Here is a 70321-nt window from a genome sequence, read left to right on the forward strand (position 1 = left end):
CACGCTAACACATACACCTGCATGGGTGGTTTCATTGCCATGGCAACCGGTGATTGATCCTCTGAGTTATGCAGTGAGAGAGAGAATATTAATGGCAGAGAAGAAGCAGCGTCGGAGGATGGAAAGTGACGGCGTAGCGGGTAAGAAAACAGCTAATATCCACGCAGAGGCTCACACTAATATGCCGAGGGAAGGATCAAAGAAAACAGCATGTAGAATGATTTGTGTTTGGCCATGTCTGCACGGCGGCACTGTCACACTGCAGGCTTTTATGCTCCATTTCAAACTGCCACTCACTGCTGATTGCATGCTGTTTTTTTTTTTTTCTTTTTTGATGACTTCAAAAAAAACGTACAACTAAATAAATAAATAGATAAATAAATTACAATCAAGTTCAAGATGGAGTTGGAAAGACGGGGAGCCTGGCGGCGCTTTCATAGTCACTAGAAGCACAGTTATGCCCCTTCACTGGTTCGGGTACCTGTGCTGTAGTTCTGCTAGTAGCTACATGACAGGAGGCTCTTCAGTATGTTTGGAAGTGCTAATACTCAGACAGAGGGAGAATAAATCTATCGTTGGTTTACAATGTTGTCTGTTGATGGCGGTTGGGATGTCACAAACTAGGGCTCCACTATTCCTTCTTCACAGACGTCCTCAGTCTGGAGGTTCAGAGTAGGTAACAGACCTCAGATGCAGATGCTAATTTTGAGCAGAAACTTGTGTGCATTGGAAAAATCCCCCATGTTAACATGCTAAAGAAGAGATGCTATCAAGTTGCATTGTGGGAGTTGTAGGATTCAACATTTTTGGCCTTTGACCCACACTAATTAAAAGGAGGATGATCAGGATAATCATTCATCATATTTCTTAACTTTGTCTTAAAAGTCCCAAAACTTTATGGAAGTTCTGTAGTAAATCAAATAATAATAGTGCTTCTTTAAATATTTATAGAAATGCATCGTAGGTGTTCAACTGGAAACATTGTGCAGCCAGTTCACAATAGAATCCAAGTCCATTTCAAGAACAAGTTCATTTTTTAAAGAAAGTGATGTGTAGATGAAGAAACCCAAGGTGGCACAAAATCAACGGTGTGACCCTCTGGTCACAGACAGTCATTACAACAATGAAGGCGACTGCACTAACAGTGGCTGGTTGGGTGAAAATCATTACTATCTTATTAGGGTACAGTATATTGTAATATTGATTACCATGACTAAAACCACAGTTGGATGATTTGATGTGCACTTTAGATATTAACTCCATTTTTGCAACACAATTTGTTGTTTTAACAGTAATGAAATGTCCACATCCAACCTTTTTTTTTTTTTTTTCTCTGCACAGTCGTTAATTTCAGAGTGCCACCCATGTTTTATTCAATTAATCGATCGATTGAACGTGGAACTGATTTGACTGATTAGTGCTCTTGGTGTCCCCTACATCCACAGATGCTCTTGGCTGGTAAAAGAGAAGTCATTTTCAAAAGAAAGATTTTCCCGTAGATAGGCTGATCAATTGATCGTTTATTCCAGCAGCAGTCTCCACTGTCAAATCATCATGGCACTTTGTTCTCCATGCAAATACTTTTCTTGACCATGCAAATACTTTATTTCCATTAATGCACCACATTCTGTGTCCTCGTAGCCCTGCGACATCAGATGTGTGCCACCTGGGTAAAGAAAAAAAGTGTTGGTACATCGAACAAAATGGTGGCATAGAACATTAACAAATAGAGCCAACAATTAAGCTGCTTAAACATGAGCCGTGAAGACAAAGGTGTGAAGTGGATTGTCATTCCTACGAGGAGAATCATTTCAGACATGTGCCGGGGAATGACCTATTATCACTGAGGACAAATGCAAAATATTTTATGGAAAACTGTAGAGGAAAGACAAACAAACATCTGTCAATCATTGGCCTATGTAGAAACAGACGTTTCATTCTGATCAAATTCTTGTTATTCCTCTGTAGGAAGTCAGCCTCTCTCAACACCACATGTAAAAATAACACAGGTGCAGTTCTGTGGCAGCATGAAAGGATTCTCTGTCAGTCCCACACATGCTTTTCAAAAGGAATAAATAACATGCATAATACTGACAGAACACATCCAGCACACGTGACGTATGGAACCTATTAATTATTAATGTGTTTCTTCCTCTGTGAGCAGCTGTGGATGGATAAAATATAGAGAGCATATTCGTCTTTGAGGACAATGAGGCTCAGCGCGCTGAAACCTCGCTGCCCCCACAGCGGCAACCTGGGGACCCCGCTAGCCTGCAACTCGTTTATTTTTTTTTCTGCTGATGCGCTTTCCCGCGAAGAAGATTATTGTGCTTCCGATAAAGTGTTTAAGTTGCCGCAAGGTCAACGTAATTCCTGCTCCAGATAAAGCAACACATAGAGACCTGGCGCTCTGCTTGGGGGCTCTGAAGCCGGCTGATAAAACTGCACCAGGGGTAGGATTCTTAAAAAAGATAAGAGAGACGGAAACAGAAGAGGAAGAAGGAAAAGAAGAAGAAGGAGTAGGGAGAGTTTGGGGAAGATGGATCGCCAGCTTCCTCAGCCAACAGAACATCATCTGTGATTGCTGCAGGCCACCCACACAGGAACAGCAGCAGCGACAGGCCGTTTACTTATCTACCTTGGCCTACTGAGCCTCACGGCTTCAGGATTATTAGAGATAAATGCTATATTTTCCCCCTGAGTGTGCACCACACAACTGTGTTAGCAATTGTCCTGTTTATGCCCAAATCTGATTTTCAGTTTGTAAAATGCATGTGACAGGTAATATTAAACAAAGCGAGTTATTGGTGGCTGAGAGTGTAACAGAAGTTCAGCAGCGTCAAGAGTGTCAGCTGATTCTGCTGCAAAGTGTTTCACATCTCGGTTGATTAGATTCCTTTCTTGAATATTCAGAGTCAGGCTTCATTTCTGCGTCTGGGCCGTTGAGCGATACAACAAAGCAACTCTGCCCTCTTCAGTGCAAAAGCCAAATTACACAACACGCACCTTGTTGGGCTTTGACTCTGATTTGATTTGAACACTGGCAGAAAAAAAAGAAAGAAAAAAGGTCCTTCCACGTGAAATTAAACTCACATTTTTCAAAAGTGAATTAAAGTGTGTCAGATATTTCAAAAGAATTAATGTGTCAAACATTTGTTCAATGCATTTGCATTTTTATAATACCTTCATACCTTGTTCTGTACATTTGTTAAAATATCAAGTGAAGTAGAAAAGAAAAAAAATTACATGCTTTGATAGATTTTAATGGTTTGACTCACCTTAGTACTATTATGTATCTCAGGCTTTGAAATACTACGTTTGTCAGCACCGCCTCAGATTTAAATGTCGATCAAATCTAAATACAACAAAGTGGGAGGTTTTGCACAAGAAGTGCAGCACGTCAAGCCCCTTTGAACATTTCATCAACGTATTCGTGCATTACCATTTTAATGTGCGGCTGGTAGGAATAAAAGTATGTATTTAATCAATTCAGAGAAAATAACAACGTATAGCAAGCTGTTGTTGACCTTATTTGTGGGGGACAAGAGCACTTCACGTTGTGGAGCGATACAGATCAGTGGAAGCAGAGTTCAGTAAGTGTTTCAGCATCGTCCAGGGGCCCGTTTTATTTGCCATCTTGTATCAAGAGCACCAGGATTACTGTGCTCAAGGAGCTGTGAAATCTCTTCCGACACCTCGAAGCTACTGAAACAACTGGTGTCCGCCTCTCCTATCACAGAAACACACACTGGCCAGCATCCATCCTGAATAACAAGGAGACGACCCCCACATACTCACACACACACACTCTCTCTCTCTCTCACACACACACACGCACAGTCAAAAGAATTGGGACCTGTCCTTTTTAGACTTCTAAACACTAACCTGACATGCCACCAATCCAATTTGTGTCAACAGCGGTCCCTCCGCCCGTCCCCTCGACAAAAACAACAAAAACAGCAATTCGTGTTGACAGCAGTCAGGAGAATACTCACTTGACACATTGTTGTAACCTTCCCTAAAACAAATGTCACCGTCAGTAGCTCGGCTGACACGAGCCATGTCCAATCTCTCAACAGAGATATTTAAAAACTAAAGATGACACATGAGCAGGAGAGGAGCACGAGATTCGTTTAAACCCCACAAATAGAATTGTGGACGCCTGTTTCTGATTCTCTTCTCTGCGATCCTTCATCTAGATGACAGTTTGACGGACATCTGTAAAATAAGAAAACATTTTAGTTCTTCCTGAACTTTGTGCTGCTGTCTTTGGCAAAGTGTCCACGTTATTTTCTTAGCCCTGTGCTGACATTTCCATCTGTAATTATAGGAAGGAGCAGCAGCTTATGTTTTGGAGGGGTTAAGGCTTGCTGATAATGTATAACTAAAAAACAAAACAAAATAAACAGTCAGGTCCCAGCCCCACAAGATGTTTCTCATAAATAAAGAAACACATTCATTAGAGGTGCTGCCTGGAAACCCGTGTTTTCATTTCTTATTTGAGCAGCATAAAGGTCGCCGAGGGTCACTGAGAGTCCACTGCGTCCCTCCCAAAACACAGACACGCACCACCCCAACAATACACACACACATGGTCTTCATACAGGAGTGCTGGGGTGGTGCGGCTCTCCGGACTCCGCTCAACGCCGTTCCTAAGTAATAAGATAAATGTCTTCTTCCAGGTGAAAAACACCTTCATATCGTCTGATGGGTATTTAGTTTGACTACATTACCTTCAAATAACTTCACACCAAGCAAAACTGTCAGCAGGTTTTATGTTTTCAGTGTGAATAGGTTTAGTGAGTAAAACTCCTTGTGGAATACACAGTGGATAATCTCTAAAACCTCCACACGCTCTTCGTCCACCCACATGGGTGTTTTCACTTACAGTGACAGCTTGGACCTCCTCTCGGGTCATTTGGATGTGTACGGACTGGGCTTGGTTGACACCCCCCTCACTCTTGTTGTGACTTCTCTGATGCCGATGATGTGCAGTTGATGAAAGGAGACGTCCGCTGACAACGACTTAGTGAATAAAAATAGGTTTATTACAAAAAGGTCAGTTGTCTAACAGGCACCATGGAAGCCTGGGAAGACGTTCAGCCAATTCTAGGAACAGACAGTGTAACCCCCGGCCGAATCTGCTGTCTCTCTGTCCTCGTCTTCCTCGAGCCACCTCTCTGGTCACTTCTTTATACCCCCTTGACCATACATCCCAACATCTGGTTTTCATCCATATGACAGGTCTAGTCTTTGTTTTAGGGGTACAAGGATATATTAGAAGGACACCATCCCCCGGTATCTAGTAAGGGGGAGCAAAGGTCAGATCTCCCCTGGCCAGGTCAAGCAATTCCCAGCCTCTCCGTCTCCAGATAATTGATCACAGATCCGAAACAGAGAAACACTGACCACTACCATGTCTTATGCCCTAAAGGCACATACCAAACACTTATACACAGTTCTACTCACTACAAACACATATCAAACACTGCATATCATACACCACACTCTCCTGTCATCATCCTCATTGTGCAGCTCCATCCAGTGTCCAAACACTTGGTTATGATTGTGCTCCCACACGTAGACAAATAACTACAACCAACCACTAGACAGACTAATCCAAATCATCAGCTTCATCCTATCCAACTGCTGCTGACTGAAAATTGACTCATATGTTCAATCAGTTATCAATGGACTAATCATCTAATCATTTCCACTCTACTTCTTTCTTTGATACGACTCCATGTTGAATCCAGCATGCCTGGCTACTTACTAAAGAGGTCCTCATGAGCAGTGGCTGATATTACAGGTTACGCATAGTAGTTCGGTTCAGCTAAAGATTGTTGTTACTCACTGTGAATTAAAAAAAAACCTTGAAAAACATGCCCGTGTTGCGAATTGTGACTCAGAGATTCAAAAAGTGACTTTGGGAAGTTAAGAAAGGTTCAACTTTTTATGCAGATGTCCACTAAGGTCAATGGACTCCTTACAATAAGCGGCTCCTATCAAGCCGCCTCGGATCGGGAAAATGAAGCATGGAAACACTTTGCTTGGGAAATGCAGTCAGTCATGGTTTGCCAGTATAGTGGCAATGTGAAAAAAACAACTGCCTACTTCAATGCATGAGCACAAGCTTCAGGCAACCGCTTCAAATCCATAGTCATCAACAAAATCTTCATTATTTATACAGTTTGGAAACGACTGCCTATATCGAGCTTTTTCTCAATGTCCACTTGGAATAGTAAACATCCAGCTCATGTTTTGTGTCTGGAACATACATACACACACATTTGCATTTCAAAACATCCCTCTCAGTCATTTTGACAACATTTCCAAAGACAATGCCGCGCCAAAGAGAACCGGGAAACCGCAGAAAAGAAAACAAAGAAAACAAAGTGTATGTGTGATTGCACCCTGACAGCCAATCGGCAACCTGAGTCATAAGTGTAATCAGGAATGGCTTCTGGATCTGCCAGGTCCTGCTGGCGAGCTGGTGATTGTCCAGTGGAGGGAGGGGAGGGGAGGGGAGGCGGGGGGTGCTGGGGTGGGGTGGGGTGGTAACAGTACAGCCGACGAGATTCATGACAGCCTCTTGCAGAACCTTGTGGACTGATTACATGTCCAAGAAAATGCATGCAGCAAACGGATATTAAATCAACACAGCTTATTGCCATGCCAGCGTAGGGCCGAGCACAGGCACGGGCAAAATGCGTCAGCAGCTCACCCCTATAACACTCTAGGCAGAGGGAGAATTACATTTCTATGGGGGCTCCGGATGAGTTAGGCAATCTTCCTTTCCATGGCAATGATTAATAGTGATGGCCCCATAAATTGTTCTGTCTGAGAAATATATTGCTGCTATAGTATCTGTTGTTTTGCACTGGAAGGCCACTCTGCCTTTGAGGGCGGTGGTTGGATAAGCAGTCAACAATTGAGTGCAGATGCAGAGAAATGCTCTCGCCTTACAGCAGAGCCAGGCTTGATCCACCAAAACTGATTGTCACTGCATTTCACACATATTTCTAAGCCTTTTCATGTGAAATTAAGATCAGTCAGAGATGAATCTGGCATTATCTCATTTCATCTGGCAGACCATGGATGTTTTTACCTCTTCAGAGTCCCCTGTATATCTTTACTCAAGGGTTTAGTCAGATGTTTCAAATTAATGTGTCATGTACACCTTCACTGTACTTTCTATATTAAAGTCTTTTAATGGAGTTGGTTTTCACATTGTCAAATTAAAGGACAGTAATATGGTTGATATGGTTCTCTGGTTCCTGTGGATCCTGGTCCTGGTTCTGCTGATGTGGTTCTCTGGTTCCTGTGGATCCTGGTCCTGGTCCCGCTGATGTGGTTCTCTGGTTCCTGTGGGTCCTGGTCCTGGTCCCGCTGATGTGGTTCTCTGGTTCCTGTGGGTCCTGGTCCTGGTCCCGCTGATGTGGTTCTCTGGTTCCTGTGGGTCCTGGTCCTGGTCCCGCTGATGTGGTTCTCCACCAGCCAATGGATGTGCGTCTGTCCAAGGCTACAGCCTGTCCGTCCTTGGGAGCTGGATCTCTCCTTCACTGTGGTGCTCCCGGAGGTTTCTCTTTTCCCACTGGGTTTTTTGAGTTTTTCCTTCCCGAAGAAGGAGGGTCATAAAGGGCAGGTGATGCCTCGGACTGATCCACCGGACTGATCCATTGGCCTCATCGACTGCTGGACTCTTTATTAGATTGTTTGTTCGCTTACACTTCTTGTTTATTTCAGTGAACTTTGTAAAGCACTGTGAGACACTCTGTTGTGATATTGGGCTATAGAAAATAAATTGAACTGAATAATAATAATCAATTTACTGAAGTATGTTCTCAGGAGTATATTAAGGGGTAGTGTGTGGTATTTGAATGGATTCCTCTTTCTGATCATAAAGCATTTAAAGGATTATACCTGTAAAAAAAGCCACCACATCCTGTGCCGTTAAAAGTTGTTATCACACAGTAGCCTACTTCCACATCCCACAGGCATAAAGCAATGTTAGCATTCAGTGAGACCTGACGAATGTGACATAGACATTTGGCCCTCTGGCTGCTTTCTCTCTGTCTCTGTCACCTTCTCTTATGTTTACCAGAACATCTGTTAGAAATGGCTGTAAATGTTTGGCTGTAAAATCAAATGAATGAGCTAAAGGAGGTTAACAATGAGAGTTTCTATAAAAGCATAGATTAAGGCAGAGTGGAATAGAATCTTTACATTTGGGAAAAGTCCCCATTACAGTGCTGTTGCTGATTTTGGCCTTGGATAGGATCTGACTTTCCTCGGCCAGGGTGTTGGCTCAGTCTAGACCGCCTTCGACTGGGTCTTAAGCTGACTTGGAATCAGCCAGGCCGTCCTGACTGCAGACTGACAGTTTTCTCAACACATAAAAATGCTGCGGCTCAGCTCCACTGCTGACTGAAAGCCACATGGAGAGAAAAATCACAGCGACACATGCTTTACTTATCCGCATGATAACTGCTATAGATTTTAGTGTTAGCTTATTGATGAACTGACTAAAAATGAGTTATTACGCACTTTGCCAATTGCCTGTTAAGCAGAAACTCCTCAGTACTCAATCAAGCAATGGCTGAGAGCTACGCTTTGATCAATGGAGACTACAATTGGGATTTTTCTTTAGCGTTATGCTTCTTGGCCTAAAGCAAAGGCTAACTGAGGAGAAAATATCAACACGTGCGAAGAAACGGAGAAAGCAAACAACAGGAGACTCACCATGACCTGTCCTCAGAATCTGAGATGACAGAAACGATGCATGTATTAAAAACAGAACAACTGAGGACTATTTATTTTCACTATACTTCCCAAAGCACGCAAAAATAAATGAAAACATGACTTTCTTTCATTATCGCTTGCTCGATCATAAATCAAAATATCTTACGCCAAATTATAGGAAGTGCTTAGAAAAGGCCTGCTTGTTAGAACACAAAGCTGTGGACGGTGTTCTGAATGAATCAGAGCCATTGTGTCCTTACTATTTGGTCATGTTGAGTGGGATTTGTCACCGTTCTGAATTTACTCCACAGGAGTGAAGAGGAGGAGCAGACTGTGGCAGACAGTGTGTGTGTGTGTGTGTGACTCATCAGTCTCACTCTTCTCACACAGAAACACTCCCCCTTTTCTTTTTTCTTTCTCTCTGAAACCGACAATCCGACATTCACACCCACTTCACGCTGTGATTTGCCAGCTGTGAGGAGGTGAGAAAGGAGCCGGGAGGGTTTGAATTTCTCTCTCTGTTCTCATTCTTTACACAACTGTTTCTGTCACTGTTCATGTGCACAACACCATGAGGGCCTTGCAGGAGAGACTGAAACTATGTGCCATTATCCCCATTTTTCAAACGGCTTTGTGCCCATCTCTCTGCATCATGGTCAGCTTTTCAATCTGCTTTCCAGTGTGGCCAAGAACTAGAAACACTTTTGATTCCCGACACGTTGTACAAACAAGTTCTGATCTAAGATAAGTCGACCCTAACTCTCCGTGTGGAGTTAACATGGCCTCCCTGCGGAGAACATGCACCTGCTGTTTGTGTGCTTTCCTCCACCACATCAAAAATACATGTCAGGTGGATTTGTGGTGGTGAATTGCTGATACACACAGGTGTCTGTCCCTTTTTGTTATCGCTGTGATGGACAGGTGTCCGGGGCTGTCTGTCTTCTGCACAATGCTGGAAAAAGCTCCGACCCCACATGACCCCATCCAGGAAAAAAGATGCACAGAGAAATGAAGCCTCATAAATGTTAAACCAGACGAAGCAATGCCAACAAGTCGCCCCATGCTGCCTCTAATTTGTCGAGAGTAAAAGCATCAGCCTAATGCCAATGAGATGTGCGATATAGATCACACTAATGGCTGCTCATTCTTTTTCCGAAGATAAATTATCCACAGCACATCCATCTTCCGAATAATGTCAGACTTCTGGGTTTTTAAGTTCCTCTTAAAGCGATCTTCTAATTTACTAACTTTTACATGTACACTCACTCTTGGTTACCACTTATTGTTGATGTATGGTTTTCTATTATGACATGGTTCGTGTTGTAATAACATTTGCATACATGTAGGCATATTAAATGAGCTTAAGTCATTTGTATATGTGGGTGCAGACATCCATCTCAGGAGGCTGTATGGATGCTATAGTGGCATTTCCATTACATGTATCATAAATGAGATGGCTCTGTGGCACTCGGTGGTGCGAACACGTCCACCAACAATTTGTCACCAAGTATCGGTTCCACGTGTCAAAATTTCATTGCAGCTTGAAATGTTTTTCTATGCCTCATTACCAAGCTGTTTTACATGGGGGGGGGGGATGGTACATGAAATATGCTTTTTGAAATTCTTGTCACTTTTGAGAGTTTTAGCTTATTATCAAGAAGAAATATATAACTGGACAGTTATGTCTAAATCAGAGGGAGCAAATAGTGCCTCCACGATGCTTATTTTAGCCAGCGATAGAGGATTTGTCCCTTTTTCTATTTAGTAATGCAGAATCCAATGATACGACATGACTCCATTCAGAGGTTGTATGCCTGTCGGTGAGGGGTGATGTCCGTCGCCATGGCAACCTTTTTGGCCAGCCAGCAGGACTCCGTTGTTCCCTTATACCATGGCCAGCCTTTGGTGGAGGTACGATAACCCCAGAACAGGTTATGTTTGATCTACTTCACAGATATGATTTTAAGATTCTACGTGGGAAGATGTGCAAACACACACACTCACACTGGTATGAAGATGATGGATGCCTTAAGGAAGCCCTTACATTTTATGGGAAGGAAAAGGTGTCACACCTCCAGCGGGGGAGGACCAGAATGACCTGACCAAAATGACTGAGGCTGTAGAGATCAGATGGCCCAAACCTCGTCATTTATCACATGTACTGATGCTGTGAGCAGCTATTTGAAGCCTAACACTATTCTCCACTGTCCTTTAGAACATTTCTGGATTTGTATCGGGATATTACCCTCTCCAGGGCAAGACTGCAGATCTCTTTGATGGTTTGAATCCATTCTGAAATTATGCTTTTTTCACTTGGCTTTTGAAAAAAAAAAAAAAGGTATTTGAAGCTAAGCACTTCTGTGCTGCATCATCAGATATCTTTAGATCTGTGATTGATTCCCAAGCCTGTGAGCCTATTTTGAGCTAACATGGTAAATGGGAAACAGTTACTTCTGAAGTAATGCATTTCCTCCTGCATTTGAAGAGGGAGGAGAAACGAAAACCTTTGAGGATAAAGGAGGAAATAATCTGCATTTGTACCAGCTTTGATGCCTGTGCCGTGTGCCGTGCAGACAGAGTTTGATGACAAAGAATGTTAAGTTTCCTCTCGGCTGGATTTCCACTGGCCACTGTGACCTCAGCACAGGCGATGAAGCCACCCAGCACCTATCATTATATTATTATAACCTGTTACTCAGCCCTGTCACAACCTGCTACTAATCCTGCGTGAATACATACAAAACAGACAAGAGCATCTTCTCTTCCTGCTTCGTCCACTCAAAACACTGAAACACAGATGCCAGATGTCTCTACAGTCATTAGCAAGGGAAAAAAGGTCTCCAAGAGAGCAAACATAACCCCCCAGCCACCACCAAAAAAAAAAAAAATCAGGATATGACGAGTGAGTATGAGTAAGTATTGTTTCACTAAATGTCTTGCATAAATGGACCTGATATTTAGCCAATTAAATCAATCAAACTATAAAATTGGTGCTACTCAGTTAAGCAATAATAGCCCAATAATAATAATAATCATAATAATAATACTAAGAGTCTACTTTAATACTTAATTATAGAGTTTTTATCATTCATATCATAGCCTTTAATACACAGATGCATGTATGTGAGCGTGTGTGGGGCACGTCGTCTCTGTGTTGTTGACGTCCTGACGTCACGTTCAAACTGCGGCTTGCGTCAGAAACTACTTCCGGCGGTCACGTAAGGTAGGCTCCAGGCTCAAACAGTACAAATAAAGGGCGAAAGCGAGCGTAGGTTAACAGCCAGGGGTGGTGTGTAGCTTCAGGCCTGTTAGTTCACTAACCGCATGTTTCACTCAGGCCAACAGCTCGATTATTTTTTGGCCGTTTGCTATTTTTTCTCCATGTTCGCTCGAGCAGGATGTCTTTCCAGGGTGGCATGGACCGGCTGCCGAAGGTCAATCCCGCTAGCTTGATTTAAAATAAAATAGCCAGCAAGTGCATTGAATCAATCAGTGTAAAGAAATACCATACCAAACTCCATTTAGACATTAACGTTTGTACAACATCGCTGGACATTGTTATCGGCTCACAGACGTTGAAAAGTTAACCTAGTCAATTTAATGCCGCACGCGTAACATACTTCCAACGTTAACATGCCAAACAAACTTCATAAGTCATATAATTCAAAGTTTAGTGTATTTTAAAGTCCCTCGGTCGTCGATAAACACCCATTTCTTGTAACCTTAGCGATTCAGCAGTTTCCTGAGGCGAATTCGGCATGTATGTGATCAACTAACAATACCTTATTTCATGAAAAGGTTCACTTTTGTCATTGGCATGATAGTTTTGTCAAAGTAACATTAACGTTACGTCTACTTTCCTCCGCCACATGCCTTATGTTGGGCGGCAGTGACGCTGTAAGAAACATGTAGATTTTACTCTAATAAGTACCAGAAGATGTATTGAGTTTATGCCGAATTTACAACAAGATGGTCACATTTCATTAAACATTTAAAGTATTCTATAACGGAGTTTAATTAGTTTTCACATTAGCTTGCGATCTTAATATTGCAAGATTTTCAATGGAGTTTGGCATGTTGCGCACCCACATCAAACCTGAGCTCATTACCAATGCCAGTGCCATGTGTACTCCTAATCCTGGATTACCAAACGTTAGCACGTAAACCTTACTGCAGTTCTAGACTTGGCGTTATAAGGAGTTAAACAACGGTATTACAACGTAGTATGACTAAAATCAGCAACTTAGCTAAGACTAAAGCAATGGACGTTTGGACTTTCAGACCAGCAGTAATTCTGCAGTTAGATATTATTTTGATGCTAATTATTAGGCTTCAGATCGTCTCTTCCTGTGGTATCTTCACGTTTCTAAGGTTATTGCATGTATCTGGTGATGCTCTGTTGTGTGTGTTCTTTGGATTGCTGTAAATTTTAACATACAACAGAAGACTAAATGCTGTAAAGTACAGTTTGCTCTAATGTTGTGCTTTGTGTTTTTCAGAATGGGGAATTTTACTTCCTCCACCCCGGGGGCTCTGTCCAGCACATCTTGTGCACAGTATGTTCAGGTAAGTTGATGCAGAAATATCTGTTATGAAGTGGACCCAAACATGGCATTTGTTGCTCCATATGCAAACAAACTATATCCAAAAGATATCCCATATGTAGTGTGTCAAACTGATTCCCACACCTTTGCTGAATATTTATTACATTTCCCACATAAGATGAGAGATAAAAAGAGACTTTATTTATCCCACACCGGGGAAATTCACGTGTTACTGCAACAGAGACAGAAAAGGTGCAGAAACAAAGTGTTGTTAACAGAAGTAGTGCAAAAACAAGGGATATAGCACATGTAAAAATGAATACAAATATAACAAAATGAGAAAAAATATAAAAATATATTCGTGTGTTGCACAGGATATTGCAAGTATCATATTGCAGTAGTTATAAAAGGAGGTGAGGGTTAATGTAACTTGGTGTGTAACTTTTAGAATATGTATGATTTAGAAAGTTGTGTTTGTGCATCAGTTCACTCGCTGGCTTAAAATGAACTGTGAGAGTGTCTAATAAGAATGCAGAGTCGATGTTCCTTTTGCGTTTGCCCACGAACTCACTTGAGGCTGGGTATGTTTGGTCTATTCCTGTGTTCTACATATTAAATCTTATTTTTATCTGACCTTTCAGGAGGTGGTGTCACAGCACTGCGTTGTGATATTTTCCAAGACCACCTGCCCTTATTGCAGAATGGCCAAGAATGTGTTCAATGAAATTGGTGCAACCTACAAAGTAATTGAACTGGATGAGCACAGTGACGGGAGGAGACTGCAAGAGGCCTTAGCTCAAGTTACAGGTGCCAGGACGGTAAGAGCCAAGCAATTTTAAGAGTCAGGAATTTAAAGTAACTTTGCAGCATGTTATTCCAGCATCTATTTAAGAATAGCATATTATTCCAGCATCTATTTAAGAATAAATCAAAACATGCATATTTGACAGCATGTTTGTTCTGGCGGCTCTGCATTTCAGTTAAATTTAGGTTGATCTGACTAGTGTTTTTATTAGGGCTGCAGCCAAGAATTAAAATAGCTGAATCTGAGTCAAGATAAAGACCAGAGTGAGCTGTGTCTTTTTCAGACTCATCTCACAGAATTAAATAGTCCTAAAAAAGGAAAGGTATAATCAGATGTTTGGCGAAAGGTCACCTGCACCTTGATTTCATATGGCAGGTATGTATCTGCACATGCAAGACTAATTATATATATTATTTTTAGCTTAAGTTGATTTCACCGCTGATTCTCTCTTGGCCCCCTTTTTCTTCCACCTCTGTGAAAGCTGTTAATGAGTTGTACAATTGAAGTAAGCATGGCTTAACTCTGATTTCAGGTTAATGTTTGGTTAGGTTATATATAGATGAAAACAAATTCTTGGTTTTAAGTGATTAAGTTGTAGTGATGAATACTGTAGACCACTAAATCTGACACAACCTTGATATGAAGAAAAGCTTAGTGGGGGAAAAAACGTGACTCCTGAATTTGAGGCTCCAGGTCTGCTGTCGGAAGATGTTGGTTTTGCTTATAAAGTTTGAACTGTTCAAGATGGTAACTCTGAAGTAGACCCCATGTCTTTTCTTTTCAAGAACTCCTCATTCACTCAGTGCTGATGCTGTGCCACGATTTGTGTGTTCAGGTGCCGAGAGTCTTCATTAACGGAAACTGCATCGGGGGTGGCTCTGACACCAAACAGCTCCATCAGCAGGGGAAATTGCTGCCCCTGATCGAACAGTGTGCCCCCTGCTGTGCCGCGACCAGCTCCGAGGGCTCGGGCAGCGGACAGTTTGAGTCCTCTAAATGACTAACCGTCCTCATCGTTTTTTCCAGTCCTGTATTTATTAAATGTTTGCTTGATCTCATGCTACAAGTTATACATAACTTGAGCACAGTTATGTTATTTATTTATCAAAGTGCATCAGGCACTTGATGTTAGGCCACATACATTTTCATCCAGGGATGTACAGTATTATTAAAACTGAATAGTGGAACTACTTCTCATACTCCTTCTCTGCATGGTGGTTTTATTGAACAATATTACAGTCATAAAAATAGCACCATGTCTCTATCAAGCATCATCAGTGACTGTGGGTCTTCATATATTGATAGTTTAATTCAACACTTTTTTTTAAATTCACTTATTTGAGCTTAATCTACATATCTTGTAAGATAAATATTTTTCTTATGATCAGCACATCCTATTGTGCAAAGTATTTGAATGTGACCTCTTATTCAGAAATGTTAGTTACCTGCATAGATCAAAAAATATATTTAATTTTTGTATTTTTTTTACAGTTAAAAAGCATTTTCTATGTCAGTGCATGGATTTTAGCAGTAGCTGTGTTTATCTCAATGTTTTTCATATTGGGTAGCCTGCTGGTTTACTAAAATGTATGAATAGCCTAATGAATCAAGATGTTGGTCGGTATTATGAATATATAGATTAATTGGTATATGTATTAAGTCACAACCTCTCCTAAATATTTTCATAATGCCTTGAATGCGTATTTATAATTATTAATAAATATAAATGAAGCCATCAGCTTTCCTCGTCTTGCTTTGCGGTTTTTACCAGAGTGTTTCATTTGTCACCCCTCTCACCAAAGGTGGGCGGATATTAGATTTAATTTGGGCGAACTATTTTTTAGTGATGGATTATTCTCTTCCACTTTCGTCTTTGCAAAGATAGATACTTGCATATTTTAAAAACTACTCTTGCTGCTAATATTTGGAGCGACATTTTCTGTCAAATGCCTGTCGCCTCACCGCGGTGTACGCTGTAAACTAAACCAAACGCACCCAGATTGCCCACATTGCACCGCATCACGGTGAGGTCACTCCAGTGAAATTAGCTTGACTAGCGGGTGTACTGCTAAGCTAGGATATTAGCATCTTGTATATGTGCACGGTAGGTTGAATAAACAGCACCGTGAAGAATGGCTGGCAGCGCAGGAGAGTGGTGTTTGATGGAGAGCGACCCCGGCGTGTTCACAGAACTGATTAAAGGCTTTGGTGAGTGGCAGGTACCGTTAGCTTACCGCTAGCTGCTCATTCAGTGTAACACGGCTGTGCGACAGCGCTAGCTAGCTAGTTAGCTAGCCGCTCTTAAGCTAGCTGTAACTTGCAAATTACTATTAACCCTGTGCGCAAAGAGAAAAAGCTGTGGATGAAATTAAAATATTTTACAGGCCTCGTTTTCTCAACAGCAATCCCAGCGCTTTATCCAAAAAGGTGCATATGATTATTTGGCAGCCTTGGCTAACTTAATTGGGCTAGCTAACTAGCTAGCATTACTCAGCGTTCAAAACAACGGCGCGTGCAAACAAATCCTCACTCATGAATGATGGCATTTGTTGTGATGTCAGAGGAAAAAACCTGCTCAGTCATTTCATATTTGTTAATCGGCGGGTGGAGCTCATGAAAATAGTAAATACGACAAGTGTGAATGGACGTTTGATGCCTTACTTGTCCTTGTCAGGATGCAAAGGCGCCCAGGTTGAAGAGATATGGAGTATGGAGCCAGAGAACTTTGACAACTTGAAGTATGTTAATGCTTACAGCTTTTTAAAACATTTATTGCAAGCTCCTTCTGTTAAGACAGATATTTTAATTCACGTGTTCTGTTCCAGACCAGTTCATGGCTTGATTTTCCTGTTCAAGTGGCAGCCAGGTGAAGAGCCAGCAGGGTCAATCGTTCAGGATTCAAGGCTTGATCACATCTTCTTTGCAAAACAGGTACGAATAGCAAGATGTTTTTAGTTTGCAGCTGTAGTATAAAACCCATTAACAAAAGCCCATAGCCAAAAAAGTGACAGCTTATTTTAAACTTGGCTCCTTCTCAGTTTATGCACGTCTGTCCTTCCTGATGCATTTGGCCTGATTGACTGCTGAACCAAAAACTGTTATGATGAAGAGTCAAAATTCCTCCCTACATTTTGCCACCCAGGGCTGCATTAGATAATAACTGCACTGCCCAGAGCCAAAGACCCAAATGCAATCGAAGACATTATTATCTTCAGTGCAGCATTGTTTCAGCCAAGCTGGATAATGAATTGCTGTGCTACTTAATTGAATGTGCCTATGACGTTAAGCACACAGTCTGCATCCAAATTTGAGGATGCTTCTCCTCACTCTGATGAGAGGATTATTTTTTCCCACAGAGTTTAGGAAGGTGTTGCTCTATGTGGACAGCGGTGTTAACAAATGGTTCTCTGATTTGATTTGAAACTTAATTTGCAGCCACAGACATTTGTAGAAAATAAGTCATTCATAAAATTGGTATCTGTTGTGCTGTTCAAGATCTGATCTGTTTACAAACGGGTTACTTTTGGATCCATATCATGCATTAATGAGGAGGTTTCTTTATCTGTCGAATCAATTGTGTGTTTTATCTGTGTGTTTCCAGGTCATTAACAACGCCTGTGCCACCCAGGCAATAGTCAGCGTCCTGCTCAACTGCTCCCATTCTGACATGCTGCTCGGAGACACACTGACAGAGTTCAGGGAGTTTTCACAGAGTTTTGACGCAGCTGTACGTTTATGGTATTTTTCTGTTGGATCCAAAAAAACTGTGGCTATCGTTTGTTTTCTTTTTCAGGTTTCTGTTATGAATTGTGTGCATTAACTCAGTCTGTCCTTTGTGTTATATACTTTTCTGTTTGTGTATTTGTTACATGAAAATTATGACACTAGCGTTGGACTGGTAACTTAAAAAATAAGTAATATATTTATTCATCGCTCTTTCTAAAAACGAATGTTAAACCTGCTTTCCCTCTGGGAGCAGAATTCCCCCTTCCATCCCCAACACTGACAGTTTTATCCTCTTACCTTCAAAACCATGATGACTCAGTTGTCTGTCCCACAAATATTCAGAAGAACCAGGCTCCACTGGTTTATTATCCTCAATTTCTGCTTTTAATTGAGAAAAATTCTTGCACTGAACTGTATTTTATTTAGAAATGGCAGCGACTAATTATGAAAGAAAACCAGCAGGGCTGTAATCGCTGTGTGGAAGAATCTCTGCATTTCTAAGTTTGATATAGAAGGAACAAATGAGTCATTTATTTTAGTTACCGGGTGTTGAAATTGGATGCACGACTTGTTACTTGGAAAAAGGAATGTACAGTGTGTCCCATACAAGCCCGTCATGACGCTGCTGCATCCTTAAGGCAAGGGTTATACAGTCAGCATTATAATCCTTCATCTCCCACTCTCCTCAGATGAAAGGTTTGGCTCTTAGCAACTCTGAAGTGATCCGACAAGTTCACAACAGCTTTGCCAGGTAAGCCCCTGCTCATATCACATCCAGCTGGAGAAGCTCTGTTTGACTGGCTTCGTGATATTTTTAGCTCCTCATTTTAACTCCCACTGTGAAAAGTGATTGGCTCATTTGATGCTAAAGCACCAGAGTGAGGCTGATTCTCTTATTTAATGAGTGGAAAATAACAGGTTTTCCTTTTTGTAATGTGAAGCATTTGTACTGCAGCACTTGGTGATAATAGTTTTAATTGAGTACAAAGATGTTTAACATTCTGCACATCAGATTCATGTATTGACTTAGTTGTTGTGATTTTCTTTAAGTACCTCCCTACTTCCCTACTTATGGATTTCTAATAATTTTTCTTTACACTAACATCAACATTTGTTTGTGTGCTGCATGATAATTATCTTCGTCTATCGTGTTTTTTTTTGTTTTTTTTGTATTTGAAGACAGCAAATGTTCGAATTTGACGCAAAGTCATCAGCAAAGGACGAGGACGCCTTTCACTTTGTGAGCTATGTTCCTGTAAACGGCAGACTATACGAGCTGGATGGGCTGCGAGAGGGACCAATTGACCTGGGTAAGCAGAAAAATGCAATTTGTTATTTTGTCCTTTATTGCTTTATGTTTAAAGTCCCTCGGTGTGAGGTCCTGCTGTGCACAGCTGAATTTTGTCTTGTTGGCCATGGCCCATTTCCCCTAAAACTGTCTGTTTTATGATGATGTACAGTTAGTGCTTTCAGTCAGTGTGTATATGGACACCTGCAGTAATGTTTATACCTGTATGTGTTTTTCACCAGGCGCATGCAACCAGGATGACTGGATCAGCGCAGTTCGCCCAGTGATTGAGAAAAGAATACAGAAGTGAATATCTTTATCTTTATTTTATTACTTTAATTCTTTTTGTCACAGCTGATGGAGAATTTTAATACTGCAGTTTTGCATCTCTTTTACTTTCTTTTAAAACAACAACACCAGAGGAATTAATGTCAATGTCATACATGCAGCAGTGATGATTTTGCCGAAGAGCTCTTTCATCCATCTCATGTGACTTATTTTCATTTTTCACTCTCTGATCTTGTAAGAAAAGATGGTTTTCTCTCTGTATATACTGACTTTCTCTGCCAAATGCAGTGCAGCTTTGATTCTTTTGACAGTGTATCATTTTGTACTTAGTAAAAATTCTCTCTCTCTCTCCAGGTACAGTGAAGGAGAGATCCGATTCAACCTAATGGCCATTGTGTCAGACAGAAAGATGATATACGAGAGAAAAATTGCAGAGCTCCAGACCCAGCTTACTGAGGTGAGTGGCAGCAAACGAGCTGAATCCAGTGCAGACATGACGAAGGACAATGTATTCTCTTACATTGTCACTACTCGCCAGCACTGCCAAGTACAAGCTGACAATTGATGTGTTTCACTTGTAGCCGCTCAGAGACAATTATCCTGGAAGAGAATGTCGGGGGAATTTCAAAATTTCTAAGAGAAGGCAAATAATATTTATAAATGTCACAAATTTTCTGGATTGCATCAAAAGTGTTGCACTGAAAGGTTTCCAGCCCGTCTGAGGTGGACGTCATAACCGTTTATTCTTGAAGAAACGGGTCAAAGAGCAACTTCACCCTAAGTTGAAAATCCTTGTTAAACTGACTTTTCTTTCCTGTTTGAAAGGTTTACTCTTTTATTTATTTGGAAATGTCCTCTGTTGCACAGAGTTGCACTAAAGCACACCCACCAGTGATGTCACAGTATACTGATCACACCCTCAGTTCACATCTGCATTACTGCAGAAAGGTGGAACATTCAACCACCGGAGGTCAGCAAAGGTTTAATTTCATAAAAGTGCTTTAGAATAAAGATTGGAAGTTGGCAGTGAAAGCCCTCATTCAAACAAATTTCAGGGGTGGGCTATTTCTGCTTATTGGATTTTATTCCCTACTGCTTTATTTTGTTATTATTAATAAAGCTCTTGCATATATATATACTTGAGTTTCTTCACCCTCTTCTGTCAAAGTCAGAAGGGATATTGGATTGTTTGGTGAAGGGTTGTTGTATCCATAGACGGTATAGTACTGCAGTCGGCACGCCTCCAGTTTTTAGCAGCAGGCAGAAGTCCCAGCAGAGACGCTAAGCAATTCACTGCTGTGGACAGGGGCGGCAGAAAAACATAGTTTAGCCACCTAAAAAGGCAGACCTAAAAAAAATCAATATCAATTTAAGTTAACACTGTATTTAGACTGTTTTCACCGCTTTACATTACTGTCAGACCGCTGTTTCTGACAGAGAACTGAATCCATTCTCTACTCCTCTTGGCCCCATTGTTAGCCGCCAGAATCCATTGATTTAAAAGTCATCTTACCACAGCAGAACACGGGAGATTACTGTGCTGCTTCTGCCTCGATCAGTGAACTAACATGTTAGTTTGGATCTGAACTAACCATTTAAAACATCAAAGCCTCACGGTAACACAAGCAAACTGATAGCTGTAGCAGTAGATTAGGGTAGACCCGTGTTCTATGAGGTAAAATGAATGGACTCTGGTGGCCTTGAAGCAAGCAAAAAGAGAGAAAACAGCATCAGCTCTCTGCGAAGAGGGCTGGCAATGACGGCAATGTTAAACATCCCAACTATCCCTTTAAGCCAGCATTGTGCAGGAGAAACAAACCCGGCACTGCATCATTAGTGGAATTAATCAACATAAGAGTCCTCATCAGCATCTGTCCTGACATGGGAGTGTTAACTTTTCCATCCTAACTCGTCAGCATGTTGCCTGGTTGAATAAGGACCCTCTTTTTTTTTTCTCCTCCCAGGATGAACCGATGGACACAGACCAGAGTAGCACGTTTCTTAGCTCCATCCAGTCAGAGATTGCCAAGTACCAGCTCCTTATTGAAGAGGAAAACCAGAAACTTAAAAGATATAAGGTGGGTTTCTCTTCAGCACCACATGTCTTAAGATGACATGCTGCATTTCATGACTTTCACGGTGATATGAATACAGGGAAATGGTCCATAAGCCTACAGTCCCTGTAAAAAAAACCTTTTTAAATAACCATGAGTGCATTACAAATGTAGAGGCTGTGTCTGCTGCAGTGCTGTCAGCCACCTCTGAATGTACCACAGAGGTTTTGTTCCTTTCCCTGGTACACATCAGTCATGCCCAGTTTTCCCTCAGTTGTTGGATTTATGTGTTCTCTCAGATTGAAAACATTCGACGAAAGCACAACTACCTTCCTTTCATCATGGAGCTACTGAAGACACTGGCAGAGTACCAGCAGTTAATACCTTTGGTGGAGAAGGTAGGTTTTTTCACAGCACTATTTACTTTTGGTTCATGCTTGTCTGGGAAGACTTAAACACCTTTTGAAACACTTTTGGGTGTCCCTCAGCTGACATGCACATTATTTTTAATGAGATGTTTTGACATGTAGTTTGTAGGGACTCTCATGGACTAATAATAATAATAATAATGATAATAAAAAAAAGGTCTCAGGAAGGGAAACTGATTTAATCAACATTATGAAATTAGTTTTATAAAGATATTTGTTCTGCCCACTAGAGGGCAGAATGCCATGTCTAGTTCATTAATAAGACTTTGAAATGATTTTCACTTTACAATGCTTAAGGTCAGTTTTACTCAGCTACAGTATTCAGATGAACTGTTTCAGCCAAGATTTGAGAAGACAAGTCATGAAATATTTATGTTGTGAAGTTATTAGTGCAGTACTCTTTAATGTCTCCTGTGTAAATTCAGGACACTAATGAAATGTTTTTTTTTCTCACCAGGCGAAGGAGAAACAGAGCGCCAAAAAAGCCCAGGAGGCCAAGTGAACAACAACACACACTTCAACAGAGACGCCTCCGATCACACGCACACACACGCACGCGTACACACACATCCAGAACCCTTCAGTCACTCTTCCATCACCGAGCCGCGTACAGCTACTGTACACCAGCTGTCATGTTCATATTATTGGCCGTGGATGGTCTGCAGCACCTCCTCTCTGTGGCATCCAGAGATTAAGAACTGCATTGCAGGTGTAGCAGAGAGAGGGACTGTCCGGCGAAACGCTCTCTCCATGTGTGTCCATCAGCTCTAATGCATGATAGAAGGAAAGATGTGCTCAAATTATGGTCTGTCTTATTTTCATAATAAAATGTCTAGATGTTTGTGAATTGGTGTTTTCATGGCCAGATTAAGAAAGCTAATTATTTTTTAACATATCAGTCAGTTGCAGACTTCACTGCAGATGTTTTTTTGTTTGTTTTTCGACGTGCTCACTGGGACAAACCCACACAGTAGTCAGGTTTGGTTGTGGAGCTCTGCCGCCACCTACTGGTGAAGGTGACGAAAAACAAGGACTGTCTTTACAATACATCAGGAAAAAGCCATCAGCTAACCTTTTTTGTCCAGTGCACATTGATTAGTGAAGCTGCAGTAGGCATTAAGAAGAATTTCAACCTTTTAAAAAGCGTTTTTAATAATCTCGTCTCCAGCCATTATCGTGATTAGAGCCCACCGACATGCTGCAAAGTCCTTATAAGTCCATCATTAAGAAACAACTGGTACAAGTGTAGTGACTTGTGTGTTTTCTGAATCGCTCCCTGAGGCGGTATGTCGATGTTTTGAACATGGGAGTCTGTAGTGGCCCCCTGTGAGTTGACTTTTAAATCAACTTCTGCTTCACACTAGACAAAGCAGCCAAACTTAGTAATTATGGGTCGTGCTTGAACACCGTCTGCGGCTAAAGACTTGCGTAGCCTGACGTATCTGCAGTCTGGTGACCAAAGTAGAACGTGCCCCTTCTCTATTTTTGGTTCCAGTGTTTACATGCACGCCTTAAGTACTTGTTGGATCTGATCCCAGAAGACTGTTGCCAAGATCTGTCATGGCAACAAATGAAAACCTGCAGGTTTTACTACCAGGCCAGAGAGAGAACAGTGTGTCTCTTTTATTACCTGAGATCAGGCCGTGTGGACGAGTAAACAAAAAGTACTGACGGCGATAGTGTTCCGACTCTGCAGGATGTTCAGGAATGCCTGCGCTACCTCGTCATACATGCTTTGTCATCAAACATTATCGTGGTGTCTTTTTTCATTGTGATTTTATCCTTTTGTATTTGGCTGAAGTCACACAGCAGAGTGCACGGTGTGGCTGGCAGACACTGAAGCAGATGCTACAAAAAGAATCAAGTCTTAAAAATAGCCAAAGACTGCTGCGTAACGGAATGTGCGCTGTGTTTTCCTACTTTGAAGGTCAAGGGAAGTTTATTTGTACAGCTCATTATCAGTTAAGAGTGTTTCAAAGGGCTTTAGGGGTTCACGAATGCAGCAGTTCCATACCCAGACAAGGGAAAAGTCCTTTAAAAATAACATTAGCAGTGAGGCTGTGAGGAATAACTGTGTTTGCTGTTGATTATTTTTCTGATAAATTGTTTAGTCCCCTTAAAATGTCAGGAAAACAACCCAAGATGACCAGAAATGTCCTGTTTTTATTTGGCCAGTGGTCTAAAATCTATTTTACAACGATATTAAACAGAAAAGCAGCAAAGTCAAGAAGCAAGAGCCAGCGAATATTTAAAATTTTTTGTTGATAAAAATGATAGATGGCTTTACATAATTAGCATTACATTAAAAAAAACTGGAAGAAATCATAAGAGAGGAGATTGAAAGAGAACCGTCCTCCCTTCACCTACTAGAAGTGCAACACAGAAATGAATAGAAAGTAAAAATAGTTCATTTAAAATAAAAATCTATGAGGGATTTAGTTGTACTAGTGTCCCTCTGAGGCTGTAATCAGGCACAGGGGTATTTTACTAAATAATAAGCAAATAATCACAATAATCTGTAAATATATTCTATGTTAATATTGGTCTAATGATCACCATGCTGATGGGAATGTCATTATATTAGCGGGTATAATGTCACTATATCCCATTAGGGGCCGTTATCACATCCAAATTTCACTTTTAAGGGCTCATCAAAGTTATTAGAGTTCATCCTGAGGGATAAAAGAGCGTCTGTATCGTTAATGTCAACATCATCAAGCCCAGTAGTATTAATCCTCTGGGGATCATGACTCCTCATGTCTGCACCGATCAAAAGGTCGGGCCCCCAGAGTGGCTCCAAGTGGGACTATAATGATTCTGATACTGAAGAAAATGAATGTGTGTGTAACTCTTAATCCATTCACACACGTTTGTTCCCAGCACATTCGGTCCTGGAGAGCGGCTGGAGTAAAAGATGACCTCGTTGCACCACGACAGCCAGGCCACGGGTCTGAGGAGCGAGCCGGAGCCGTCAGCCTGTCGGGAGCAACGTGGGGGTGTCTGGCCACTGTCAGCCTCTACTCTGAGTTCACGGCTGGAGGCGGCCTCTGTATCAGGGAGCAGACAGAGGAGGACTCCGCTGTCAGTCAAGGTGTGCTCTCTCCTTCTGCACTTCCAGCTGGAAACACTGTTTACGGTACTGGAACCGTGCTGCGATGACGCGGCCGCCATCGGCTGCACAAAGGGGAATGAAATGTTCCAAAAAAGATGAGGAATGTTGCTTTTGTTGTGCGGCTGAACATCCAGTACACTGACTCTGAAAATATGTCCATGACCTTTCTGTCAAAGCAAGCACTCAGACTGCACAACAAAAGTTTTTATATTTAAGATAAAGAGTAATTAACGATCAGTGGAAATATATTTTCTGAGCTGCCAAATATTATTTTGGCTTTAGCAATAAACCAGACATCTCAGGACTGTCTGAGCCACAGTCGAGCCCATTAGCAGGATCTATTTGAAGGATCACTCACATTATTGTTAAACCTGGGCTCTATTTTTAAATGGTGTAACGGCTTTATGACCTGTAGACCTGTATCTCTAAGGCGGCATCGCACTACTCAAACCCACCAGACTCCATTGACAAAAACAGTCATTTTACCTCGCAGAACACGGGAGTTTTTGGTTCCCTACTGCCTCAGACAGTTAGTTTGTGTTATTGTGTGTCCCACAAACATTGTGTTGGATCAGAACAAACCTTTTAAAACACTAAAGTTCTGGTAGAATAGCAACTAATGTGTAAAATTCCTGTTACTATTATACCAATTCCAAATGTCAACAATCAACTTCCACCCTTAAAGCAGTCTTACATTTTTCTAATATTGAATTTAGAATTAAACAGATCAGAGACCATTCAGCATTGAATAATACGTTTTATTTCTCGTGCAGTCCAGCTGCCACAAACTTAAACTCAAAATCAACACATGGAATGTCACAATATTTACAATACATAACAGTCTCACATTGATTTCAGGCCAAATACAGTCTTTGGTTAAAATTGCACTTTTTGTTATAAATACATGCAAATCCAGCAGAGCAACACAGCAGTGAGCAGCAGGGTGTCTATATGACAGCTATACAAATCTTCAAGTAGATATCAGCACAGAAATACATTCTAGCAGCAGTGCCAGTAAGAGACAGAGTTAAGTGTCTTCTCAGCTTTGTATGCAGTTGCTCCATAACAGCATTTTCTTGAAGTGCATCATTACTAAAGAAAATCAGTCTAAAAAAAAGTCTAACAGCGTGATATAAAGAAAGTGCTGGTAATAGCCCAGTTAAGAAGATGTAGCCTTAAATGCTCTGCGTGCTGCCCGGAGCAGCACACAGCATCCGGCCTAATCATCTCAACTTCATTTTGAAAGCTCTCTGAAGGATGGAATGGAAGTGGCTTTAGTTTTGCATTTTCCACGCTCGCCGCTAATGTTTTGCTCAGGATTTGCATTCAGGTCTATTATCCCCGAGGCGATGCCTGGAATGAGCAACATTAGTGGTCTATTCACACGGTCGCAACGGTAAACAAATGACTTCAGGACTTGGGAGTCTAGTTTGACTAGGACTTAATGTGCTTGCCCTCTCGCCTGGCAGCGTCACACAGTTCCTTGTAGAGGTCGGAGTGGATAAACCTGGGGTAGGAGTTGTTCTCCATCAGGCTGTAGACTTTCCTCTGAGCTGACTGGAAGCTCGTCGCAGTGGGCTCATGGAGGCTCTGGACGATTGCATTTTTGGTGTGGAAATCCAGGTTTATCTGTGAGCAAAGCAGCAGCCATTGTGAGCCCTTGACATCCATTTTTAATAAAGAATATCTTGTGTATTTATTAAACTTAAGCAAATCAAATAATGCTGCAACAGCATCTGTTAGCTGTTACCTCTTTGGGAGCTTCACTTTTAATGAACTCCTCATACATGCTGTTGGCCTTGGACACCAGCTCTTTGTGCGACGTGTGGGTCCTGAAATCCTCGCAGGCCGTCCAAAACTCAATGTTCTCTTCGCAGAACTCAGACTTCAGGAAGACACAAAAGGCGGCTTTCCCATCTGCGAGGGGGAAAGAGGAGGACGTGTGTTAAAGAACAAGGCTCACTGTTCGCCCATTAGAGTGAAGCATAGCCTTTGTTTTATGGAGGCCAATAAACGGCCATCATTCAGCACACAGTTACTCTGTGACCTTTGAGTCTCTTTTATGCAATCATGCACCAACAGTGCTGTGAATGATGCTTACATTTATGACTGAGCAGCGTGTCGAGCGACTGCGCCCACTGGTTCACGTCATCAGCTGTTGGCCTGAGGGTGGGAACACAGATCGTATTAGAGATACTACAGTAGAGACAGCTTCTGCTTTAAAATACAAAATATATCAAATAAAACAGCAAGATCCTTTGATTGATTATCAAAATTGGAATTATTAAATATATAAATAGAATATTGCCAAAACATTTAAGGTTCTCATATTCTTATTTTTTTTTAGTTACGGTACAGTATGTCCATAAATCATTCATTTAAATAAAAATCACAGTAATCTGGTTTGGTTTTATTTTATTAAACAATAAAAATTGTGAGTAAGCAAAGAAAAAATAAAATAAAACGGGTCAATTTGATTAAATAAGAAACTTAAATAAATAATATAAAATGCAATTGAATTATATCTTAAAAACTAACACACATAATTAAATATAATTATGACCTACAGCTCAGAATATAAAGGTCTTACCTGCAGGATCTGTTCTTCATTATGTGTAATGTCGACTCAGAGGAGTTTGTCTTCAGGAGGAATCCTATTCTGTTTCTCCAGTTTTTCCTCCTGGGAGAAAACCGAATTCACTCATCAGTGTTTTGCACAGTTATCATGACCAGAAACATTCTCATTCAGTTCCACTTTAACTTACTTCTTCTCTGTGGACAGGTCAGTGGGCTTCGTGCAGTCAGTGAACGCCATGTTTTGGGATGACACAGGAGCAAGGTTCTCTCTCATGGTTCAATATCCTCTCCCTCTCCCTCTTGACTTACCAGGCAACTTTATAGTTTCTCTCCAGCCACCATCCAAAGCATGACAGGCGAGAGGCGGGCCCGGAATGACCGGTCTTTGATGTGATTGGCTCACGCTGTGTAAACAGTGACTTGCCCGCGTATGACTCTGAGAGCCCGAGGCAACGATAGGCTGTTCCTGCATAAACACTCCCTCCCTGACTATCCTGCAGGCTTCCAATTTTAAGCGTAAGGTCAAGATGTGACGTACGTGGCAGACTCAGTGCCCTTACTACTAAAATAGAGCTCTGCTGAGGAGTAATGGAACTTTCCTCTCTTTCATCTTCTTTTTGCAGAGTTGCAGCTGCTCTGTGGTTTGCATCCTGACACAGTAACAAAGCATTTGAGGCATTGATACTTCTATTTTCCACCTGTAAGTATATATATAAGTATATATATATATAAGTATATTGTTAAATGAAAGAAAAACAAAAAACCATTCCTTTCCTGTCTCCAGGAGTGGTTGTCTCACACAGATCACTATCTCTCTTACAAGTGATTCATTTTAACTTTCCAACACTTCCTGCAGGATCCATGTCTAATGAATTACTCACATGGGGTGTGGATACGTGAAGCGTCACTGTTGGCATGATGGCATGTCAAGATATGACGGCTTCTAAGATGATGATGCAACAACCTGGTATCTCTATAAGGTGTTTAGAAAAAAACAATGGATGCCTTGTTTAACATTCCTCTCACATTAACTTCAATGAAAAAAAACGTCACTGGTACATGCAGCTTGGTCAGTCAGCAGTTGAGGAATTGACCATTTATAGCAAAGAGTTATACAGTTAGATTTGGCGGAAAAGGCTTTGCCCCTTCAGGGAGCTCAGAGAATCCGCTGCAGCTCGGAAAAACTGATCCCCAATCAACAAACACATGCACGAACATAAGACCTTATTTAAGTCAGGAATACCTCAATGTTCAACACCTTAGGAGGTTAGAGGCGGCTGCAGCTGCAAGTGTGTTGGCATGAGGGCATGAGCAGTGATAGCGGGGAGTGCCAGGTTATCTTTCACAGCTGATGGCCAAGCAGCTGACGAACAGTCAGACTGTCAAACATAAATGGAACAGCCGATACCGATCGGCCGACGTAAGCCCCAGTTCAGATCTCTTCCTGAAATCTCAATCGTGCAGCTTAGGTAACCAACACATCCCAAAAAATGTGACTGCCAACCAGTCACGGCTCGGTTTCAGCCATCGACGGTTAAAGCAGCATCGATGTTTTCAGCCATTTGGAGGCCGACAAACTCCAGAACGAGATGAAAACACACACTGTGGACATATTATCACCAAAGCTCTTTTGGCTTTCAGTGTTGTAAAATGACAAATTACCTTTACGGCCCCATTTTTAGCATCAAACTGCTTTTTTGTCCAAGTGACTGATGTCGGTGCAACATCCACAGGGCTTGTTAATCTACAAGCTCTTTGACTTTCTTTACCAGCTAGTTACTAACTTTTTCTGCTGTTGGGTGATGAACATTTGTTTGGTTAATCTGATCTTTTATTCATTCATTTTAGGCTAAAAATAGCAGCTACCCACAGCAGCTTTAGTTTCACCTGCTAAAGAATGCTGTGGAACAAGGAATCCAGTCTTTGGCACTAAATGTTTGCTAGTCTAGATTTTCAGGAACAAACTAATGTCTAAAATACGTATTGTTGCATAGGTGACTGAGAGGTCCACACTGATCAAAACACAGGGGACCATTTAAATGACCTAAACGTCCCAGATGTCTTGCATATCCTTATATGTACAATCCGCTCGCACTCTGTTGTAAAATTCAGTTTTTACAGATGAAGCAAGGATTCAGATGAATCAATCAAATAATCCTCGTTCAGCCAAAGCTGCAGATCCGGTTTTTATACTCAGTCGATGAGTAACGCATCACAGCACGTTCACCGGGCACCATCCCTGCCAGGTTTCTATTCAGTCAAAGTGTTTGTCCTTCCATTGGAGGTACAGTACAATTAGTCTGTGTGACACTGCAGTGGGACACTTAAACACAAATCCCAAGTATATAATAATGATCAATGGTCAATAGATACATGCAATTAAGTAACATAAAACATTTGTAGTGGATGATGGATGCATGTTAGTTTAACAACCTGCACCACCATCTGAAAATTGAATTACACTGGAAATAGTTTTGAAAGTGTTTTCCTATCTCTGTGTGTGTTTGAGGAACGTAACATTTAAGCACAGTGAACTATTTATTCCAGTAACAGTATTGTTCGACATCGACATCATATCCCAGAAACACTAAAAGGGCTTTTCTGTTAAAGGAACAGGACGCACATTCTGCATGTAAAGAACACTCACAATTTGTTCTAGATCCACTGTGCCATAATGCATCTGCGTCACCTGTTGTGTTGCGATTATCGCTGGCCTCCCCCCCCCCCCCCCCTCTCTCTCTCCGTTGCACCAGTTTGGAGCTCTGCTGAGTGAAAACACAGTGTTCACCTCTTGTGTTTATTATGATGTGCAGACTGTGTGTAAGCAGCCGTCTGTTTAGAAGTGGATGAAGAACAGAGCCAAGTTTCCATTAAGGCACCAGCACTGTCCAGAGGGCCTTACGCAGAAGGTGATTCCCAGCATTGCAGCATTTGTCCTTTTTGTGTTTGGAAGTTGTGGTATTCAAAGCTGCACTCTCAAGTAATCTAAAGGCTTTTTGTTTCTCTCTTAGCACTTATTAGCTCCCAACTCTATTGCCTGTAACCTGATTCTTCAGGTGCTTATAGAAAGGTGTGAGCAACAACATAGATGTCAAGGGAGGCCACCGGCATAACTTTTAAAAGTAAGACATGTCGACAAGGCAGGCTGAGTGGATAACCAACACAGCCAGTGTGTGTGTGTGTGTGTGTGTGTGTGTGTGTGTGCTACCGGCTGAGGAAAAATACCCACATGAACCACTCTGGCTGCTGCTTCTGCTGCACTCAGAACAATCCAAAACAATTAGGAGGCAAAACATAAAGAAAGGCAATGAATACTGACTGCTCTGAGATTTATTTTCCATTTTGTCAATAAAGCCTGTGGCGCGTGATTAAAGTGGGATAAAAAGGTTCTTCTGACATGGAACCCAGGTCAGAGCTGGGTGTTAAACCTCACTTATCTATCAGGATTAACTGAGGGGAAGATTTGATGTTAAATGTTTATCACCAATCAGACTGACGTTGTGATATTTATCTATTAATTGCACTGTATATTCGATTAGCAAACATATATATGTTTTTTTTAACATGCCACATGACACCTGAGCTGTCAACATCCCATATCTCCTGTTTACATGGTCACTAGAATATAGGTCATGGTGTCAGAGAAGGAACTAAGAGATCTTGCTAGGTGTGTCCCAATTCTATACAATTACAATTTCAAGCAGGTTTTAAGTATGTTGTGACTAATTTGAGAATTGTAATCAAATTACAATCACAACTGATTGTAGAGGGCGGAGAGACAACTGTGGGAAAACCACAAGGAAATATGAAGTTGCTGGATTTGCTTTTTTAAGTGTAATTACGAGCGTCATTCCAAACTCAGACATCGATTCAAGTCTTCTGGCAAGTTTTGTACCATTTTCTCTTAACACAAGACTGTACTGAAAGATCAAAAGAGCATTCTTGCACCTGCATCCTCATTAGCATGACCGGTGGAGTGTGTCACCCACTCACCAGCCGTGTCTTTGTAATGGTCACGCTGACCTAAATGCTGTGTCCTTCTGGCCTCCTCCTGCATACACACAGACTTGAACAGACCAGCAGTGGTGAAAGGTTTCGTGTACAGAGTCAGGCAGGCTAAGGCATGAGGGGTAGATACTAATCTTCCTGCCCTGAGTAATCCTTGGTCCTGGGATGGTATCACGTATACATGCTGACTGATGTTCTGTTATGTTGGGATGTCTCGGTGTTACACCAGGGAGTTCAGTGCCTTCTCTGAGCATACTGAGCTTATTAGAGGCCAAAGTGATTTAGAACTACAGTTACATACCATGACCGTATTTTATTAACACAAGCAGAGCCCTCTAACCTTGTCATCATAATGACTGACCCGGTGGAGACAGAATCAGGTCGTGGCACGGCTTACAAGAAGCTTCAACTGCAGGAAAATATATGGCTGGCTGACAGTGTATGCAAGTTTCAGCACAAGTTGTCCATCGTCACTTTGTTAGTGTTTTTTATTTGATTATTCGTTTCATGCTGTTACATCATGCGGTGATAAAAATCAGAGCTGGCCACTGACGGTGGTAAAACATCAACTTCATTGATCCACAGGGGGAATTTGGTCAGTCAACAAAACATAAAGCACGGATCACACCCATTAACAACACACAAAACGGAAAATACAGGCAGATATTATATTGCTCTGGGGTCAGCCAGAGCAGAGCTCGTAAAGAATTCACTGTGACTCCAATAAACACAGTAACATTTCCTCAGTTAATACAATACAAGACAGAATGTCAAAACTGCCCCTAAATACAGAAACAAGACCTTTTCGGTCAATGTCCTCATATACAAGTCAGCTGATGGCACAGGAGACTCACTCTGCTCTGTGCAGCGTCTTTAACTGTGCAGTCAATCGTCTTTATCATTAGTTGTGAAGCAGTAAAAGGATTAGGCTAACACTTAAGGAAACTCACTTATTCACTGTCTTGCAGAGAGTTACATAAAAAGACCACTCTCATAGCTGTCCGTCAAGTATGAAGCTATGGCCAGAAGACGTTATGATTAGCTTAGCATGCAGACCGGAATCAGAACCAGCTGCCTCTTGTCATGAACGTGAGGCTGTTAGTTAGAGCATGTAACAAGAGCTTGAGCTTTGAGTCCTGGTAGGTGGAACATTTTCAAACTTCATTCAGTGGGCTGCAGTGCTTGAGACACACAAAGGCCATGCTCAAGATGACACAGAAAATATTTAAATGAGCAATTAATTAAATGGGTAATTAGTACAGATTGTTATATTTTGGTTTATGAATCTTTACTGGCTAAACACAAATGACTTCTGGCTTCTTTTTTCTATCTTTGTGGCATTTTTTCCTGTTTGTACAGTGACAGTGAAGTGGCAGACAGGAGAGAGAGTGACAGGTGTGACATTTTACATTAGCTGCCAGCGAAGGTTTCACCATGTGACCTGCACCACCGAGGCACTCCGTCATTTCAAATGGGTATTTTTTGTCGTTGTCATCAGAAATGATGGATGAAGTGATGCAAGCTTTGAGAACTACTTTATTAATCCCTTTGGGATTAATATCCATCATCATTTTTCTTTCATTTACACACATAGGCCCCAGATGAAAACACATGCACACCCAGGACCCATAGGGATGCAGTGATTGTTGTGGAGAGACGTCAAAGTGGGGGCTGCCACATAATCAGGTGCCCCAGTTGCAGTTAAGGGTTTGATGCTTTACTCTGAAGGGCACCTTGGTGAATCGATTCACTGGGCCACTGTACTGTACACTTAAACAAATCTAACTTAGGGCATAAAGAAGCAATAATTTTCAGCCACAAAGCTCTTTTGTTCTGAAGACAGCTGCTCATTCAGCTGAAAACCACCAAGTCATCTTTGGGTGTGTGTTTGGCTTCTCTCCTGGTGGCTCCAGCCAGTTCACTCACCAATTAGCAAAATTCCTCACAGCTGCCACACTTAGATTAATTGGACAGACCTTTTAAAAACAGGCCTCTTTACTCATGCTTCTGCCTTTCTTGTCCACTCAGGGAAGCTTAAAACACGATTGACTGCATAGTTGATTTTGCTGTTCTCTCTCAAATGGCCAACAATGACAGGACATTTGTGGCCAAGTTGAAAACGGTAAATACACCAGCCAAACTGTGGAGCATTTCTGGGAATCCTGTAGCCCAACAGGCCAAAACAGACATTTGCCGAAGTGTTTTGTGGTGGTGAAGGGAGTCTGTAAACGGCTAAAACTCACTTTAAATGGTAGCTTCAGCTATATTTAGTCAATGGTGAGCCAATCAGATTATCAAATGAAAGCAACATTACTCCTTACTGTCTATCATAACTCACCATTGAAAACATCAGCCCTCTTACTTTTTAAAGTTAGTGTTCTAGGCACATCGAACCTGCGCTTAAGAGTTTGTGTGGAGAACAGCAGCCAACATCTACCAGTTACAGACTTGGCATGAAAAGTATTGCGGGGCCAAAATTGCACAATGATAAATTCCAACCCTGTGTGTGTGTGTGTGTGTGTGTGTGTGTGTACTGTACGTGGAAGTCAGCACAGACAGTTCACTAGGAACCACCACAGGAACCTCCCTTTGAACAGAAGCTGACATTTTAAGAATCCACACTGGTAGAAAGATTAAAACATATATGGACCTGTTAATGCGTCTGGATGTAGATGCAGACTACACGTCACTAGTCCTGAAGACATATAAATAAAGTCCTTGCAGTTATATAAAAAAAACTTGACATAAGTTTCCGCTCATACATGAGGTGCTCTAATTTGGTGTGTTTTTGATAGTGGAGATGATTTAATTAAGCATTGATTGTTCCTGTACTAACAGTGTGGACTGGCTGCACATCCAGGGTCCCGATCCATGCAAAACCCTGTTGCACATGTTCGGACATACAGACGTGTTTCAAAGGAGAGGAAAAGTAGCGTGTTGCTGTGATAGTACTGACTGTACTTGCATGCTTACTGGCTGTTTATTTTTGCTTTCAAAATGTCACATTTGGAAAGAAGTAATCTGTAAAATGGGAGAGTCTCCTACATAATTTGCAGTCAGAAATATTTACAGGTAATCTGCACCAAATAGCTTCACTTTATGAGTGGAGCAAAGACAGATTTTCTATAAAAGCGAGGGCTGGGTGTGTTTCGGTTGGGAATGAAAGATTCTACTAGTCTAGTGACAATCTTTGAGCACTTTGAATGTTGGGGTGAGACGCAGATTCTGACTGTTTCAGTATTTGCCGTTGGCGTTAAATCTGTATGATGTGTTAGCAATCAAAGATGGATATAGCTGTTAGCCACGTTAGGGAATGTCGTGTCAGCCTGTTACATGTCAGCTCACCAATGCACTGCTGTCTGTGCTCTATAAACATCCAGCAGTGCGCTCGTTGTGCCTATTCTTGTTAGCCATATGTAACTTCATGTGAAGCAGTGCTAACTTCTACCTTAATTGGTGTATCTCCACCACACCTCAGTCATTTTTGTGCTCAGTGATGTGGAAACTCTGTGTGAAATGTGCAATTTGCACTGTTCTGTGTATTAGCAGTGGCAGCGTAGTATTTAGTGTGGAACCAGTGTGGGAGCAGAGCACATTCAGGAAACACCAACAGGCTGCGAGAGGTTTGATAAACTGTTCAAATGAAGCATGTTCAGCTGGACAGTGTTCCAGGGAACAGAGAGAGTACACTGTTTCAGTATTTCAGAGGGTGACACTCACACAGAATGGACGTCTTTAACAAGTTCTGGCAGCCCTCTTGCGATGCCACTCCAATGTGCTGAACTGTTAAAAACCATCAGAGGCAAATAAACGGTTGAGTGACACATCAAATGTGGGTTGCCCATTCTGTCACCATTTTGAATCATGCGCATTTAGTTATGTATTAATCACAACTACAATTTAAATTTTGCCACCACGTTTTTGCCTTAAAGACAGACTGACTCACTGTCTTTTATTTTGAAGGCAGTGGTTCATTTGAATAAATAACATTGTTTTTCTTCAAATTTCAATGACTGTCAGTAAAATAAACAAACACCAAAAGCAAATCCAATCATACTTCCGTTAAACAGTCCACATTTCATTATGTCATGTGGTTACATTTCAGAGAAAATCTCATTTCTCACAATTACTGATTTCATAAGAAACTGGAAGTGTGGGCCTTCCTGTTTCTGAAACAGCACATTTCTCGTATGCACTTAATCTCTAAGTCGACAGATGCTCTTTAGTGATAAAAAAGGATAAAAGGAAACGCCGCGCTGTTGATATTCTTTTGTCAGATATTACAAGCATCATATTTACTTTGATGTAATTTCCCATAATGTTTGAAAAAACGGAAATTGAATCTGAAAGCCACCAGACCGAAGCTACATTTTCTTTAAATTATTGTGTTATTATATGTTTATCTTCTCACCTCCTCACAAGCTCTTTTTGAATGCCTATCTTCTTGATGATGGCAGCCCAGGTTTCTCAATTTAAACTGCTGAAAATGTTTGAACGTGAAAGAACAGGAGCACAAATTTCTAAAAAAAAAAAAAGTACTGTATACACTCTGTCACTTTGTTGGATGGAGTCAGATGAAGTCTTGCCAACAACTGCACCGTAGTTGCTTCCCCATAACAGTGAAAATAAGTTTTCAGCCCATCCGAACTTGGCACAGCCGTCATGTTTCCATGCTTGAGCATTGCTTTAAACATGTAACAGGCAATCATTATGCAAATACCCCATTAATTTTCTAATGCAATGTTTTAAGATCTATTTCACCAGAGGTGTGTTGCTGTCGTCTTCTTCTTCTTCTTCTTTAAACAAACCACATGGCTGAATTTCACAAAGCACTAAAAGCTGTTACGAGGAAAATGAGAGAGCAGAAACTAGAGACTATACGTTTGTGTGTGTGTGTGTGTGTGTGTGTGTTACTAAAAAATGTCACTTTGTTCCAAGTAGGCAATTTAAATAATTTAATGTCGTTCAAATCACTAACATTTTAACAAAGCACTTCAACACTGCAACAAACGTCGTACTCAAATGGTGACAATTAACAATAAATAGTAAATTGTTTAACTTTTAACTTAAGTATTAAGTCCTACGAATACATTCAAACAACATGCTTTGCAAAGCAACAACAATGCCTATTCTCAGGGTATACAAGAAGTTTTCACATCCTATCATGCAAAGTGAAACATTCTATCTCTATTGTAATCCCACTCAAATAGTTTATTACAGAACATCACAACTGTTGACACTTCAGTGCTGTAAGAATTTAGTTTAGACTAAGATAATCGCCAGTAGTCGTGTGCTGAGGAATTACATTAAATGTCACAGCTGTAAATGGGAACTTCTTAGTTGCTGCAGTGCCGAATTTGGTTCAGATTCCACACAAAAAAATGTGCACGGTTATGCTTTATCATAAAAAATATATCTATATCCTGGATTCTTATTGAAATAAAAAACACCAACTAATTTTACTCTTTGTAATTTGATAAACACAAAATATCACCCAAAGGCAGCTTAAAAATCTCCTTTTAAAGTGTCCCAGATTGCCTCTTGCTGATCTAAGTGGCCTTCTGCAACCCTTTACTAAGGATGACATATCGCTATTGAGTCCTCTGTCTGCTATGGATTTCTTGGCTTCCTTAGTGCTGTCATTAGATAATTGTCTTAAAAGCAAAAGTCGTATTGCGACAGCTTATCCTGTGTCAGTGGCAGTTTAAAAACTACATCTAATTACTCATCCTCTCTCTCTCAGACACAGACATACACACACACACACACACACACGCACACACACACAACTAATCAAGTGTGACTGTTGTATCTTACATCCGCTATTCTTTATCTGCACAGGAAACACCTCTGCAAAGAAGGCCAAAGGAGGTCCGCTGCATGGTTTGCTTACGCAGCTCCACCGTCAGAGCGGGCGTCAGTCACCCTCACTGATTCATTCAAAAGTGGTCAATTTGCCTACGTATGCAGACTGATCGTCCAGTGCAAACAAACACTACAGGATCGTTATCTTTTGGACGGCCATGTTTATTCTTCTTCATGTCAAACGGTCCTCAGGTGTGGAGTGCTCAATGTGGGGATCCTCCCATGGTGGTGCTTCTGGATCTAGTGACGATGCCGAGGTGCGGGGCCTGTGTTTGTGTCCGTGTGTCGCGCAGGTCGACCCCTCCTTCCTTCTTTGTCGCCGGTCCTTCCTTCCTCCTGAAGGAGCTCAAACATTCCAGTTATGGGTTTTTAAGTCCTTTCTCTCTCTCCCCCTGACTGAGCGTTCATCCCTTCGTGGCGTCGGCAGCGAGGTTTTCCAGGAGAGTTCTATAAATGTCCGAGCGGAGGAACCGCGGGTACGAGTCTCTTTCCATCAGCCCGTAAACTATCTTCTGAGCGTCGTCAAAGCAGTGCATGGTGGGAGTCTTGACGTTCCTTTTGATCTGCTCTCGAGTGTGATAGTCAATGTTGATCTGGAATGAGGCAGATGGATTGGAATGAAGGGATTAGAGCCAAGAGCGAGAGATTTGAGCAGGCACTTTTCCTATATGATACTCTGTCAGTGCTTCATATCTATCTTCGTTTTTCAATCTGATAGAAAAGTATATAAAGATGTAAGAGGAACAGAGTGTCTGTGTATGAATGTAAAGAGTTCCCACGTTAGTTTTACCTCTTTGGGAGATTCTGCTTTGATGAACTGCTCATAAATCTTCTTGGCTCTCGAGGACATTCTGAATGAAGACTTGATCTTCTTGTAGTCCTCACAGGTGAGCCAGAACTCAATATTCTCATCGCTGTATTCAGATTTGAGAAAGTTGCGAAAAGTAGCCAGTCCATCTGAGGGAAGCACAGGGAACACACCAAACATGAAGAACAAGAAACACCCTCTTTCTTCAGCAAATATTCTCTTTAAACTCTCATTCCCAGAAACATAATTTACTGTTCTAGCAGTATTCTCATCCTTGCTGGGGGAAAAGCAACCTACATTTAGAATCGAGGAGCCTTTCCAGTGACTGTGACCATTGTTGGGTATCTTCTAAACTTAGCCTGCTGGGAGAGAATGCAAGTTAGATCACTCAACCAGAATCAAGTTTGGGTAAAATTAAGCTGGGATGAACTGCAAGGGCTGCAAGGACATGGGAGCAGTGTAATCAAGAATAAGCATAGCAGATGTGCTTATCAAATTCATACAAAAATGTCGAACCATGGGATACGCTGCCGTACGTGTGTGCTGTGCCAAAGCAAACATGGTGTCTCTAGTTCATTTGAATCCTTTCATGATGCCATAGATGGAAATGATAGCAGCAGGCTGGCTATTTTAAAACTGAAATGTATGCAAAACACTCCATAAGTCTCCTTACCTCTCAGAACTTGATGAGTGTGAGAACATGCACTGGAGTCGGCACATAAAGTTCTTTCCACTGTGTAGAGATAAGAAATACATCAATATATCCCTGTTGGATTTACTGCTGTTAAATTAGCTTCCAGTGAATCTGTCAAAGCATGTTTGGCATTTTAGCAATTAGAAGAGAGAGCATGCGGTGTAGTATAGTTAGATGACATTATTAACTTTTGTTCAGGAGATACCATGAAGCATCCATAGTATTCCTCTGTGGGCTCTCGTGTCTGAAAGGTCATCTCTTTGCAAATTAAACGGATACATTCACTAAAAAAGATTTTTCATCAAGCTCCGAGTCAGCGTATTTACTGGAAAGCCCGGCTCAGCGTCAAAGGCAAAGTTTCACTCACATGTTCTTGTTTCTCTTCCTGTCATCTCTGTCCATGATGAAGTGCTGTGTGTTGAGTGGTTCGACGATTAGGCTGGGCATTGTTTTGTTAAGTCCACACTCTCAGGCTCTCGGTCCTGGTCATGCTGCGGCTGAGAGATACTTATGAGGGTTCCCCCTGCGACACGGCTTTTTATACCAAGGTCTCCTGTTGCTACGGACTGTGACTGCTGGGATACATCAGCAGTTCAGCCCAGACTGAAGAGGAAGCACCCCTTCCTCCTCCTTCTCCTGTTCCTCCTCTCCTCCTACCTCACTGTTAGAAACAACACATACTCACACTGTACTGCATGTATGCCTCCCTCCTCTTGATGCTTTGCTCCCTATTATGTCTTGCTGCTTCCTTTCCCTCTCCTGTTGCAGATCCTACCCTCCTCCTGACTGGATGAGACAAACAGTCAGCACTCTCTGTGGCTGAAAGCGAGCTGTGTTCACATCGTTTTTAGTGTGGCAGCACAGATGCAAATGACAGTACCGTGATAGGCAAATTGTGACCTTCTCAAACGGTGCGTTCTGATAGTTTTGAAAAGTGAAGCCCGTTGAGCACAAACAGTAGGACTGCTCTTCTGTCTTGAGCCTCTTTAGATCTACATCTTTTTGAGCAAACTTGAACGTTGATTGATCCCGCAAAAGGAGATTCAAATTTAAATTCAAGGCGTAATTTCGTGCAACATGATGCGGCCATGTGTAAGAAAGAGGAAACAGGAGATTGATTGCAACAGAGAGACTCTGCAAGGCGACAGGAAGTTAGAAAAATTGTCAGAATGTCATATCATGACCACTCATGTTTCAGCCGCAAAGTTATTACTTCATCGTTGAAAACTTCCTAAATGGTCAAACTGTAGCGTGAGATCCTTATATGGAGGGCAGAAGATTCAAGTCTTGTGTTGTTTTTATATTCAAATGGAAAGTATAGGACGGCTTACAAAACAAAAGGAAGGACATTTTGCGTAAAGTGTTTAGTTAGTTTAGATATGATTCAATTCAAAGAGGGAGTTTCCTTAAAAATACCGACATACGTTTCACAGATTAACTCAAGAAGAAATTACGACATATAATCACATTAGGGAGAGATGGCCAGCAGGGTCTACTACAATAATGAACATAAATCCCAATGCCAATGTCAACACTGACTCATACACATTTGACAGACTGCAGCCTTTTATATTTGAGCCTGTTAGTTGTTCAAGGGACTGGGAACAGACAGGGGTGAAGAGAAATAACCGGGCTTGGCCAGAAATCAAGTTGCGGTGTGAGAACTTGTGGTGAACTGGACAGTTTCTTGGCGAGTGACTATCGTTAGCTGAAATTAGCATTAGTAGCACTGACCCTCGACATTTTAGGTTTCCTTCAAATCTTTACTTCTCTGTGACATATTTTGTCTGGGGATGAGGAACAGGCTGAGACTGAAGAATGAGCTGTGGGAATTCATAGGTTTCAATGTCCGATCCCAACATCCTTACATCTTCTTGAAGGTTTGAAGCGTCTGTCAGCCATGTGTGAAGATAAAGCCATTTATAGTAGTTCTGAATGGTCACACTTGGGTGAGATGAGGTGGTAAGATGTTGAATATAGGCTGTGTAGGTCTGTAAACTATAAATCTCCACATGGAAAAGACCAGGGCTGTAACTTGAACCCATGAAAACCCAACTGACTGTGAGAATTATGTTATTAACTACTGAGCTAATACTTCCCCGACCAAATAGCCAATTTTATTCCAAAAGAAATTACCCGAGTAATACTGGCCCTGGTCGCAAAATGTCCATGTTGCTGTCAAGAAATCTTAATAATGTTCTTTGGACTGATTTTTGGTTAAACGTGTGACAGGACAGAGTCACTCCATCTGCTGCTGAGTTTACATCGGTCACATTTTTAATTTTTCCCAAATAAACGTCAGACATCTTGTGTTGACAAGGGAATTACGAAGGAAGGCCAAACAAGACTAGAACGGTGTCACGGCCTGGTCTCTGCAGGTAACATTTTTTATTATGAATACATTTTAACATTTACTCTGCGAGTGGAGATGCAAAAGTAATTCACGCTTAGTAAGTTTCTGGGTCAGTACTCATAGGGATCCAAGAAGATCTGCTTTTTAGTAGATTGACTGGTGACTGAAAGTGTAGTAAGATAAAATACTTAAAGATAAAATTACTCATTTAAACACAGTTCTTTCAGATGTTCAAAAAGCAACCCAGACTTGACAAAGAGTTAATGTAATCTCATGCTACCAGCCGTAGTAGGTTCAGAGAAGAGGGAGCAGATTCTGGCAGAGAAGAGAAAGAGGATTCAGAAGGTAATTAGAAATACTTCACAGGAGTTATGTGATATGAGTGTATCTGTCTTCACTCCTGCTCTCCATTTGATGCCCCAGGCTATTCTGTTACAATCTGCCATTTGGCTTGGCTTCACTGATGCTGCTCTCCCTCTTTTGCCCAAACACGGTTATATGTACTGAGGCGTTACGAAGAGTCACCAAACATTGTGAACTCAAAGCTGTCCCTCTATATTTTGTTACTATGGAGGGAACAAAACAGTATAGAAAGTATCGTACCGTGCAGTACATTAACCTGCAGCATCCAGATCTGGTTCACCAAGTGTGACTGACATGGCGAACGACGTGTCACAGTGACAGTACTCACTTCCTTTTCACTACCATGGTAACTGTGCCGGCTGTGAGAAAACATTGACAGATTGTGTGTGAAGAATAGCACGTTGTTGTGATGCAAGAGACGCGAGACGGTGTGATTTATCAGGAAGAACCCATGTCATCCCATCGCCCAACCACATGCAGCATTCAAGATGCAAACATCAGCAGGCCATAAAGTACATTTACTCTTGAATCTTAATTGACAGAACATGTTCTTGTAATTACAGGGGAGGCGTGGATATGTATGGATGCACGGGGAACTGAATGGTAATTGTATCATGTTGTAACACAAACAGATTAAAGTATAGAGGTTCATGCTTGAGCTTAGTGACAGTATGTATCACACCACCATAGACCATCCTTTAAACTCTGAAGTGGACCTTTGAGATTCAGAAAATGTGCTTTTTGGATAAATGGGTTTGTTCTCTACTTTTCTTTGATGGACTTTTCCTGAAATTCTCCTTTTAGATGTATTATTGCTCATTGTTGACAGGTGCAGCTCATGCAGTCGGGCTCTAGTTTAAGGTTGACGTGAGGAAAAGATGGTAAAGTTATAGAGAGAAAAAACAGCCTGTTGTCATTCTCAGGGCATCAAACACTGCCGTTTTGTCATACTAAAGGGAAATGTAGTGTATAACAGCAATGACAGTCCGCATATGGAGGTGGATGGCTGGATGGTTCATATACTGGACATTGACCCAGTCGAGAGGGGTTTGTGAGTAACGCTCTTATTTTAACCCAAACCATCATCTTTTCCTAAACCTAACCAAACTGCGACTGCATTGCAAACTGCATTAACCATCTATTTTTTATAGTTGCCATTGTGATGAACTTCTGGTACGACTGCAGCAAAATTAGACGCTCAAAGGCATCAGTGTTTGATGAACTGGGAATGAGAACCATTTCGAATGAAGCTGAGTGTCGAATATTGACGCTGAGGGTTGGTTTGTGCGGCAGGTTCAGATGCTAAAGTTTTGGCATTTGACATCTTGGGAATGACACTGAGTTGGCAAAAATGATATAAGAGCAGAAACACAATTTTACCAATAACATTTAACTACAACTTAGATCCCCACTTTATTTTATTTACATTAATTTGCTTTTGTTACTCCATCAGATCAGATGAAAAAACATTTGACGAGCAGTATGCAATGCTAACTTATATCTAAACATATTATATTTTTGTTTCAAGTCAGGAGTGTTGCAGGCTTTTATGGGCACAAAGTAAAAATTGTCTTAACTGCAATCTGAGTTACTTCATATTTTGTATTTTCTTTTTGTTCTGTGCCATTTATTACACCTGGATAGAAAAAAAACAAGCTTCCACAGTTTCAAATAATGAAGACCATAATGGTACCAGCAGGCTATAAAACACAAATCTTTATTTAAGTCAGATATAAAAAAAGCTTATTCTCTACTTGTAATACTTTTAATGAAAATACATTATGATCTCTTCCCAAAATGCCTCTCTTTCAGGTTATTTCTCTAAGTAAAGCACTTGTGCATCTCTGCCATCATTGTCTGTGGGTGATGAGATTATTCCCCTAACAAGGCAGCGCATTCAGACTGATCTGTTACGCATCAGGTTGTCTGATGACTCCAGTGTTGTCGTTTAAGCCCCTGAGTTATTATTAGCTGCCTCAGTACTCCTTTTTAAGGCACAATTTTTAGGAATAAGGCCATTTACAGAACAGAGTTGGATCAAGGGTTACCGCGGGGTTACTTTTTTCCAGTTTGGTAAACCCTATTGCTGGTGTGGAGTCATCCCTCAACCTAATTAGAGGATATATCAGACATGTGACCAAAAGCAGAATCTCCTTGCTGGGTGAGCTGTGGAAACTTGTCTGTGTTTTTTTGACTCATGCCCATCCACACGCTTCAAGTTGGCAGATAAGTCAGGCAGATAAATATAAACCTGTCTCAAAATACTGACTATATGAAAATATTACGAATAGTTACAGACCGTGAGGAATTATCACAACCATCTGCAGAAACCTGTCTAAAGTTGGTCAAATTAAACGGCCATTCACGAAACTCTGAATGAAAACTCCTACATATCAGAAACCATTTATTTATCATTCCATATCATGTATTATACTTCACACGGTACCTCAACTTACTCAGACTTTCAGTTAACACATACAGTATCTCAAACAACTGTAATCTCTGCTCAGTCATGTACAGACACATTCCTTCTCCATTACGCATGTACTCTTTTTTCCACTCATATTACTGTTCTCCATGGTCTTTATCCTGCTTTATTATTTTCCACAACACTTCACCAATACATCATGTCCACCTCTCACCTATCATACAGTGTTAAATCCAGCCAAAAAAAAAAACAGGCCTACAAAAGGTGAGGAATAGAGAAGCAGCCTTTTGATAGCATTGTTTCTGCACTAAATGTACCAAAGAGTCCGGGATTTGCGCTTTAGACTTAGGTAGGCATCTGAGTGCAGGAATCTGGGGCAAGAGTCTCTTTCCATCAGCACGTAAACGTGTTTCTGGGCCTCATCGAAGCAGGAGAGGCTCGGCTTCTCCAAAGACTCCTTGATCTTCTCTTTAATATGGTGGTCAACATTGATCTGGAGAAGAAACAAAAAGAAAACACAGTGTAAACTGTGTAAAATCCACTTTTCCTCCTCCTCCCAGAGCACTGTGCTGTGCCTCAAGAGTGTGACTGTGACAGCTCATGTCTGCAAGGAGACTGATTTCTGCATCTGATAACAATGTTTGTATTATGCTGTTTCTTTTATTAAACCATAACCAACCATAAACTGCCGTTTCTAAAGGCAAGGATTGACTTTAACACAAAGCATGTTTTTTAGCTTTGGTATTCTCTTGAAATTGGCTTTACTTTCTTAAAAAAAAGTATTGAAGTGGTAACAATGCCCTTTGTCTCAGACTCATGTGATGAAGGCAGCGTTCCTCGTGTTTGAGGCCATAGGAGGTCTTCCTCTGTGTCAGACCTCTGCACAAACCCCAACAACACAAGTCATAATAAACTGATTTGGCATCTGGGAGACTTGTGCTACCAAAAAGATTTACTCATGCCCTCCAGCTGGGGTATCTGAGAACTCAAACAGAGCATTACGATTAATTTATGAGGATATTGAGGTGGGCAAATATTTAATACACCTGAAAAAACAGACGACGCTAAACAATGTGTTGAGTGGGCCTTTTTTTAAAGATCTGAAATATTAAGTTAGTTATGACCTTAATTGCTCAAAGCTGTTGAGACGTCAATGTATGTGATAGATTCTGGATAATTACATTTGATACGGATTCTTTACTGGATTCAGATTTGATAAAATGCTATTGAACCTGAGCCTAGACTCAGGTTACGCAGTGGAAGTTGGTAGTGGAAGTGGTAGTCATCCATATTGCTTCATCCACTTTGTGTCTCTTACTCGTTCCCCTTGCTGATGTGAAGTGCCAAGTTGCGTTGATGCAACAGTGCTTTTATCTTCTGTAATATCAATCTTTAAAAAACCTTTTGCGTTACGTATTTAGATCTTACTTTAGTATTCTAAAGGTCAAAGAATATCAACGTTTATTTCTGCTGGCTATTTATCCAGCTCTGTGTGTTTCCACCATGAACCACTGCCTGTCAAACTGACCTCTCTGCAGGCCGTAGGCTGGATGAACTCCTTGTAGATCTCCTCTGCTTTCCAGCCAAGTTCGTCCAGTGAGACGGTCGACCTAAAGTCTTCACATGCGAGCCAGAACTCGATGTTTTCTTCGCTGTACTCAGACTGCAGGAAGGCACGGAACGCTGCTAAATATTCTGTAGATTTAAAGATTTAAAAGTAATGATTTGTTGCTTAAATCTCATTAAATCATGAGGGAAAAGTCTGTGGAAACTCAGAAACTAAAACTAAAATGACAAAAACTAAAACAAAAGCTACATTTCCAACTGATGTTGTAGTTTATTTTGTGGTATTTTATTATCTAAAATATTGTAAATTAAGCCCACCATCATTTGAAGAAATAACTTCTCTTACTTTTATCCCGTAGCAATTTTTCCAGACTGGGATGGGATTTATTGTCAGTCTGCCAACTGTGACAAAAGAGAAATTTGAGTATTGGTTTTCACCATTATGAACAGCAGAAAGACTGGGATATCTATAACAGTACAACATACATTACCTGACATTTGAAGGATATGTCTCAAAGTTTATTTTTTGTATCATGAGACATTCGATGTCCTTCTTATGCCTCCTTCGATTAAGAACAATATCTATTCTGTGAAACAAATGAAGTTAAACTTTATTCTAGTTAATGTAAAGTGTACCTTTTTTTTTTTACAGTGTTTAAAAAGAGCCTGTCCACCTGACCAAAGTCATTAGTGAATATCATTTGTCTTTCTTGGCTTACCTTCTGGGGCGCTTCACATTTTGCATCAGATCCTTGATTTCATAGAACCGCATCTTTGAAAACAAAAGTTTGGGCATTTTGACATCCCTGATGTCGTCGTCTGAGGAGCTCCAATAGTCTGGAAACGGGACCATTCCCAGCTGTACTCTCCCTAAAGCTGGCAGGAAAGGCGTAGCTATGACGCTGAGGGCCTGCTGCTACAGGTATTTAAATGCCTTTTAGATAAGCTACTGCTTACACTCACTTACAGTTGTCACTGACTCACAGCTGTGAAGTTCCAATGGAATACAGTTTTGTCTACTATTGTAATATTTATATAGAGTTTGGAGAGATGCAGGAGAAACTGAATGATTCAAGGCGCCCAGATTTAAAGGATAATGTGTTTTATGTCTGTCTGTGGACAGATGTTCTCATGAGAGAACATTGCAATTGTGCAAGATATAGTCACAAAATGTTACAGGTGTGTAATTTATACCTAAATAAAGGCCAAGTTCTAAAGTGTTTGTGGTCTGAGGATGTAGGAGGTAGGAAGAAGGAGGGGTCATAGGCTCCTCACTTTGGCCCTTGGCCCACATTTGTCTTAGGTCGTTGATCACTGTATCTCAGTTTCAATAAACCATTCTTGTCCACTAATCCAGCACAATCTAGATAATTGTTGAATACTCTACTCTGATTGGTCAATTACAACGTTCTGCGGTCTGTTGTTTCTGTATAACAGACCACTGCTAAGGACACAAAATCATTTTCAAATCAATAAAATAATTTCTAAATGAACATTTTAAGTCAAACTTTTGATTTCTTTAGTGTGAAACCGTGTAAAAGAGCAAGATAATGGACAGCGGCAGTCATTATTGTGTCCCTGAATACCTGAATGGGATCTTACTCTCCTCACAAAACCTCTGTGATACATTTAAGTCAGCTAAATATGTGAAAGAGATTTAGTGTTATTCACTCTGTGGAATCAGAAAAAGACTTTTTCAGTGGCCAAAATCAGTTTTGGAAGTCTCATCAAAAGCTATTTTTGGCATAATGATTAAATCTGTGATATTTCACCTGCTTCACCAAACTCACTTCTCTCATGTGTGTCACTTGTCCCATAGACACTCTTCTGGAATCAGGGCTGGTGTGACCCAACGCAACATGGTCTCTATCGTTCTCACCAACACAAATCCCCTGAAAACTGAAGTAAGCATGATTGTACCACCCTGGATACTTGGTTGTTAACCCTCAGATTGTGAAAGGAGTCTTTTATATTGGATGATAGACGACTAGAGTAGAGGACCTGGGGCGGAATAAGGAGAGAATAAGAAAAATGTTGTGCTATCCAGCTCTTAAGATCAGGAAGACGGCTCAAGTGTTGGACTAAAGAACCTAGGAATGACAATCCTAAACTCTATACAGGCAAGAAAACTCACGCACAGAACTTGAAACATGCACTGAGTCATGTAAGGACAGTGCGTGTAAAAGCATTACTGGAGACAGGAAGTTAAGTGGGAAGTTTCGATATGCACCAAAACCAAGCGAGTGACCCAGACAGTTCTCAAAACAACTCTGAAGACCCATTGTTAATATTGTAGATTTATCATGCTAACATATTAAGACTCTCATCTGTACACGCACTTTCCATGACCCTTAATTATGTATGTAAATCAGCTCGACTTAGTTCCTCTTGTCCTAGTGCCCTCTGACACGGATTGAAGTAGTAATGACAATTTTACAACACGCTTGTGTGTGTGTTTGGGTGGGGGAGCTACAGTGGGTCTGTTTGTGGTGCTTTTCAGGATTCCCTAAGGGATCTCACCTTTGCGTAAAGTGGTATGTTTGTGGTTAAGATAGTGCTGAAGGGTTTGTTTTTTTTCAAAAATTTCCACACAAGAACCACAGGAGCTGCAGTAGGTGGACGTGTGGGTCTGGGGAGTTGACTTCTCAGAGGGCGACACCCTTATAACTGCATGCTTGGCTGAACGTCATCGGGACCATGAGAAAGTTGAGAGAATGCAAATACTTTGGGTAACTGATCATCAGTTCACCGAGCATCGACATATTGGTGCAAATCTGTTAATTGCGGGATGATTAATGTTATTTTCTGATCTGATCTCTACATTTCTACAATAAAATTACATCAAATGACCCTGGGAAAACAACATGACAATATTGGGCTCGCTCATAGTGACAGAGCGCAGCTTTCTAGCGAGTTTCAGCTCATTGTTCGGATGTCTGGTCCGCAATTTTACTATTTTGGTTCACTCTTACAGCTCTGTGTTTTCAGCTGCTGTAGGCAATTTCCAGCAAACAAGCTCTGACATCCCACTGTACACTAATGGTCAGCACCAATTTGCAGACAAAGTTTGAGACTGTTGAACATTGTGGAGTGTTTAGTAGCCAGGTATTTCAGTCAGGAGTGAATATTTAGACTTTAATGTCCTAATGTCCTGTAAATGCAGCATTTCCCCTCACTGCTGTAGTATGGGGCAATGCATTAAACTGTGCTTTCATCCAGGCTAACTAGCTTATTACCTACCAAACATTACTTCCATGGCCAAGGGGCTTATGATTAGCAAAGTAGCTACATTCAGTGGGGCTACAATCTTTATTAAAATAGCCCCATTCTCAATAGCAGATCTGTTGTTCGAATGCAGGTCCTTGAAAGTTTCCATTCCAGTAATCCTACCCAAAACAAACATTTAAAACTCAGGAGCTTCTCGTGCTACCACTGAGAAAAATCTGCTGCCTACAGTTGTTGTGGTTGTCGTCTAGAATAAGAAGCCTGCTTTTGTTTCTGTCTCAAATCAAGGTGTCACTGTTTCAGAAATCACTAAGATCCAGAGTGGTTATTGCTGATATCGCTGTGAACTATGTAAGTAATGTACAAGAAGTTGACGTGTAGCAGCAGCACCTGAGGGGACTGAACAGTCAATTACTAACTTATGTGTTTGTGTTCTTGTTAGTAATAGTGCCATTATTCTTGATAAGCATATTGCAAAGGGGAAAATCACCTGCCTGCCATTTTCTTTCACCATGTAGTCTGTTATTTGCTGCCAGTCAACCACTCGATGTTGTTTCTCAATGAAAATGAAATGGAAATAGCAGCAGCGGCCGGAAAAGAGAGCGGATACAAGCAAAATGTCAACCAGATTATCTCAATGATCCAAGTCTGCTGAGTCAGATTGTGTTGTATAGAAAGTGTACACAGGATGCTGCTTGCTTCATGTTTATGCTAATTTTAGATTGTTCAGTGATTTCATCACTTTACTTAAATGGTCTGAAAACCAGCCTGTTTGGCTGGTGACCCTTTAGCCAGGCCTACTCATGTAACGTGCGTCAAAGGGTGATTTGTCTCTCAGCTGTGAGCAGGTCGACCAATCAGTGATGCTCCATTCTCAGAGTGTTCCTAGAGATTAAACTCTCCTCAGATAAACCTTAGAAAAAGGTTCATCTGAAAAAAAATAACCATAGTTTTGCTAGTCAGAGATGTTTTTCTTTTTTCATGTCTTACTCGTGACTCCTCAGATTTACCTTGCGACCAGGTGGGCCTACTTTTGAGGTTGGTGCTTCCTGGTGTTTGTATCTGTAGTGTCTAGATGTGAGCCTAAAGAGATCCACCACCAGAGTTATTATCTTTCATTTGTTTGGAAACAAGAACAAAAGTTTCCTTGGATAGATTCCTTTAGTTTTCTCTGCAGATGACAGTAAAACTTGATCATAAACTAAAACCATTTAAAAAGGAAAGAGAGAGAGAGAGTTAGGATCTCCACCTTCCACCACCTAACACAGAAGTGACTCAAGCTGGACACTAAAAGAGGTGAGCCATTGATCACAGCTGCACCTACGGTTGCAACACCGCTGAAATGCAGGGCAGGGCACTTCCACTTCTGTGCCAGTGACACTTACAAATGTGGCTCCACAGCTTAGTCTGTCAGAGTAACTTCGCTAAAGTGACAGACACTTCACATCAAAGATTAAAGACTGAGTCATCTCCGCTCATCACACTGTGGGCTGATTTCCTCCTGTGCGGTTGCTGGCACAGGGTTAGGGTTAGGGTTAGGAGTGGAAAAGAGCTGATAAGAGAGAACAAGTATCACTTAACAGAACAGGGTGCTTCTTGCTACACTTCCCTTTTATTCTATCATATGACACTCAGGTGAACTTGTGAATGACAGCGTTTCAGTGGTCACGCTTCAGTAGGAAAGTAAATTAACAGACAACAAGCAGTTCACGGTGATATTCTGGGCGAACAAAGTCACATTTCATTTAAACATTTTCTCCTATATATATATATATATATATATATATATATATAAGCTCTTCCTTTTTTTCCACAACTTGGGTGACATCCAGAAGTCCAGAAATGCTGTTAACATTTAACCAAACTGTCTTAAAACTAGTACAAACTTTATCTGTTTAGACCTGGTGCCCGACAATGTGTGTGTCCCACTTCAATGTGCCTTTAATTATGTGTATCTTTTGGAGGCAGACTGGAAATTCAAAGCCAACAGTTTGGCTTTAACATGGCAATGAAGTAACTCAGTTAATGAATCACAGAAAATGGCCCAAGTTCAGCCTCCATGAAGTATTGTCCCCCTTTTAAAATTAGAATTAAACTCTCCATTACTGTTTTAGGTCACAAAGTTTAAGCCTGTGTATTTCAGATGATATGGAAGAGGTGCACTGACCGCATTTACCAGCTTTGTTCTGGTCCAGCGAGATCCATAAAAGACCTTGTAACAGTACGACTGCTGATCTGTGGTGACGGCATGAAGAAGGCAAAACCAAATGAGACATCTCGGTGATAACAGATGAGATCAAACATTAACACCAGCACACTCATCTTTCATCCATCATGCACAAGTTGAAGAGCAGCTGAACCTTTTAACACTCTTGTCCCCTTTAGCGAATAAAGTTATTTTTAGCCGCATGCGTATTAATTCTGTTGTAGTTTCTCTTATTGAACATGATCAAGCCCTTTTCTCTTTCAGGTGGACACACCAGAGGAGGCTCATACACACCTGCTTGTGCTGCATAGGTGGATATTCATCAAGGTTTCCCATTTTCATTTCTAGTAATAATGCAGCTGATCATAGTCTGATTCAGCGTCTGCTATTTAGAATTAGTAGTAGTAATAAAGCATTTGCAGATAAGGTCTATACACTTGTCTTGGAACTGTAGATGTTAAAACTTCTTTGCACTTTCGCAACTCCTCGTCCATCGGCTGATGAGGATGTGTGTGATAAGGTCAAAAGCTCCAGAACAAGTGGACCTTGAGTGGAGATTGTTCGCTCATCTGCTGTTCCAGTGTCTCATTTTTCCACTTCTAACCACTTATGTCACATTTAAAATTCAGCTGTTATTTGCTCTTAGACCCCACGAACTTTTTCAAAGTGCCAATACGTGTGTCCACAACGCCAGAATTCCCCGATCGCTAGCAACACCCCGCTTTCATCAGATTACAACTTTTTGATGTTTTCAGAGGAGCTATTGAGACATTAGCGTTACATAATAATGGAAAATCACGAAATATTTCAACAGCCTCGCCCCAACTGATTGACAGGAAGTGCTCTTTGTGAGGTATGAAAGCTTATAGCAGCAACATTGAACTGCAAGGCAACAGAGGACCACAGAGACATAAGGCACTTTCACTTTTGTTTGACTTACGGCTGCTCAGATCCACCGTAGAAGCACATTATGGTTATCAAATGAAAAACAAGCAGTGTGTTCACATTCTGGACGACTTAACTAAGAATTATTACCCAGGTAGTGTACTGTACTATGCATTTGAATGTGTGTATTGTTCTGTACTTGCTTATCTGGGCACGTAGCTGTATATCTGATGTGACTGACTTATCTTTTATCAAACCAAGCGCAGACTAAGCTAAAATTGGCACCAAGGCTTGTGTGTGTGTGAGTCAGGTGAATTCAGACAAGAACTTCTGCTGTCTGAGTCATCATACACACAATCTTATCATCAGGAGGAGGCTTTTTCAAAAGCTACACGAAATAGGCAGCATTCTCTCTGAGGAGGGTTCCTGCTGCAAGGAACAGCTTGTTCGTAGTTTGTTTCTGCAAACCAGATGAATATTGTAGCTTGAAACAAATTTGATCCCTGGAATAATTAAAACGACTGACATCCCATCATGCTCTGGCTCACACATGAAAGTGCAGCCGTTGCAGTGAGGGATAGAGGCAGAGCACGTGGGGTGATGTCTGTTCATCCAGCTGTGGTTTCATGAGGAATACTATCCACAGTAACTAGCCTGAGTCTGTTTGACCGTGTGCGGTCATGGCTGAATCCCTTTGGTCTCTTAAATGAGCTTTTCCCATCAGGCTGGGCAAAGTTAGACATCTGATCTATATGACTGACAAGTGCAAGTGAGTGACCAGCTGAGGGGGAGGAAGCGAGAACTTCCAGTACTCTTTTCTGCGTCAAGGCATCAGATTTCCTGACTTAATGAAAGGAATTCTGTTTTTCATTGTTAACAGGGCTTCTTCCTAGAACCCTTCTTACACCAAAAATAAATGCATCTTAAAGATACTGTTTTATATAGCAACTGTAGCGCAGAGAGCAAGTGTCTGGTAGGAAAATGTCATACGTTCAGATGAATCATGAGCCAAAAGAAGGCCTCGTCTGGGTTTTTGCCGTTCCACGGATGAGGGATCTGGCAGAGTTACAGTATGAAGTGTTTTGTTGGCACATGGCTGAGGTGGAGTGAATCCTTTAAACTGAGAGGTAAATGCTCACAAACACACTCATACAAACACATTCATGCTATTGCAATCAGGTTGTTTTCTCCCTTCGCTGACAATTTAGTTACAGAGCACTAAATGATTTTTAGGATCAAAAAAAAAAAAAATGTTGCTACTCCCAATCCCCTTATTTTAAGCCAGCTGAGCACCAAATGGTGGATGTCTTGTAAAAAAATAACCTTTGAAGTTCACTAAAGCTTTAGAGTTTTAGGTGTTTCCCTTTTTGTAACTGTTTGTGACGACAGCTCATGCAAAACCTTACAAAAATGCATCATAAGCATATAAATGCCACACGAAAGCAGACATGTTTAAAAACCGAAACTACTGAACCCTGCAGACATTATCAGCTGCTGCGTGTAGAAGCCCTCAAAATAGCTCCGTCTTCAAAGATTTAACCGCCTGTACTTTTGAACACGTTCTCACTTCTTTTCTCTGAAATGCTCTCTTGGTGTACGAGCATGCAGGACCGGTCGTTCTCTGCTGGAAACAATAGCAGCCTGGAAGGATGGGGAATCAGTGTCGCAAGTGTTTCACCAGAAGACTGTGTGGAAGTGAAACAGCTTTCGGTAGCCGAGGGACATGAGGCCGGGGCAGATTCAGGGGAAGTCAGACTGACAGGTTCCTATTATACCATCCACTGTCCCCAGACACAAGTTCTGCTTCAAGCGTCACACTTTAATTTCTGATCTGTCTGTCAGCAGGGATCTTTAACACACTGCGCTGACCACACTTCCCTGTTTTTATAGGGTAATAAGAGATTACATTTCTTAAATACTTTTAGTGCTTATTCCTCCAATCATGAAGATGGATGAAAAAGCCCCTGCAGATGCAACAATCCCGTAACCAGTGCTCAACTCATCTCTCCAGTGTTCTTACTTTTGATTGACTATACTTACAGTTCAGCATATATCATTAGCTGACTGGCTATGCTATAATAACTGTACCTACGGTGTGTTAATGTAGGTAACAATGAGCTATAGCTTCAAAGATGCCAGAGATACAAGCACGCAATATGATTCCCTGTGTTCCATTTTAAATGTAGACACTACATGAGGCCGCTACTGTACATTTGATAAAACCAGGCACTTGTCGCCATCTAGTGGTCGTGTGTGCTCACTGTTTTATATTTACATTAAGGGCAGTAAGGGGGGGGGGTGAGGGTACAACACCTTAAGAGACCTTTTAATTAATATTATGCTCATGAGGTGTACATTATTTACCAAATACTATCATATCATGTATCTATCTATACACACACGCACACGTTTGTCACAATTTATATTCTACTACCCAAATCTATTCACTTTGCCATGATATAAAGGATAAAAGATATAAAAGATTTAAAAACAAAAAGCAGCAGATCTTAATATTTGAGAAGCAGTAACCAGGAAAATGTTTGTTATTTTACCTTGATGAATGACAGTTAACTGATTCAGAACATTTTCTATTGGTGCCCTGTGAAGTTCTCAAATAAAAATTCTGTTGATTCACTATTTCTCACCAAAAATCACCTTTAAGGTCTAAAGATCATGCTCATTGTGTCTCCTTCCTAATAAAACATTCACAAGGTCATTTTTTATTAATAGTCTAAATCCTGTGAGGTTTACAATCCTTGTTTTCTTGCCTGAACTTTTCTTGCAGCAGCTTGTGGGCATAAAAAAAGTGAAGCTCATGCAAAACTGCCTTAAACCTGCATTCTGTGTAACGGCCAGCAGGGGTCGACTTCACCAGCTCCAAAAAGATTATGTGGAAGTTTCTGAGAAAATGACCCTACTTCTACATTGATTTATTACCTCAGTCAGTTCCTAATGAGTTTATGGTCTAAGTTGCTAGTTTCAGGTCTTCCTGATTACAATATGATGTTCATTCAGCAAATTAAGGTCCCATTTAGCATAAAATAGACAATAAAGCAGAGAATACTTCAGGATAGTAGTACCTTTAACCATTCAGAGGCAGTCTTAATGGACTGAACGTCACTTCTAGCTCCAAAAACCAAGGTTGCGATGGCCCTAAAACCAAGATAGTGACGCCCATAAAACCAAACTCAAGGCTTGAAAATCACAGTCCACAAACCAATGGGTGAAGTCATGGTCTGTGGTTGATGCATTGCTTCTTTGCACATTACCACCACCGGCTGTTCAGTGGTGTAGCATGTAGAGAGTGTACAAAGTGTATCACATATGCATCATGGTGTGCATGTAATATTCAAATGTGACAGGGTACCTTTAATTGACACTTTATTTCAGCATTAGCTATGTGTGAGGTATTCAGTGTACTTCAGGTTTAATCTGACGCCGCTGTGAGGAAGACAAATGTGATAATCGGTGTGCATTTTAACATATTTCAGTGTTACGGTGTTACAGACTGATAAAGCAGGGCTGCAGGGTCTCTGTCTTTGTTTCTCACACAAACACATTCGCAGCACACCGGCTGGGAGGAATCTGGAAGAGAAACGCTGCCGGGGCCTTCGATTATAAGATAGTAGAGGGGGGGGAAAAAAATCACTCTTTCATCACTCCTCCTGAAAGTATTAAAGCACTGGAAGACTGCCACAGGAGGAGTTAATCTGTGTATGTTTCTGCATTGAGACAGTGTAAAGTTTCTTACTCGGCAGTCAGGAAGAGAGAACAGTTTGTGGCAGTCAGCAGAGACTGTGCTGCCTTATCTCTCACCCACTGCAAACTCTGCCACTCATGTCTCAGCGAGACCAAAGTCCTGGGGCATTATCTCGGCCTCCGCTGCTCACATTGTGCAGACCTGCTGGGGCTTTGCTGCCCCAGGGCCCTCACCCACGCCCACCTGTCCACCCAACCATGCAACCTCCCCCCCTTCCCCTCATCCTGCTGTGCTTCTTCCTTCAATCACTTCCTACTCTTTCCGTCTTTCCCCTGCCCTTTTCAGTATTTTCCCCAGTGTTTGTGCTATGACAGAATTTCCTTCTTTATTCCCTCCTCCTTTCTTCCACTCCTAATATCCTCACCTGCCTCACCCCTTGTCTTCTTCCTTCTCATTGTCCCCTCTTTTCAAATCTTCATTATTCTCATTACTAACTCTGTTCATTCCTTCTTCTCCCACCTCCTAATACTCTTATCTCGCTCACTTTGATTTGCCCCTTTTCTGCCTCTCTCCACTTCTTTCCATCCACACTCTTTTTTTTCAAACACCTATTTCCGTTCTTTCCTTCTTCCTTTTCCATTTTTTAACCTTCTCTACCAAACCCTTCCTATCCTATCCTATCTCTCCAAAGTATTAAGCTCATGCCGAGTTCCAGCAGGGCCAGCAATACAATCAGATAATGTTGGACCTCCAATCAGACTGGCAGAAGTAAGTTCCCTGCAGAATAGCTTGCCCAAACTCTGCAGATGCTCACACAAACTCTGTGTAAGATCCAAGAGAGGTTTCCTGCACGCAAGTAAGCAAGAAACATATGCACTCAAACCCACACACAAGGTCAACAACATAACAGGGGGGTATGCACAAAGGAGAAATGTGCCAAAGAAACGGTCTTAAAAAATAGAAGAAGCGTTTGTTTCATTTTTTTTTTGCTCTAAGCGAGCATCATAATTGTTGTGCACAGTGAGATATATTGTCAGGAGAGAATAAAAAAGGTGGCCATGCAAAGTGTTTTTTTTTTAATTGGCAGCAGCATAGTTACATCTCCCCTGAAAGAGCAACATTGTTTTTTCCCTGATGCACTGGCACAGAATATGTAAAAAGTCTTAATTCCCATATCATCCCTTTGCTTTCAGGGAGGTTTTATGCAAATTTCATACAGTGTTTATGTCTCAGTGGGTATCAAACCAGATATTTTGGCTACACATCAGTAACAATAATATGTTGACATATTTTGACTTCAGCCACCCTGGTTCTTTAGTTTAAGGATGCCATGGAGGTCCCATGAGGGGAAAACAATGACGACCAGATGATGGTGATCACTGCTTGCTGACCAATACTGAGATGGAAACAATATGTGATGGATGTCTGCAGAACTGGAGGATAAGGTTAAAGGATTGGCTTGACATTTGGGGAAATATAATTATTCACTTAAAAAAAAAAAAAAAAAAAAGTCTGGCTCCATCAGAAGATAAAAAAATCTGTCTACAAAATCCACCTTTAAAGCAAACTAATTAATTTCCTGGACTCTAAACTCATTCTCATCTTACACTTAGATTTCTAATAAAACAAATACTAACCCTAACCCTAACCCTCTATTAGTGAACTTTGTAGGAGCTAATTAGTGGGCTCTGTTATCTTTGTGAAAACCAGGCTAGCTGTTTCCCCCCACTTCCAATCTTTATGCTAAGCTAAGCTAAGCTAAGCTAAGCTGCTGCTTCTTATTTAATGGACAGGTATGAGAGCGGCGTCTCATCTAAGAGAATGAGGTTACTGCCCAAAATGTATTACTTGACACTTTGGGATAAATGCTGCTATCACAGGGTCAAAGGCTTTATGAAATACACAGAAACACTGAACAACAGGAGCTTTGTAAATTGCTAAGAATAGACTACATCGGGATGATGTTTGTCGTTGATCTTGATCCCAACGTTGTTCCTCTGTTTGCTTCATTCCCGCTGGATGTTTGCTCGATGTGAGCCAACAAACGTGGATAATGGGCTTCCCAGTGCTGCTGGAGTCAGTGGTGGGACGGCCACGCTTTTAGCAATCTGCTGTCGTTTGTGTCCCATAGATTTGGAAATGTACTGCAGGTGAGGAATCCTGCTGATTAGTTAAAGCCTTGTGCCATTTTCATTCACATTTTACTCATTCTCAATAAAATCTAAATCACTTATAAGCTGGGACTCCTAGCTGGGAATTCTTTAGGTTGAGTAATAGATCTTATTTCTAGAGTCTTTGTGAAAAACAGCCCCTGTGGTCTCATCTGCTCGTTTCTGTAAATAAGATGAATCTTCTTACTTTATAGCAGCGATCAGAGGACGGCTTAACGTCTAAAATCAATAACATTAAAAGCACCTTAGCATATTTCCTTTTCTTTGATGTGACTCTTTCTCATCCCAATATTTAAACACGTCATGATAATGTAGGACATTCAGGGTTCATCATCCTTACTTTGCTCTCTTTCTTCGATATTCTAGCTTCACACCTCAAATACTGAAACCTTTTACTAGCCTAAGCGGTGGCAGCAGTGTTTGTATTGGTTTTTTTTGTCCCGAAAAGAGCAACAATATCAAGAATATACCATTTGGTATATTCTAAATGATTTTCATGCTTCAGTTTCAGGGTAATGGTATTGTATGTTCACACTATCACGGCCGACTAGGACAAACAAACAGAATGGAGCCATAGTCAAGGTTACTAGGAGCACCAGGTTTCAAATGAATGGGCTGCTATCAGGCTTTTGCAGAGCTGATTGATGAGCTGATCATTTGAATTAGGTGTGTTGGAGCAGGGGAGGTTCTACACCATGCAGGGCAGTGAGCCCCCAGGCTGCTACAGATGAACTAACAAAGCACCGAGGCACTGAGATGTGTTTCTGGAGAACTTTCCAAACCAGCCATTCTTTACTGATCCACCAGACTTTCCCTCCATTCCTGATCACCTGGCTCCCACATTCACCTGTTTGTGTTTCCAGATCTTCTCCACCTGCTGACACACCTGTCTCTCATTAACTCGTGAAGCCCTTCAGTGTATAAAACCAGCTCAGCAGCCCCGTCCTTTTGCCAGTAGCCATGTTGTTCACTTGTGTTTCTGCTCCTGATTTGCACTCTGATATCTGCTACCTGTGTTTAGACCTGCCTGCTGTTCCCCTTGGAATTTGTTTGCTTGCTTGCTTTTGAGTGCTTTGCAGTGCCTGACTGTACGCTTGTTAAGTTAAACATTGTTTTAGTGAAATCCTTTTTCTTCAGCCTGTTATGCCCCAATGTCTGCATTCGGGTCCTCAATCCTGCCGCCTCGTAAACACATCCGTGACAGATGGTGCTGGAGGTGGAGCTGTAGTCTGCAAACAGGATTGTGCCACAGGTGTCCGATGTGTCCAGCTCCTCCTAATTACAATTACAACTTAAACTAAACCTTACCCCATAACTGAACCCAAACCTCATTCAGGAGCTACCAGTGTGGGATCTGTTTCCCCTAGAGGAGGGGTTTAATAACCTGTGGAGCAGTTTTCATTCCATGAATATAAAATACACATGATGGGTTTTAAGGCAGAGTAAAATATCTTTAAAGACAGTTTTGAAAAGCCTTTTGAAACAGCTCAAGTTAGATTTAAAATGTAGAAGTTACATAATTAATAGACGGTTAAATCAATTAATAAATTGGGGAAAATGCTACCCCGACCTTATTCTAGACCGAATCTTAAAACTGAAGCCTTAGTGCAAAGCTAAGCTCTAAAGAATTGAGGAACATTCCCCTATTTAGGGGATTTTTATTGCACAGACATTTACATGCTCATAAATTAGAATGAACACACACACACGCACGCTCAACCATTTGTTAATCATCATAATTAGCCACAGCAGCTGCAGGACAAGCAGCACAGCAGAGGTTTAATTCCACACAAAATAACTTATTTAAGAGCAGAGAATATGAGATGCTTCAAAGTTGCCATGATTGTACTTTTCATGTGATGTGTATCCAACATAATTACATGGGTGAGGGATCAGACTAAATGCAGTGCTGCTAACAGATTATTTAGAAATGCAAGATAATAACAGGATTATGGATTCTATAACGGCACACAGTGTCTGTTTGTTGATGTTGCATATAACAAGAAGGCACTCGTGAAATATAACAGTGACTTTTAACAGAAACCCTTCTTGATTAGTGTTAACTCACTGGTACAAATTACTAATTTGTGCACACACTTGGTATGAACATGTTACCTCTGACACTTGCCTCTCCAAAGAAATGTCAATCTCACAGGGCTTGATGTCAATCTTTTTCTGAATTACAGGGCTTTTTTTTGTGCAATATAAAGCAATCCAAACAAAAAAATTGACTTCAAAAGCTGCTTAATACATTATTTAAATCATGTTTGGCTTTTAGATCCTGTCAGACCCCATATCTACAGCTCAGTATCTCCTTTCACTTCTGCTTCCTCTGACAGACAAGCGTTTTTTTTGTTTTTAGACTGAGATTCTAAGTAGAGCCGGCTGACGTGCAGAATCAATCATTCAGAAGCACCAGACGAGCTTTTTTTTTTTTTTTCCCCTTGTGTTGCTTTCATTGCTGTTCCAGGAGAGCTTGGTAGATTTCTGATTTCAGAAATCGCGGATAACAGTCGTTTTCCATCAGACCGTATATCAGTCTCTGCGCCCTGTCGAAGCAATTTGGCCCCGGCTGAGAGAGATTTTCACTGATTTCTTCTCTCGTCACACAGTCAATGTTTATCTGTGTTCAGAAAACAACAACCTTTATTTCACTCATGACTTCTCTCTGTTTGAAGATATTTTTTACATTATCATGCCTGTTCAGACAGTTAACTGTATATTCAAATGGTGAAAGAAAAAGCTGTGTAGCACTGAGCAACAAAGGGAAAATGGCCTAAAAACATTGTATTTCATAGTAAGAGCTGGTGAAGCTGCGGAGGAGTGACAGTGACAACAAGCAAGCTGGCAATTGATGCTGATTTGAAGTTGCATAGCTCTGACTTCATTCATGTCTCACTCTCCAAACGCCATACCTGTCTAGGCGCATCAACTTGGACAAACTCTGTGTAGATCTTTTTGGCAGCGACCGTCATTTCTGTCTCACTGGTAATTTTCTTGTAGTCTTCACAGGCCAGCCAAAATAGAAGGTTCTCCTCGCTGTACTCTGTCCTTAAGAAGTCCTCAAACACCAGCTGGCCTGCTGCACAGAGGGAGCAGAAACACTTTGAAACCTGGACCAGGTCCATTTCAAACATTCAACTGAAGTTAAATTATATGGTTTTTAAGGACCTTGTTAGTCTGCCATAATCCTTCCCTTTTTACCTTTTTTTTAATTACAGGGCTTTGTTGTCTGGAAGGAAAATATATAGTACTTACAAACACTTCAGGGGAAAACATAGACTGGAACTGATTTTCCTACAATTATAGCAGATTTTTCCTCAAGGTGGAACCAGATTTACCATCTGCACTAATGCACACAAATGCATAATATACTATATTACCACATGTTGATGATTGTCTTAATTCCTTTTTTATTTTTCTTCATGTGTGAAAGTGAATATATCCTCTAATCTTGTGTGCCGTGTTATCTGATGTTCAAATGTTATCCTAAAAGTCTTTGACCAACTTGTCTTACATTGCTTGTGTCAGCTTGATGAATGCTACCTCTTCTTGGTGGGGGGGTTGAGATTCCAGTCATTTTACATAATCAAAGCCCTGAAAAATTGTCAGCAGGCTACCTGTTTTGTTCAATTCGAGGGCAAATCTGATTCCCACTGCGCCGTTTAGCAGATGAGTTTAGCAGTGGCAGTGGAAGCCCCAAAACAGCAGAGCTTTCAACAATGTGTTATCAGTGATGGTCAAAGAGATTAAGAGGAGTGGTTTGACATAATAAATGATAAGAAATGTAAAGTAATGAGGTGGTCAAGAGGGGACATGACAGAGCAGATAGTAGATCAGAGAATATATATAAGCCTGCAGTAGGGGATGTTACACCGAGCAACAGAGTGAGAGGACTTTCTAACAACAAAGCTTTCATTGGTTTTTTTCATTTTGGTAACACCTTCATTTGTTCAGATAAGGCATTCAAATTATTATTATTATTATTTTTTTTTAAAGAGGCCCAATCTGGTACTATTTGTGCACGGCTCATCTGACCACTCATGGACTTTGTTAGTACAAAAAAATATGGTGAAGGTGAAAAAAAAAGATTACATCCATCACAAATAAAACAGGAAAAAAACAACGATTCATACGATAACAAAAAGTCTCTTTCAGGACTTGGGAGGTTTTGTGGCGAGGAGAAAATCACATTTAAAAAAAAAAAAAAAAAAAATCAATAATACAAACGGCCGGGTGTAAAGTGGATTGGAAAAAAAATACAGTTTAAAAATATGATAATCTTAAATTAAGTTCACCTTACTTTTTCTGTCCTTTCAAATGCAATGACCTTACAGCCTTTATCAGCAAGGGGACTCATGGCATTAACGTCCCCTGATGATGACCATGAAATGTGGCTGAAAGCTCAGGAAAAAGTTGAAACTATTTTGTTAGACATATTGATCCCAAACTCAAGAATTTCAACTTAGGGGACTCTGCAGCACATCGTTTTTTTTTTTTTTGATTTTTTTTTTTTAATATCGGAAGACATCTGATCTTCTGCTTGCTGAAAAAAGGACCTGGTTTACAGTAAGCCGCCACGGTCAGGCATCTTCTTACCGCAGGAAACCGAACACACCATGAAATCAAGTGAAAATAAACTATGGTCCTCCTCCTTTAAAAAAAAAAATCTCAGTATTTTAGAGAAAAGGTTAAGCCAGTCTGTTATCTTTCACTCACATTCTGTCCTGCTAAACACAGTCCTTGTTGGCTCAAAGAAGTCTGTTGAACAAAGGGATGATGCAGAAAACTGACAGGTATTGTGGTGGGTGTCTAGAGGCACTTTTAACTTCAAAACCTTCAAAACCAAACCCTGCATCGTGATGTGCATTGCCTCAGCATCATAATTGCACACACCTATATTTCCTGTTATCTCGTCCTCGCACCCATTCCCTCTTTGTTTCGCGAGGATTCACGGAGCTTGTGATTCTGACGCAGGTGTAAAATTCCTTGCACGTCTTCTGGCAACACAAGCAAGCGGCTAACTGCAAGCACCAGTGTTATTCACACAAATTGCTTTACATTAATCACAGCTGGTGCTCTGACAGTAATTGACAGGAAACAAAATATGTCCAGAGGCTGCTTGTTCCTGTCTGCAAATCACTCCTGGTCCATATCTGAGCTTTCAATCATAATGGAGTCAAATCTTTAAAATCACACGAGATGTAAAGGTGTATGAATGGCATCAGATTGCAAGCGCCACGTACGCAACTATTTATTTCTCGCAGCTGTTTACCAATTTGTCATATGTGTCACAAGACAAAATTTGTCTTGTGGAGGATAGTTAATCTTGACGCAGGAGACAACAGGCTGAAATATTACAGATAAGCTAAATTCATCTCGGTAAAGCAATGAGAGCAGAAAGACATCAGAGAGAGAGAGAGAGAGAGAGAAAGAGAAAGAACCCATCTTCCCCTTTAGTCATTTTCAAATAGAGGTCTGGAATATGGTCAGGTGAAAGCCATCAGTGAGTGCCTGCTCTGTAAATGAGTAAGAGTAGGTTGAAATCATCCTATCTACACTGGCAGCTCAGATTAGGCCTCTTATCTCTGCCGGTGTCATCCTTCTTAAATATATCTCTGAATGGATTTGATGAACTTGAAAGAAGAATATATCCTCAATCCTCCTAAAGAAGTCTGAGGGCAATTCCAGATGATATGCTGGGCTGAGCAGCAGAGAATCGTGAGGGTGAAAAGGGGGAGGACGGAGAACTGATAGAGCAGCATTTGACAAGAGTGAGCGGAGTAAATCTGTCGGTGGGCCTACTTTTACACTCCAGAAGCTGGTCGAGCGACTCTCCCCATGCCCCGACATCATCAACAGGAGTCCTGCAAAAATGTCACAAAATGTACATCGACAATTAGTAAGTCATTTTAAAATCCAAATTAGTATCAGATAAACCATTACTCATTATCTGTTCAACTTTTAGTTACTTTTTAATTAACTGATATATATCAGTCATTGTGAATTTTATTAAAAATATAGACGGCCACCTCATTTTTTGTAATATTTCCAATCCTGGAGGATGAAACTAATCACAACTTGCATCTTAGGGGATATTGGCTCTTAATCGACTACCAGATATCAGATAATCAGTGTTGTCCAGTGAAAGAGTCCCTCCTGATCAGTCACATGATAATAGATGATAAAAACTGCAATTAAAAGTTATCTTTACATTATGTGAAGGTGTTGGAAGTATTCAGTTCTTTAACTCAAAGTAGCACTAATTACTATTTCTATACTGGGGAGGAATAATCACTACAGGGACTGTGAAGTGTGTTGGCTCTTTTGACAAACTGAAACCCTTCAGGTCTACAGTGCTTTAGCATCTTTCAGATTATTGTTTTGGTTTTCTTCATCAGCCTGCTGGTAGCAAGAGGCAGCTGTGTTCAGTAAAAAGCTCTACAAGCCAACTGCAGGCTACGTGCCCAGCACTAAATTGGCAAATGGACAAAGTTAGTGACATAGTGGAAGATTTAGCTGCTAAAGAGACATTTTTCTGGTTGTTGGAGACTAAAGCAGGAGAAGAGTGAATATCTGACTGACCTTTTATCAAACAGCCAAGAAACACAACTCTAAGTTAAATGGTAGTGTTTCACAGCGTGCAGCTGATAATATGTCAGTGTGGCGTTTACAGCTTCTTCTGCTGCCCCCAAAAGACCAGAAAAGATCCTGCTTCAAGTAAAATATAATACCGCAATCTAAAAAATCAAATACCATTGACTTAACAAGAATAGGAGTCATGGATTTCCCCCTTTTTTTTTTGTGATACTTTATTATTACATGTAATATATTATTGGGATTTTATGATTAATATTGACACTTGAGGTAGCATTTAATCTTGTACTGCTGATGTTTATGGCAAATCTATAAAGAAGTAGGCTGCATAAGCCTCTCAAATGAACATAGTGGTGTAAGAAGAGCAATAATTTCTTTCTGGCTAGGTTTTATTTTTGATTTCTATGCCACAGTCTATTTCTAACTTAAATACCTCACAACTACTATATGAGTAAATGTTCTTTGTCACTTTCCACAATTGCAGATAAAACTTTAATTAAAAGTGGACACTGGGCACATGATGGTCTATCTCACTGGTTTGATAAATTTCTATTATATTATTCTGTGGAAATCGCTGAAACCTCTGTGGGGACTGGGTTCACTAACCTACAGTATACTGAAAATCCTATTTTTGTACTTCTTTAATTGTAACTTGTCTGCTATGAGTTAGATTTATGTCAGCATGGCTGCCAACAGCCAAGCTAGCAGTATCCTCTTGTCATTAGTTTACTTGTTCGGAAATCCTAAATTAGATGAAAATTTAATGATCCCTGTGGGGGAACTGGGCCATTGCAGCAGCAGAGAATCAGACAAGGGAAAAGTCAGAGCGGCAAATCTAATACATGGAAATACAGCAAATGAACACGCTGAAAAGTGGAGCAAATAAATAAAGAACTAGCATCTGCACTGACAGACTCACAGGCTGGAGTGGATGTGCAAGAGCTCTTCACATTATCTGATGTGTGGATGAGATAGCAACTACTGTACAGAATACGCCTGTGACATATATAAATATGCATTGTAAGCAGGTGAGTACGGCAGCCTCTGTAAGTGGAGAGGTATGTCGTTCTTATCTCAAAGTTGTGGGAACTTCCCAGAATTCTGCTGAAGCCTCTTTTTGAACGTCCTGTCTGGATGAATTGTATGCTAATCAAATGGTAGGAACATTCAAGGGGTGCACTATTTTGTCTTATCTCAGGTAATGAAAAATGCATGTTGTAAAATAAAATCACCTCTACATTCTCCTTACTGCCAAGCCAAACCCAGCAGTGAGGGGGTGGCTGTGGGTGCAGCTGAGCCGCAGTTTTCTCAACAAGGAAGTGAGATTACTGTTGCGTAACACTGTGCCCCACAATCAGACAGTTACACTCCAGCTGTTAGTGTAACTGCGCTCTGGTAGTGGTGGCCTACAAAAACACACACGGTGTAAGATTGCCAAAAGGCTTCCTGATACTGTCATCGGATTTTTTTTTTGTTTTTCCATTCTGGTATGTCATTGAGCTCGCAGCATGGGGCTGACCTCGGCGGCTAGTCATCAGCACCAGGACCTGGAACAAAACTGCTCCAGGCAGCACCGTCCAGCAGCCTGTCTCATCAAACGAGTGCTGCTGACTGAGTGTCACACAGCTCTTTCTGCTGTGACAGCTGTCCAACTGACTAGAGCTGATGTGTGTGTGTGTGTGTGTGCGCTTCCAGAGACTTGTGTTGGAAGCAAGCCATAACTTAACCAACAGATTTACATTTATTTTTCCATCAGATTTCAGTGGGCAGAATCCCATTAGCTTTGGCCTAATTCTGTTCTTCATTCGGCAGAGTTTGTGTGCAACAAGGTGATGTCCTTGAAAGATAAAGATGAGCACTAAGATGCACTTTGACCACTAACGGTAAAAGAACAACACTACCATTAGGGTGTGTTCATGAAAGGCTGATGCAGTACGAAGTGGCTGGAAAGAATATGGAAAAAGCATCACGGTACAAGTGACTAAGAAAGCAAACACAGGCATTTTCTGGCTACAGGAACGGGTACGATTCCTGTTGTAGATGAATATATAAAACACAAACGACTGTCGGTGAATAAACTATGAACTGCTTGGCAAAACCAGAGCACCAGTAATGTCTAAATGTTTAGTCCAGTTCTTTGAAAGGGAGAAGAAATGAACTCAAAAGTAGTTCATCTAATGAAGTTGTATGAAAATGCTGAAAGTCCTCACAGCATTAAAAGTGCAGTCTTGAGCTGTGCTGTTAAATGATGCGTTATGAAAAAGTCCCTCAGAAGTAAGGGACAAGTCATCAGAGGAAAGGCTATAGCCCAATGCAGCCACTCAGTTTTTGGATTGCATCACATGGAACGAAGAGCACATTCAGCTCAAAGAATTCTCACTCGTCTTTAGACCTTTCTTTTTTTTTTTTTTCTTCTTGAGGAAAAATGTTTTCTAAGGAAGGAAGGGAAAGAGAGCTGGAGGCGGAGAAGTACAGAGAAACACAGAGGGAGAAACTTCCAATAAAAACTGCACAGATCACAGGAGCTCCATCAGAAACACTTGCTCACAAACTCGCAGACAAGAGAGAACCATCCGCAAAACACATCCCAGTTTTATTTTAGCAACATGGTGTGTTTTTTTTTTTTTTTTTTTTTGCTAGGAGAGATCAGAGAAAGTCAGTCATTACCGAAAGAACAACGGAGACCGGAGGGGGAAGTAAAACATCCAGAATATTCAACACCATCTAAATCCTCAGTGCCAGACAGCTACTTTGTCCAAAACCTCGAAGCCTGAAGCCAATGTGGAGCTCATACTTACAACATGTGTTTTCTCTTGCCAAAAGGCTGAAGTACGTTTTGCAACTGAAAGCTGTTGACTGAATATGAACACAACAGCACTGTGATCCTGAACCGCTCCGGCTTCTTTTCTCTTCTCCCCTACCTGACAAACCCTTCTGGTACAAGCCCATGCATGTTGAGTCCTCACACGGGCAAGCACAGGGTTTACAGAAATGTCAGCTTTCACTTAACTTTTTAAGCTCAAACTCCCTCCACTGGAAATACAGTTTTACCTGTAAAAAGCTTCATTTATAACATGCTGTGGTTTTGAAGAAAGTGCTTCCTGAAGCTACAAACCTTATGAAAGTGTAAAAATCATTACTTTACAATGCAAAATCAAAAGAGACAGGAAGGCCTGGCTGTGACTAACCCTGCCTGGATAATACTGCAAGAAGCCAGAACATTACTTTAGCTTGGACTTGGATTTTGGCTCTAGACGATGATCGTGCAGCTGTGTAGAGATTGTAGTTCTCAGAAGAGAAGTGTGCACATTTAAGGTGGCAAAATGTCTTTTTACATTTGGAATGGGCAACACTCTTTACATTAGTGTCCTATTATGAATTTGCAGGTGGGTGATGCAATCGTTAATCAATGAAAACAACTCAAGAATTCAACATTTAGGGTGATCTACTGGTATACATAAGTTAGTATAGAAATTGGAAGAAATGGATCAACATTAAGACCACACACAACCCTGGTTCATTCATTTCATGAATTGACTTTAGTTCTGCTTCTTAGCCTGTACTCTTATTTTCAGGAAGCTAAAAAAAAAGAGGCACAAAACACAATAGAGCAAGTGCTACTTACTTACCACTGCTTTTTAGCACATTTATTCACATGGCTACATAATGAATGGAAGTAAATGGTATCTCTCAGGGTTAGCAATAATTATTATTAAATATATATATATTTTTTTTTCATTAAAGCAGTAGTTAGGAACATTGAGGGGAAAAAATGAGGCTGTTATCACTGCTGTTTGTGATTGTGTGTTTGTAAATGACAAACTCATTCAACATAACGTCTGAATAGAGAGCAGAGGAAGACACACGGCCGAAGGAGGAGCCAGAGGACGCTGATCTTATATTACCTGTCTAATGCACCTCTGTCAGGATACAGTGATGGTTTCAGCAAATATGACAAAAAGGATACTTTCATAAAAGTTACCCACTGCTGCTTTTAACAGTTCCATGAAAGTGTATTACTATTTAATGGGATCTGTTTCTTGTTAAAAGCGAGACGTCTCAAGTGCAACATAATGGGCTATGAATTATGAAGATAATGGTGGTTTGATTTGACAGGCACTTAGTTGAAAGGCATGATTGTTGAAAACTTTGATGACCTCGGTGGCTGGATGTTTTAGTTGCAAGTGACAGGCTGATACAAAGCTGCCGCCTCTGACCTCACCATCTTTTCTTTCCACCTGAGCTGCAGAATTGTCCAATAAAGACATAATTCCTTAGCGTTCTGAATAGTATATTGTGTCAAGTTTTCCTACCAGTGTCCATAAATTGCATAAATCTGTCATCAACTATGGGATACTGGAACTTCTTTACTGTTGTGACCTCACTTTGTGATTCAGACAGATAACAATGGTGTGGGTCTTGTTTTTACATACAATTTCTGCCTTGTTACGTTAGATCTACGCAGTTCATGGCAGGTTTCACAGGAAATAGGTCCCAGTAACGTATTGAAGAAATATTGTGCCATAAGCAGGGGTGAGAAGTGCATCCATGAAATGCTGAAGAATCCTTTGCATGAACCAGACATCTGTACAGGAATGAAGAGGCGCTTTGACCCAGTTCACACAGAGCCCCCATAAGTGTCAAACTCTGCAGAGAGAACCGGTGGCAGAAAGAAGCAGATGCTTAAGTATCATGCAGAGGTGGGGTGCAATGTCCTCATCTAACATTGAGAGAAAGGGAAGGGGAGAGGGATGGGGCTATGAAAATGACTGATGGGAGCACAAACGGCAGAGCTGTGATTGGGAGGAAAAGGGAGAGGGGGAGTGAAGGGAGACGAGGGACAACGCTGACAGCTGAGCGGGCCTACCTGTCCGCCCATCTCTCGTTTTCCGTCTTGATTTGCAAGTCCTCGACGGGACACTCGCAGGGACGGGCCTGGAAAACAAGAACAGGTGTCATGAAATACAGCTGCGACGAGGATTTGCATCTGTAATGACCCCACTGGAGATGCTGAGAGTATGATATTCCCAACAAAAACCCGTCAGACAAGCGCTCCGAGTGGTATTCATCACCAACTCAGCTGCAACCTATCACCCATCCTAGCACTTAATGATGATGGAAAACAGCTTTTTTTTTTTTGTCTTCTCAACACAATAACGAGTTGTTTATCTTAGCATTTTCCTCAGAGTCCATCTTTGCTTCAGTTTGTGGCAGAATCAGCTGCACAGTTAATGAATTTGAAACACGGTTTTGTACGACACACCTGGTCTATGCACCAGACAGGTAAATATGGAAAAGATTTCACAACGGCTGAGCGTGACGGGTTTAGAAATTCAAACAATACCACACTGAGCTACTAACACACCTGACGAACACATAGCTGCCCTGATACCATCAAACATGTTTCATATTTATGCCCAGACATCTGCAGGGTGCTTTTGTAGTGTGTGGAGATCACAGACTAGCCTGTGAAAGCAAAGGTAACTGAGATGAAGAGTGATTGTTGCCTGTAAGAGTGTGAAAAAGGTATTCATAGGCCCAGCTCTGCTATTTAAATGTACAATAGGCTGTTGTCTGTATCTGTGTTAGCTCAGACATTTAAAGGTAGCAGCAGCTTGGCACTGTTATGTCAGTGCCAACAATTCAGGAATAAACTAAGCAGCTAACCACCATGAGCAGCTACATTTTATAACGCCTTTGATGGTGATTTCCATTTTCAGCACCAAGAGGCAGCTACTTTTGCCATTTTGGGCTGAGAAGGTAGAGCACAGTGGGTTCAGAGCATTCTTTCTTTTTTGGTGAAAGGACAACTTAGTGGTTAGCAGGTGACCATGGTAGAGCATTTGGCAGCCAAAGAGAGAGATTTCTGCCAGGAGTTTTTGGAGACC

General features: G+C 41.1%; 6 protein-coding genes across 11 annotated transcripts; 2 read left to right on the forward strand and 4 right to left on the reverse strand.

Annotated features, from left to right (window-relative positions):
- The first annotated feature begins 11986 nt into the window (after positions 1 to 11986).
- glrx2 (glutaredoxin 2) lies at positions 11987 to 15826 on the forward strand. Of its 5 annotated transcripts, none has more exons than XM_070832532.1 (4): positions 11987 to 12010; positions 13242 to 13308; positions 13928 to 14104; positions 14927 to 15826. In XM_070832532.1, exons 2-4 carry the CDS (start codon positions 13243 to 13245, stop codon positions 15089 to 15091), a joined length of 408 nt encoding a protein of 135 aa, XP_070688633.1. In that variant the 5' UTR covers positions 11987 to 12010; position 13242; the 3' UTR covers positions 15092 to 15826. The 5 variants fall into 5 exon arrangements, with proteins under 5 accessions (XP_070688633.1, XP_070688634.1, XP_070688632.1 ...); XM_070832533.1 differs by having other exon boundaries at positions 12000 to 12014; XM_070832531.1 differs by lacking the exon at positions 11987 to 12010 and adding an exon at positions 12039 to 12176.
- A 299-nt stretch (positions 15827 to 16125) lies between these two features.
- On the forward strand, positions 16126 to 22722 carry uchl5 (ubiquitin carboxyl-terminal hydrolase L5). The gene is made up of 11 exons (XM_070831922.1): positions 16126 to 16299; positions 16766 to 16829; positions 16917 to 17022; positions 17693 to 17818; positions 18507 to 18568; positions 18997 to 19127; positions 19348 to 19411; positions 19748 to 19850; positions 21358 to 21471; positions 21747 to 21845; positions 22333 to 22722. Exons 1-11 carry the CDS (start codon positions 16224 to 16226, stop codon positions 22375 to 22377), a joined length of 990 nt encoding a protein of 329 aa, XP_070688023.1. The 5' UTR covers positions 16126 to 16223; the 3' UTR covers positions 22378 to 22722.
- A 3002-nt stretch (positions 22723 to 25724) lies between these two features.
- rgs2 (regulator of G protein signaling 2) lies at positions 25725 to 27849 on the reverse strand. Its single transcript, XM_070831923.1, has 5 exons — positions 27753 to 27849; positions 27578 to 27667; positions 27089 to 27150; positions 26738 to 26904; positions 25725 to 26616 (listed from the first exon to the last, which is right to left on the reverse strand). Exons 1-5 carry the CDS (start codon positions 27836 to 27838, stop codon positions 26422 to 26424), a joined length of 600 nt encoding a protein of 199 aa, XP_070688024.1. The 5' UTR covers positions 27839 to 27849; the 3' UTR covers positions 25725 to 26421.
- Positions 27850 to 36518: 8669 nt separating this feature from the next.
- Positions 36519 to 39719, reverse strand: LOC139202622 (regulator of G-protein signaling 21-like). Of its 2 annotated transcripts, none has more exons than XM_070832162.1 (5): positions 39307 to 39719; positions 38919 to 38978; positions 38543 to 38604; positions 38228 to 38394; positions 36519 to 38030 (listed from the first exon to the last, which is right to left on the reverse strand). In XM_070832162.1, the coding sequence occupies exons 1-5, from the start codon at positions 39384 to 39386 to the stop codon at positions 37842 to 37844; spliced, it is 558 nt and encodes a 185-aa protein (XP_070688263.1). In that variant the 5' UTR covers positions 39387 to 39719; the 3' UTR covers positions 36519 to 37841. The 2 variants fall into 2 exon arrangements, with proteins under 2 accessions (XP_070688263.1, XP_070688262.1); XM_070832161.1 differs by having other exon boundaries at positions 38543 to 38607; positions 39307 to 39717.
- A 4339-nt stretch (positions 39720 to 44058) lies between these two features.
- LOC139202709 (regulator of G-protein signaling 21) lies at positions 44059 to 46469 on the reverse strand. Its single transcript, XM_070832266.1, has 5 exons — positions 46369 to 46469; positions 46141 to 46236; positions 45996 to 46051; positions 45612 to 45778; positions 44059 to 44576 (listed from the first exon to the last, which is right to left on the reverse strand). Exons 1-5 carry the CDS (start codon positions 46443 to 46445, stop codon positions 44391 to 44393), a joined length of 582 nt encoding a protein of 193 aa, XP_070688367.1. The 5' UTR covers positions 46446 to 46469; the 3' UTR covers positions 44059 to 44390.
- A 13822-nt stretch (positions 46470 to 60291) lies between these two features.
- LOC139202736 (regulator of G-protein signaling 21-like) lies at positions 60292 to 67280 on the reverse strand. Its single transcript, XM_070832297.1, has 4 exons — positions 67232 to 67280; positions 63642 to 63703; positions 60752 to 60918; positions 60292 to 60459 (listed from the first exon to the last, which is right to left on the reverse strand). Exons 1-4 carry the CDS (start codon positions 67234 to 67236, stop codon positions 60292 to 60294), a joined length of 402 nt encoding a protein of 133 aa, XP_070688398.1. The 5' UTR covers positions 67237 to 67280.
- Positions 67281 to 70321: the final 3041 nt, after the last annotated feature.

Source organism: Pempheris klunzingeri, chromosome 6, assembly GCF_042242105.1.
Source record: "Pempheris klunzingeri isolate RE-2024b chromosome 6, fPemKlu1.hap1, whole genome shotgun sequence".
Lineage (NCBI taxonomy): Eukaryota > Metazoa > Chordata > Actinopteri > Acropomatiformes > Pempheridae > Pempheris > Pempheris klunzingeri.

Coding starts and splice junctions, on each gene's coding strand:
- glrx2 (XM_070832530.1), top strand. CDS start 12,968: ATGACTAAAATCAGCAACTTAGCTAAGACTAAAGCAATGGACGTTTGG. Junction 13,114..13,241: donor GGTATCTTCACGTTTCTAAG/GTTATTGCATGT, acceptor TGTGTTTTTCAG/AATGGGGAATTTTACTTCCT. Junction 13,309..13,927: donor CTTGTGCACAGTATGTTCAG/GTAAGTTGATGC, acceptor CTGACCTTTCAG/GAGGTGGTGTCACAGCACTG.
- uchl5 (XM_070831922.1), top strand. CDS start 16,224: ATGGCTGGCAGCGCAGGAGAGTGGTGTTTGATGGAGAGCGACCCCGGC. Junction 17,023..17,692: donor ACATCTTCTTTGCAAAACAG/GTACGAATAGCA, acceptor GTGTGTTTCCAG/GTCATTAACAACGCCTGTGC. Junction 17,819..18,506: donor CACAGAGTTTTGACGCAGCT/GTACGTTTATGG, acceptor CACTCTCCTCAG/ATGAAAGGTTTGGCTCTTAG.
- rgs2 (XM_070831923.1), bottom strand. CDS start 27,838: ATGAGAGAGAACCTTGCTCCTGTGTCATCCCAAAACATGGCGTTCACT. Junction 27,151..27,577: donor ATGAAGAACAGATCCTGCAG/GTAAGACCTTTA, acceptor TCCCACCCTCAG/GCCAACAGCTGATGACGTGA. Junction 26,617..26,737: donor AAAGTGAAGCTCCCAAAGAG/GTAACAGCTAAC, acceptor CTTTGCTCACAG/ATAAACCTGGATTTCCACAC.
- LOC139202622 (XM_070832161.1), bottom strand. CDS start 39,386: ATGCCCAGCCTAATCGTCGAACCACTCAACACACAGCACTTCATCATG. Junction 38,979..39,306: donor AGGAAGAGAAACAAGAACAT/GTGAGTGAAACT, acceptor ATCTCTACACAG/TGGAAAGAACTTTATGTGCC. Junction 38,608..38,918: donor CACTCATCAAGTTCTGAGAG/GTAAGGAGACTT, acceptor ATTCTCTCCCAG/CAGGCTAAGTTTAGAAGATA.
- LOC139202709 (XM_070832266.1), bottom strand. CDS start 46,445: ATGCCCAAACTTTTGTTTTCAAAGATGCGGTTCTATGAAATCAAGGAT. Junction 46,237..46,368: donor AATGTGAAGCGCCCCAGAAG/GTAAGCCAAGAA, acceptor TTTGTTTCACAG/AATAGATATTGTTCTTAATC. Junction 45,779..45,995: donor AAAATTGCTACGGGATAAAA/GTAAGAGAAGTT, acceptor TTAAATCTACAG/AATATTTAGCAGCGTTCCGT.
- LOC139202736 (XM_070832297.1), bottom strand. Junction 60,919..63,641: donor CCAGCTTCTGGAGTGTAAAA/GTAGGCCCACCG, acceptor CCCTCTGTGCAG/CAGGCCAGCTGGTGTTTGAG. Junction 60,460..60,751: donor AAGTTGATGCGCCTAGACAG/GTATGGCGTTTG, acceptor TTCTGAACACAG/ATAAACATTGACTGTGTGAC.